Below are 72,089 nucleotides of genomic sequence, written 5' to 3' on the forward strand. Positions count from 1 at the left end.
GGTATGAAAGGGTATATGTTCCGTGAAAGAGGTCAGATAGTGGGGAAATATTAAAATCTTGTCTTAAAAATTCCTGTTGGCTCACTGGTCATTAGGGAGCAAATTGGAACCACAATGAGATACCACCTCATGCCTGTTAGAACAGCCATCATCCAAAGGACAAGAGGGAACAGACACTGGCCAGGACGTGGAGGAAAGGTACCACGTGCAGTTGGTGGCGCTGTCATTTGGTTCAGCCACTATGAAAAACAGTATGGAGTAGCTTAAAAAATTAAAATCGGAACTACCATATGATCCAGAAATTCCACTTCTAGGACTATATCCAAAGAAAAAAAACCCCACCGAACTTGAAGAGATACATGCACGTCCACAATTCATAGCAGCAGCATTCACAATAGCCAAGGCATGGAAAAACACTAAGTGTCCCATGATGAATAAGTGAAGTTGTGATTATATTACATATATACACATATATATAAAATTTTATTATTTATATATATAAATAATTATATTATTCAGGCATAAAAAAGGAGGCAATCTTCCCATTTTTGACATGGATGGAATTTGAAGGCATTATGTTAAGTGAAATAAGTCAGACAAAGACAAATACTGTATGATCTCCTGTGTGGAATCTAAAAACAAAAGCTCATAGAAAAAGACACCAGACTGGTTACCAGATGCAGAGGGTAGGGGATGGGGGGGGGGAATGCAGGCAGCGGGTCGAAAGGTGCAGCCTCCCAGTTATATGATAAATAAGTACCAGGGGTGTAATGTACAACAGGCTGACTATAGCCAACACTCTTGTATGCTACGTAGGAGAATTGGTAACAGAAAATCCTGGAAGTTCTCATTGCAAAGAGAAAACAGTTTTCCTTTTTTCTTTCTTTTCTTTTTATTACATGAGAAGATGGATGTTAGCTGAGCCTATTGTGTTAATAATTTCACAATGCATGTAAATCAAACCATCATGGGCTATGCCTTGAACTTATACAGTGATGCATGTCAATTATTTCCCCATAAAACTGGAAAAAATATCCTGTTGAGATTAAGGGAATCTGACAGTGTTATTACATAGGCCATTTATTATCAAAGGAGAAATGTTATCCAAAGTAAGAAATTTGTTTGTAATACTGTATGAAAATATTTTTATATACAGATATAGTGTCAAAATTAAATATACAGTCCATTAATTAAAAGGCAAATATATATATATTATTCTCTGAAAAATATACTTCCCAAATTGCAAACTCATTTAGACAAGTTTTATTACACATAAATGACAGAAGAAACTCAGCACTATGACTTAGCATCCTTAGAACAGGTGACTTTCTATTTTGTGAAATTATTCTTTATTTTCGTGTTAAAACATTTGCTATGCCATCTATTGGAGGCACTGTGCTACACATTCCTGTTTAATTACCACTTGATACCGCTCTTCAGCATCTTGGACTCCTTTCTGTTTCTGCTTTAAGATACATGACTCTTGTTTGCCTGGGCGTTATCCATGTCTCACTGTCAACTCTGAAACATTTCCAGCCCGAAGACGACAGTTTCCACACTGGTTGCAGTATACTGGTGCATAGCAGGCCATAAAATTATTTTGGTAATAAAGCTATGTTCATTTTTAATCCTTGTAACCTTTATATACGTCACAGATTTTACATGTCTTCTGAAATTTTTTTACAGGTCTAAAAAAGTATTATTGATTGCAGCTAATACCTTACATGGATTGTCTTACAAAAAATCAGCCCCAAATTAACAGCAGCTGATATATGTCCACATACGTATGGAACAGTTCATTGATTGCAGCATTCAGTTTCCATTGTTTGTGTCCTTCTAGTACCACAGTGTGTATTTCTCAATTGCTCTGTGAAATGAGCATTCATGCAGAACACGCGAATAGTCCTATCACTGGCCTTGTGTACATTCTTGGTAATAAGGTATGAAAAGTTAATAAGGTTTTAACCCATTTTTACCAGGATGCGTTCAGTAACTTCTAGGAGGCATTCTACCCCGAAAAATTGCACAAGCAGATCGATTCTTGAGGGATGCAACTAAAGTTCACGTTTTTATATTGCCACGCCATATTTTTCAATGTTCTTTAGTGCCACTCAAAATTTTATTCCAACAAGTTTTTATCTTCTGTAGTAGTATCTTTAGGAAACACATTTCATCTTGTTTTTTCTGTTCCTTTGAAGATTTTTTCTCTTCCTACAGAAATATAGAAAAAAGGTTTTAAGTTCACATTTTGATAAAAATACATGCTTTCAAATATTCAGTCTTTAATTCCCATCATCTTAGGTTCTACTGAAAAGTACGTGTCACGGAAAAGGAGAATCTTGTGTGAGGTTTTTAAACTATGATTTCTAACTCTAGTTGTGACAATATATAGGAAATTCAAGGTGGTTGTGGTTTAAGGTTTAGAATTCATTAAAGAGCTATGTCAGGTGGCTGCAACAGTGGGACAAGAATGCTGTTTAAACTTTTGTGAGAAAGATATCTGTAAACTACTCAAGTTTTTTAATATGGAAAAAATGTATTTTTGTGGAAGGAAGAGCTAACACTGAAAATAGGTAAAGTGTGTTGGCAAAGAAGATAATTAAGGATCTCCCTGATTGAGCTTGTGCCCTGCAGTCCACCCCAACAGTCTGGTATGCACCTGCCTCGTGAGCTAATTTTCATTTGCGGATGAAAACCCTAAAAAGTTCCCCATGCAGCCTACAGAGAGTGGGGAGAGGTGCCTCACATGGAAGGGACATGCGGGGAGCAGCTTTGCCTGGACTCAGCTGAGAGACTCCTGTGAGCCCCTGGGAAGTGGGCTTGGGACAGGGCAGGGGACCTTCACTGGGGTAACAACCAATTATTGGGTGTTTTCTAGGTGAGATGTGTCCAGTGCTCCACATACATTATTTCATTTTATCTACCTATCTCTGAAATTACTGATTTTGCCTTTTCACTGATGAGGAAACGGCTGCAAAGAGGGTGAATGAGCCGCCACAGTCACATGTCAAGTAAGTATAGTGACCGGGTCTTAAGCTCGGCTGTCCTATTTGTAGTTAAGTCACAGATTCGGATCTCTTTTAAGTGTATATTTAGGAACATTAACCCAGAACCCTGAAATAATCCATTTAAAAGATTAGGCAACAGATATCAATAAATATGAAGGAGAATTTCTCACAGATGTTTTAATGAGGGTCCCAGGACATACTAAAAGTACATATGGAGGTTTATGTGACCAAGCAGATGTGAAATACACAGACTTGAAAATTTCATGACTTTTCCTCAGAGACCAAGAGTGAACATTCACAAAAAAGACAAAAATGAAGGACCATGATTTATTTTATTTCTGTTATCCTGGGAACACAGATATTATCTGCTTTCTATATCTTTCTTTCCAATTTTGTTGTTGTTCTCATGTCCTTTCATTTTTTTAAAAATTAAACTTATTAGGGTGACACTGGTTAATAAGATTATGTAGGTTTCAAGTGTGCGTCTCTATAACATGTGATCTGTGTATTGCACCGTGTGCCCAGCACCCGCATGTTCTCAGCCAGAAGCCCTCCGTGTGTCTTCACCGCTCGGGCATTCATTTCAATTCTGCCACTTCAAGTGGATTCCTAGGCTTCCTGAGGAAGGGGGCAAGCTTCCCCCTTCTCTAAGAGGGGCAAGGAATTTTCACGTTCCCATGTATCTATTGCTCAAATGACATTATAATAATAATGGAGATATGAAAGGAGAACCTGTCACTCTTATGAACCAGGTGTGTCCATTTGCACATGTGCTTTCCTAGTTAATACTGATATCATTTTACTGTTTAATCAAATTTAATTATCCTGAGTTCTTCATTCACATTTATATTTATATTGCTATATAACATTCTGCAATAATATTTACTAGTATAAATATTTAATATAAATAAGATAGAATATTCACATACATATATAGTATACTGTATACTAATAAAATAGGTATAAAATGTGTTCTCATTTTTAATTTGTATTTCTTTACTAATGAAGAAGGATGGCTTTTTTTCTTCATATGCTTGTTTTCTAGTTTATTTTCTCCTATATCGTTTGTTCCTTCCTTTTGCCTATTACCTAGTGATGTTTCGATTTTGTTGCTTTTCGAAAAATCAATGATCTGATGTTTCCCCTAGCTACTTTTATTTTAAAATAGTGGTTATTTAAAAAACAGTTTAAAGGGATCCAATTTCTAAGAAGTACCTTCTTGCTACTTTTATTAACATTATAATGAATATTTTTAAAACCAACCATAAAAAAGAAAATTCAAAGAGAAACATTAAGGAATTAAGTAAAAACTGATAAAAAAAAAATTGTACAATTATTCTTACCAAAGTCCTAGTGGGCTGGGCTTCACCCAGGGAAAGCTGTTTTTTTTCTTTATCCTTAAAAACAAAGTTACATTTACAACATTGAATATTAATTCTTTATCGCTTCTCCCATTAATGTAATTGCTAATTTTCATATATTATTCTCAGATCATCTGATATTTTTGAGAATCTACTTTAAATTATGTGTTGTTAGTATGGCAGAATACTAATTTCATTTAGAAATAGAATACAGGCATACCTTGTTGTATTGCGCTTCGCTTTATTGTGCCTACAAATTGAAGGTTGTGGCAACCCTGCACTGAGCAAGCCTATTGGCACCATTTTTGCAACATTACTTGGCTCTGTACCTCCGTGTCACATTTTGGTAATTCTCTCAATATTTCAAACTTTTCCATTATTATTATATTTGTTGTGATGATCTGTGATCAGTGATCTTTGATGTTGTTATTGCAGTTGTTATGGGGGAACCATGAACTGTACCCATAAAAGATAGTAAATCTGACAGATAAATGTGTCCAGACCAGCCATTCTTCTGTCTCACTCCCTTTCCTTGGTCCTCCCCATTCCCTGAGACACAATTATACTGATTTAGGCCAATTAATAACCCTCCAACGGCCTCTAAGTGTTCAAGTGAAAGGAAGAGTTGCACACCTCTCACTTTAAGTCAAAAAGTAGAAACGAGTAAGCTCGGTGAGTCATGAAGGCATGCGGGAAGACAGGACAGGCTGAAGGGTAGGCCTCTTGCAGTGAAGTTAGCCAAGCTGTGAAAGCAATAGAAACAGCCTCGAAGGAAATGAAAAATGCTACTCCAGTGAACACACGAGTGCTAAGAAAGCAAAACAGCCTTATTGCTGATAGGCAGAAACGGTCTGGAGAGAAGATCGGACCAGCCACAGAATTCCCTTAAGCCAAAGCCTAAGCCAGAGCAAGGCCCTAACTGTCTTTAATTCTGTGAAGGTTCAGAGAGGTGAGGGGGGCTGCAGAAGAAAAGTTTGAAGCCAGCAGAGGCTGTCTCATGAGGTTTAAAGAAAGAAGCCATCTCCGCGACACAAGAGTGCAAGGTGAAGCAGCCAGTGCTGACGCAGAAGCTGCACTGTTACCCAGACAGTCTAGCTCAGATAATTATCGAAAGCGGCTGCACCAAACAAGAGATTTTCAATGTAGGTGAGACAGCCTCACGTTGGAAGAAGGCGCCATGTAGGACTTTCACAGCTAGAGAGAAGTCAATGCCTGGCTTCAGAGCTTCCAAGGACAGGCTGGAGCTCTTGTTAGAGTTAATGCAGCTGGTGACTATGTTGAAGCCAATGCTCAATTTCCATCTTGAAACTCCTAGCGCCCTTAAGAATTATGTTCAGCCTACTCTTCCTGTGCCCTATAAATGGACAACAAAGCCCGGATGGTAACACACCTGTTTACAACATGGTTTGCTGAATATTTTAAGCCTATTGTTAAGACTGCGCAGGAAAAAAAAAAAAGATTCCTTCTGAAATATCACTGCTCGTTGACAACGCGCCTCGTCACCCAAGAGCTCCAGTGGAGCTAGACAACATGATTAATGTTGTTTTCATGCCTGTTAACACAACATCCATGCTGCAGTCCATGGAAAATGGAGTAATTTCAACTTGCAAGTCTTATTATTTAAGAAATACATGTCAAAAGGCAACAGCTGCTGTATACAGTGATTCCTCTGATGGATCTGGGCAAAATAATTTGAAAACCTGGAAAGGATTTGCCATTCCAGATGGCAATAAAAATCTTTGTTATTCGTGGGAAGAGGTCAAACTATCAACATTAACAGGAGTCTGGAAGAAGTTGTTTCTAACCCTCATGGATGATTTTCGGTGTTCAAGACTTCAATGGAGGAAGTAACTGCAGATGCGCAGAAATGGCAAGAGAACTAGGATTAGAAGTGGAGCCTCGAGATGTGACTGAATTGCTATAATCTCATGATAAAACCTTAATGGGGGAGGAGTTGCTTCATATGGATAAATAATGGAATCTACTCCTGGTGGAGATGCTGTGAAGAGCTGAAATGACAACAAAGCATTTAGCATATTACATAAACTTAGTTGATAAAGCACCGGCATGATTTGAGAAGACTGACTCCAATTTTGTAAGAAGCTCTACCGTGGGTAAAATGCTATCAAACATCACATGCGCCAGATGAGTCATCTGTGAAAGGAAGAGCCAATTGATGTGACAGACTTCACTGTTGTCTTATTTTGAGAAATTGCCATGGCCTCTCCAACCTGCAGCAGCCACCGCTGATCGGTCAGCAGCCATCAACATCAAGGCAAGACCCTCCACCCACAGAAAGATGACCACTCACAAAGGCTCAGGTGATGGTCAGCATTTTTTTAGCGCTAAAATCTTTTTAAATTAAGGTATGTACATTTTTTTACTCATAATGTTATCGCTCACTTAGTAGGCTACAGTGTAGTGTGAACGTAACTCTGGGATGTGCACTAGATAACCAAAAAGAATGGTGTGGCTCGCTTTATTGCGACATTCGCTTAATTGGGGTGGTCTGGAAGGGAACTCGAAATATCTCCAAGGTATGCCTGTATGAGGGAACAGAAAGAAGCAGGAGAGGTTAGTCTTCTGAATACCTGGATTTTGTAGGTATGCCCAGCACTGTGTTAATGGCTGTGAGGCATGAAAACCTAATATAGAAGGGTATAGTAACAGAGGCAAAACTAGAATTTTAATCAGCATGAAAATAAAAGTATCACTAAACTGTGAAATCCTGACCTTATATCTTCTTACACTTTGCCCATCCGAAGCAAAATGAAATAAACAACAGTAAATGCCCATAGCAGGCCTGACTCATGAAGAAAAGTCAGTGTAGCTGATGGTCTTTAATGCCTTACCTTATCACTTTAAGAAAAAGGTGGGCTGTATCAGGTCAGTTAGTTTTGTGACATAATTTTATTTCATTTCAAGAATAAATCACTTGTGTTTTCCTTCTTGACAGCTGATTTTGGAACATGGTGATCCATTCAGAGATCAACACATGAGAGGAGGAACTGCACGTATATAGCATACCCAAAACCCTTAACCTTCGAAGGTCAAGAGGTGATATCGCTAGTTTGTTTGTAGTTTTTCAGTTGAGCCTTGACCTGAGGCTTATACTCAGCACAGTGTTTCCAACAGTCACTACTAAGCAACTGGATATGTAAGCACCGAGGAACCTGCTGGCCATTCTTGCATTAGGCAGGAATTTGGAATCACTATGAGTAATGATTAAGAGCTGGTAGGTTAGACTAGAAAGTCTCCATGAATCTTGAGCGTCGCCTTGAAGGATGTAAAGAACAGGACAGATCACATTTATAGAAAAGAGAACAGTAGAAATCCCACATACGGGGCTAACACTAACATAAATAAGGGAACAAAATGGGAAATAAGCTTGGCAAACCCAGGACGCCAGGGGAGACTGGCTTGCATCGTGTAGGTAAGGTGATGAGTGAACCGGTTCAGCTGATATCATCTTCATCATCACTGTCAGTAGGGCTCAAAAGCAGTCTTACCATTTCCCTTTCTGGGGGCACCTACTGGTATTAAAAAATAACACACAACCCTTTTTCTATCATAAAATTTAAAAATTTTCTTTAAAAAAATAATAAGAAACCTTTTGGCTTTGTGTGACAGCTGGTAAAATTCCTGAAGAGGGAGGGAATAGTGATAATAACAATATAACATCTATTGAAACTTTTTGATCCTAAGCACTTTATGTGAATTACGCCATTTAAGCCTTTAATAGGCTATAATGTACATACTATGTTTTCTTCCATTTTGTAGATGAAGAAACTGTTGTCTGATTCAAGATAATGTCTTCCAAATTCTGTTTTATTGATTAACAACCATCAGCAGAGATGTAGGGAAAGATTAGCCCTATACTTATCTAAATTATTGAAGCAAAGAAATAGAAAATTGTTGGAGATTTTATATACACACACACATATATATACACATACATACATATATATACACACACACATATATATGGAGATAATATATATAATATATATAGATTATATATATATCCAGTGTTAATGTAGAAAGACATGTGTTAAGTACATTTTACCTGTTTTATTGGCTATGAGTTTTCATAAATTTATACACATATGGATTAAAATTATTAATAGGTTTTAGAGATAAAAATTTACCTTTCCCCACCCAATTTCTCACACTAGGCTCCTTGAAGGTTATTGTAGCAATGAAGTTCACATATGTTTTTACTTCCTTTTTAATAACTTTTGATTGGCCCTAGCAAGAAGTGAATAGGCACTGAAGTTGAGATTTTCCTCTTCTGGAGTTAAGTGAATGTCTTTCAACTTTAAGTTAAAATAAGCAGCTAGAATTCTATGATAATGGATCATTAGAGAATGATAATATCCTATCACGGGAGTAGTTTATATTTTTGTTCAAAGTAAACAGTCCTCAGCTTACCTTCCTGGTGCAGTTCAACAGTTTTAATGTGCCCTGTGAAACTATTGATAAGGGGAGCTTGAATTCCTCAGTGATATTCATTTTAAGAAATTGCTTCAACTTGCGAGCAGCAGCTTTTAAAAACGGAGCTTCCTATTACAGAAAAGAAAAAATCAGAAGGGCTGTGGTTCACATAAAATATTAAGAAATGGAAAGCTTTCTTAAGGATCCTAAAGCCAGAGCCCTATTGCTGAATAATGCCCAGCCTCCACCCGGCTTCTATTCCAGTTAATCACATGACTGACAAGCAACTAGACGGAAACTCTGGAGCCCCAACCGACAGCCTGAAGGGCCTGCAACTTGGTTTAATGATTAGCTAGCTTTTTAAATTCTCTTTCCCTGTTATATATGTGAGTTCCTACCACGTGTGGGTGAACATAACAAGTTTACTTAATTGTAAGCAAAATAACCAAAAGAGAGGTCTTCTGGAAGCGACAATAATAAAAGGTATGTGTGGTTTTTCTTACTGTTACTATCTTGAATCTTTTGAGCTATGGATGGATAGCTGGTAATAGGAAAATATAGGGTTGTATTCATCTAAAACAAGTTTTTCAGACATTTACTGTAATTATAGAATTTTTTAAAAAAGGATTTATGAATATATACTATGAGATGTCATGAGGTTAACTCAGCTACCATGTGTTTTAAAAAGGTCTTTGAATACCATACTGGTTTTTGTGCAAAGAAATCACACAAACGTTGAAAGTTTTATAAATTACATTATTACACCAACTAGAAGTGGTAGAGTTGTGAAGATTAGCAAATATTGAAAGAAAAAATTCCTAAATGCTTACAACTAAATTATGCCCATAACTTATGTTTATGTGTGTGTAAGCAATCACTCTAACAAGCATTTTCCTACATAAAGATTTCAAAATCGATGTCTTTGAACTCAGCAGTGCTTCTAGCATTTTATAAGTGAAAAATGAAATGCTAAATTAAAAAATATATATTTATCAAATATGCCCAGGGCTATTTGTAAAGTAAAAGTATAAAAGAAGAACACAGTATGATTTAATAGATCAGTGGAAACTGTCTGCTTAGAATCAAAGGAATATGTTATTAATATAATCAATATAATTATCTAACGGAGATACAAAAAAATATAAGCTTCTATGAAATCAAGCTCGAAGGACATATAAACTCCAAATAATTATCATTACCTTATCATCATCACATGAGTGCTTTTTAAAAAAGTTATGTTCATTATTCAGGCAATTGCTATCATTTTCTATTATCCTGTCCTGTAATAAATAATATAAAATTAAATGATTAAACTGAGGACTTCTCTAATATGGAGTAATTATAAAAATAACAATGTTATAATACGTGGTAGTTATATGTACATTTTAAGGAAAATACCTTTAGCTTGGCTTAGCTGACTAGGCATGAAGAATATCGTTTTCTACGGCTAAAGAATTAAAAACAAGCCTCACAGACTCAGAGCTCCCTCCCGGCTCCATAGTTTAACCCCAGAAATCATTGAAGGAATCTGGCTCATTTGGGGAAATAAAAGTACCTATTTTAGAAGTTATACTATATACAAGAAATATTATAAATTTTGAGATCTTGAAGTTGAAATGCATTTAAAAAAAGGCTATCTGGTCCAATTTCCTGCCACTCTCAAACAGTAACGAAGGGAATTTTCATTAGAATGAAAGGAAAACCTCTTGAGTAGTGAGGGTAATAGGAAAGTAATTCTGCAGCACTTTTTACAGGCCAGTGTGTCCTGGATGTTTGAGGGAGACATTTGCTAAGAAACGATATGTGTGGGTTGTAATGTGGGAGTGGGAAGGCCGACTGGTGCATCCTCATATTTCCTTTCTAAGGAATGAGGTCCTCCTAGGTAGGGACTGCCTGAATCAAGAACTCAGGGGACACATTAGGAAGAATTTCCTAAGGACTCAGGTTCTCTGGTGCACCGGGTTGGACTAGGTCTGGCTGGCAAACGCAGGCCATGATCAGAGCTTCCAGGACTTCAAGCAGTCTTAGCCTGTGTGATGTCACACAAAACACAGGGTAACAAGCGGAGTAGGGCAGGGTTTTTGTCATGGGCTTCTAATCGTTGTCTGTGTCTCGGAAAGTGCATGACTCTTGTCACCTGTGAAAAGCATAGATGGTTTCTGGGTTCATCCTGACCCTAAATAAATATACTCTCTGCTTTGCCTTCAGAAATTAGTGTCTGAACATGTAATCATTCACTTAACCATTCGATGCTTACAACGGGCCAATGGGCAAGGTCCTCTTCCAAGTCTATCGGGGAATCAAAGATTAAAAAACATTCCCAGCCTTGGCCAGCTGTGCTCAGTGGTTAGAGCGTTGGCCTGCAGACTGAAGGGTCCCAAGTTCAGTTCCGGTCAAGAGCATGTACCAGGGCTGTGGGCTGATCCCAGCCCCAGTCAGGGTATGTGCAGGAGGCAACCGATTGATCTGTCTCTCTCACATCATCGGTGTTTCTCTCTCTCTCCTTCTCTCTCTCCCTTCTACTCTCTGAAAAGCAATGGGAAAAATATCCTCAGGTGAAGATTAAAAAAACCCCAAAAAACCACAGACCTAGTTCTTGCGCCCTTTGATATAAAGGGTGATGCTGTATGCATTGGACATTTTTATATCACTTTTTTTTATCTTTGGAAAAGTGTGTTTTTGTAAGCAGATTTGTTAGTGCCAACCACCCGCCTACTGCGGACATCTCTAGCACAAACACATATATTCTTTATAACTAACCCCAGGCTGCCCTTATACACATTCCTGAAATGTAGTGGAGAATTAATATTTGTCTGTTAATTCATTTCATTATAGCCTTCCATTTACCCCAAGAAAGAGAGTAAATCAAAGAATCACACATACATTTCTCTTTGATAAGGCATGCATTCATTTTTTTTTTTTTTGCTATGCCATCCTTCTAAGAAAGAAAATAGACAAAGTGCAGCTGATCTCTAATATTCTCCAATTTATCAAAAATATTGCATGAAAATATGTCATAGAATTAGTACCAATTTCTTGGGGCATTTTAACAAACTGCACGATACATGAATATTTGAAAAGTCATACTGGTTAAGTCACTGCTCCTGGTATTTTATAAACTCATTTGGGGCAGGTACAGAACGGTAAATGTACCAATTGATTTGTTTGCCAAGTGTTTGCTCCAGTATATAAAAATGTTACTATTCCCCGGAAAGATTGACTTCCACAGAAGTCACAATTATTACTGACTAGATGACATTAGTACATTTTATGAATATGTTAAACAAAAGTGTAAAACTGTACAGTTACATTTGCCTCCTGAAAGTGTTTTCATTGAAACCTTATCAGAAGAATGACACAGGCTAAGATTTATAGAATCGTGGAGTTGGAAAGAGCTTCTCTATCCATTTTTTGATGTAACAAGTACATAAGTTTACTTTACTAATAATAGTTTCTTAGAGTCACCTTGACATATTTGAAGATTTATTCATATCTATTATGAATATGGAAAATCACAAGGGAAAAGCCAAGGTCACACTGGCTCTGGACTCAGGTATCTTCCAGTGTAAAACAGTCTATCAGCTGTTCCTACAATGCACTGTCCTATCAGTTGTTCAAAATACATCTTCTTTTGCTGTCTATCTTTGATTTTTTTCCTATTGTAACAGTCTCTTCTTCAGAAATAATAATTATGTATACAATGGATTTGTTATTTCACTTTTCCTTTTATATAGTTATTTGCCTTTGATTTTTAAAAAATTTTGTTTTATTTTGTGTTTCTCTGTCATGTCTTCCTGTTCTAATGGGTGCTCATTTTGGGCTTTTATTTTATTCTCCATTCCCTCTGAAACCTAGAGAACTCTCTCTCACTTTTTTCTATCTTTCATCTGATATTTTATTATTTTTAGCTCTTTTTAAATTTGGTTTCTTAGTGTTAAGAATTTTTTTTTTTTACATTTTCTACTGCTTTTGTGGATAATTTAGGATCTAAATTCTTCATTTCCCTTATGTATTAATTTGATAATTTCTATGTTCATTCATTCGTTCTTTTATTTTGGTAGTATCAATGCATAGTGTTTCCTTTTTGATTTCACAGTTATTTTTTGAAGGGATGCTACAATAAATTAAATTATTGTGGCTGAACGTATGTATAAGTTTTCTTAATTTATCTCCATTTAACTAACTTGCTTGGTTGGTCAATTCTCTTTCTTCTTTAAAAACATCTTGACTTAACTAATGCCCACACACACTGAATACTCTCAGCTAGTAGTCTAGTTTTTAATATACTCATCTGTTTTTACACTCATGATTTGAGCTGCATATTTACTTAGTCAATTTCTTAACACTAAGTCATGCCTATGTATATATTTCACTTAAATACTATATAAGCCAAGGAAATATTAGTATGAAAACAGAGTTGTTTGGAGGACTTTGGTTCTAGTCTGTCATGTAAGGAGCCCAGGAGTTGCCACTCAATCATAACAAGTAAGAAGTTGAACAGACTGAAGAATCAGGAACACTTCTTATAGCCTTCAGAGAAGTGAGGTCACAGGGCAAACTGCTGCCCCAAATATTGGAGCGACAGAAATGTGGAAACAAAAATCACAATTTGCAGGAGAAGAAACCTCCATGGGAAACAGTGCTGGAGTAAGGAAACCACAACTCTAGTTGTTGAATTGCTGGAAGCTCAGAGTGGACAAGTCTGAGAGCTAAAAACTCTAAGAAGGCCCTGTCTTTGGGGCTGGGAGCACACTTTTCTGAGTTTTACCTGCAGGAATTCTATGAATTCCTCACAGTGGATATCTGAAAAAAATCCCTTTATGCTCCTGGTAGAGGGAGGGGAGAGAAACCATTTTGAAATATGCCAGAGCATTATGTTCTTAACAAGGTCTGCCCTCAGGAGAAACTAGTTAACCAGAGCCTAACCTATCTGGGGTAAGGAAAATACCCAACCTAGCCCCCTCTCACCATTCTGTCTCACCTAAGGGTGGCAAGTACTGAGAAGCACTGGTCAAGTGTGCAGCCCAGAGGCACAGACTGATCAGAAGACTGAGACGTACTCACGGACTATAAAATACTTCCCTTCTCTCCATACCTCCCATTCCATTACTAAAAGCTTATTTACCACACATCTTTTTACCCAGTGAATCCTGTCCACATTTCAACAAAAATTTCAAGGCATACTAAAAGGGAAAAAGCACAACTGAAAGAGACAGAGCATTTACCAGAACCAGAATTAGATATGGCAGAGATGTCAGAATGATCAGACAAGGGGTTTTTAAAACTATGAATAACATGCTAAGGCCTTAATAGGGTAAGCAGAAAACATGCAAGAAAAATAGATAATGTAAGCACAGAGGTGGGAATTCTAAGAAAGAATCATAAAGAAATGCTGCAGATGAGAGAGAAAAAAACCACTGCAATAGAATAATGGGCTCTTTATTAGTCTAGACATGGCTGAGGAAAGAATCTCTGAGCTTCAGATATGACAATGGAAGCTTCCAAAACTGAAAAGTAAAAAGGAAAAATACTGTGGGGGAAACAAAAGAGAATAGTTAGGAGCTGTGGACACCTACAAAATGTGTAACAAATGCACAGTGGAAATATCAGAAGAAGAAAAAACAACAGAAGCAATATTTGAAGCAATGACTGAGAATTTTCTCCAAATTAATACCACACACAAAACTACAGAACCAGGAAGCTCAAGGACCACAAAGCAGGATAAATGCCCGAAATCCTATGCCTGGGCATACCATATTCAAACTTTAGAAATCAAATATTAAGAAAAATTCACGAAAAAAAGCTATGGGGTGGGACCTTACTTCTAAAGGAACAAAGAATTACAACCAACTGCTCCTCAGAACACACGCAAGCAAGAAGAGAGCAAGGTGACATGTTTAAAGTGTTGAGAGAGGAAAAACGACCAACCTAGAATTCTGTACCCTGAGAAAGTATCCTTTAAAAGCTTTCGTAAGATCAAAATAAGGCAAGGATGTCCTTCTCACCATTGCTTTTCAACATCGTATTGGAAGTCCTGGCTGATTCAATAAGAAATGAAAAGGAAATGGAAGGTACACAAATTAGGAGGGATAAAATAATTCTTTTTTACTTTGTGACATCAACTATGTACACAATTCAAAAGAATCAAAAAATAAATTAAAAACCTCCTGGAACTAATAAATGATTATAGCCAGGTTGCAGTATACAGGTCAGTAGACCAAAATTCATTGTTTTCCTGTATACCAGCAAGTGGAAATTGAACTTGAACGCACAACACAATTTATGGTAGCACGCCCAAAAATGAAATACTTAGGTATAAATCTAACAAAATATGTACAAGATCTTTATGAGGAAAACTATAAACCTGATGAAAGGTCAAAGGAGAACAAAACAAATGAAGAGATACTCCAAGCTCGTGGGTATGAAGGCTCAACATTGTCAAGATGTTAGTTTTCACAAACTGAGCTAGAGATTTATCACGATCTCAATAAAAATCCCTTATTTTGTGGATATCAGCAAAATGATTGTAAAATTTACGTGGAGAGGCAAAAGATCCTAAGTAGACAACTCCATACTGAAAGATCAAGTCAGAGGACTGACACTACCCAACCCAAGAGTTATTATAAAACTACAGTAATCAAGACTGCGTGATAAGGGCAAAGGAACAGACAGATAGTAGAGCAGAAGAGAAGCCCGGAAATAAACACACATCAACAGAGTCAAGTGACTTTAGACAAAGGAGCAAAGGCAATACAAGGGAGCAAAGATAGTCCCTTCAACAAATGGTGCAGGAACAACTAGATATCCACATGCAAAAAAATGAATCTAGGCACACACCTTACAAAAATTTTTTGCCATCACAAAAAATAACTTAAAATGGATCACAGTTCTAAATCTAAACACAAAACAGTAAGACTCCTAGAAGGTAATATAGGAGAAATCCTAGATGACCTTGCGTATGGTGATAGCTTTTTAAATACAACCCCAGAAACATGGTTCATGAAAAACTGATAAACCAGACTCATTAAAATAAAATCTTCAAAACACATACATACATATTTCCCCCTGATTATAATAATTATAGTAGCACTACTTATATCCATACGCACAAACACACATGCACATATATGGGATGCATGTGTAATATGTACTATGATATATAACATATATGTAATTTATACTATATTATATATACTAATACTATCTATACTATAATATATATCATATCATATGTCGTTTGTGTATTACACACAAACACCTATCTCTCTGAAAACAAAGTTTGCCAATTAAAGCTTCTTTAGGACTTGCTCCCTGCGGTTGTTCACATAGACAGACAGGGAATCAACAGATTCACATGCTGTCACTTAATCGTTGCACTGATTAGCCTTGCAGCCACGATGACTGATTTCTTAAGATTCTGAGTGCTTTTAAATGGTAGCATTCCACCCAGAGGTGACGTTACCTAGACAAGGTAGTACAGCGGGTCCTCAAATAACATTGTTTCTTTATGACCTTGATGAGAAACCCTAGGAACTTACTCTGTTTATATCAATTAGCTTATGATAAAATAGGCTTCATTATAGGTCTTTTCTCCGAAGTTGCAGAAACCTATTACTGACATTAAGTAAGGACTTACTGTCAAGATAGGAGTGTGTCTGTGTGTGTATATATTTAGGTTACATAGCCTCTTTTTATATTACTGCTTGTATTTCTTTAGAGTTGGTTCCCATAATTGAGATTTGCTGAAGAAAACTGTATATTTATTTTAGAAACAATTCACACTTCTACCAGCAAATCAGGGAGCTCTTTTGTCTCATCCTTGGCAGCACCAGATGTCATCAACCTTCAGATTTTTACCAGTCCCGACATATGACAATTTGTGCCCCATTATAGTTTAAATTTGCATTTCCATGGCTGCTAGAAAATGAGCATCATTTCATGTTAATTGACACCTGGCATTTCCTCTATAGGAATAGCCTGCTCTTATCCACTTCCTTAGGTTGTCTTTTAATGATCAGTTTGTACCTTTACTTTCAATGTTTTACTTCAGGTACATCTCTCATATAATGCATATTTTATACAGTTAGTCTTCCTTAATTTCATAGTTTAAAATAATTCATATTTGTCAGATATTCATTATTGTTTCCTTATGTTCCTTTTCATTTGTTTTGTAATTTTGGAATATAAACTTTAGTACACAAAAGAAAATTCTTTTAAAAGTGCATTCCAAAAACATATAATTATATTCTCCCTCAATATAAATGGTATACATATCTATTGATCCTTTTGATGTAAAGAGAGGAATTTATCTTCTCTTTTACTTTCTCTCAGTCCTTCTATAACCATATGCTTTGTATATTATTAGTTTTTAGATGAAACATGTTATTTATTCCTGTATCTTTGATAACGATCTAGACATCACTAAATAGTTCATTATTTAATAATAGCCATTTCTCACCATTTACTGATTAATATCTTGTTCAGCTGGACTAATCTTAGAGTCAGGTTTTCATCATTGTTTTAGATAAGGCATTGGTATCCTTACTGAGCTCTGTGTATCTTTTTTTAAATTCTCACCTGTGGATATTTTTTCCACTGCTTTTCAGAGAGAGAGAGAGAGAGAGAGAGAGAGGAGAGGAGAGAGAAACATCCATGTGAGAGAGACACATCTATTGGCGGGCAGCCTCCCGCATGTGCCCCGGCCGGGATGGAACCCAAAACCAAGGCCCACGCCCTTGACAGGAATCGAACTCGAGACCATTCAGTCTGCGGGCCAACACTCCAACCACTGAGCTAAACAGGCCAGGGCCAGCTCCGTGTATCTTTATTTTCCTTACACATTCAGTGAAATTTGCCCAGGTTTAGGATTTTGGATTCATGCTCTTATTACAAATCTCAGTAGAGATTGATTGGCTGGAGGTAAAAGTTGGTGAAAAACTGGAGGGTAACCCAATTTCATTTTCTTTTATTAGAAACCCTTCCTTCCTAGTCTTCCAGAAAGGACACTTGCTTGAAAATTTTCTCCTTGTGATATCCAGCATTTGTCTCTTGTTATTATTGTTGACTCACAATCAACAAACTTTATTTTTATTAAGTACAAAATCATATTTCTCTTCAATCTTGGAATTTTGGCTTCTGTTTCATTTGTTATTTTTTTCTTCAGAATCACTTATTATTCATAGATTACCTCTTTGGACTATGGTATCAATTACCTTCTCTTGATTGTATATATGGACAAATACAGACTAATAAGTGTGTATATGTTTGTGTGTATGTGTGTGACAGGGAGAGAGGAGAGACAGAGAGAAAGATGGGTAAAAGATAATACTCATAGTTTTGTAGTTATATAAAGTCTTTTGCTTTCTTTTTGGGAGACTTTACATGTATGTCCCTGATGGTTACAACGTAAAGTGACTCTTTTTATTTTTTAATCCTCAACTAAGAATATGTTTTTGTGGATTTTAGAGAGAGAGGCAGGGGGAGAGAGAGAGAACCCATCAATTTGAGAGAGAAATATCAATCAGTTGCCTCCTGTAGTTGCCCCAACTGGGGCCAAACTGGAAACCGTTTGGTGCAGGGACAAAGGTCCAGTCAACTAAACCATCCAGTCAGGGCCACTCTTTTTTTATACACGCATTATTATACGCCAGTAATTTTCAACGTTTTTCATCTCATGACACACATAAACTAATTAAAATTCCATGGCACACCAAAAAATATATTTTATTTTTTGCCAATCTGACCAAATAAAATAGGTATAATTTTAATTGATTTACAAAAATAATGATAATACCCTTTTTGCTCCAAAGCAACTTAAAAAAAAATCAGGTGCTTATATTTGTATATAAGGATTTCTGGTACCAAGAATTAACCAGTCAGAGGCAACCTTATTATGTGACATGACCAGTAAGACACAACTCTGTTATATGACCTATATATTTATGGTTCAAGAGAGGGCATTCACACCCGGATGGCTATTATTGTGTTGGCTGTTGTCTTTTTTTTTTTTTTTTAATGTATCTTTATTGATTTCTGAGAGAGGAAAGGAGAGGGAGAGAGAGAAACATCAATGAGGAGAGAGTCATTGATCAAACCCGCAACCGGGCATGTGCCCTGACCGGGAATCGAACCCTGATCGCCTGGATCCTAAGTCGACGCTCAACTGAGCCACGCCCGGCCAGGCTGTTGTTATTTTTTTAATTTGATAATGTGAGGGGGGGAAAGGTCAGTGCCCCTGACTAAATAATCATGTACAGCAAGTTTTAAAAATTCTTGTGACACAACCGGTTGAAAATCGCTATTATTCACCATTAAATTTCTACCTGATAGAGATGAACTCCTCTCAAAGCACAATTTTATTTCTGAAATTCCCCATGGCAGTATCTTATGTGTGCTTTTTTAAGAAAAATATTTTATTTTCTCCATCATCATTTATCCCCTCTGCCCTCTTCCACCTCCACCCAGTCCCCTCTAACCCCACAGTCACCACTCTGTTGGTCCATGTCCGTGAATTCTCTTTTTTTCTTTTTTGCTCAATCCCTGCACTCCCTGCACTCCCCCTCACCTCCACGCTGTCATCCTGCTCTCTATCTATGAGTCTGTCTCTATTTTGCTTGGTAGTTCAGTTTGTTCATTAAATTCTACATCTGAGTGAAATCGTATGGTACTTGTCTTTCTCTGACTGGCTTATTTCACTTAGCATAGTGTTCTCCAAATCCATCTATCCTGTTGCAAAGGGTAAAATTCCCTTTCTTTTTATGGCTGAGTAGTATACCATTGCATAAATATTTCATCCACTCATCTACTGATGGACACTTGAGCTGTTTCCAAATCTTGGCTGTTATAAATATGCTGAAATGAACACGGGTACATGTATTCTTTTGAATTAGTGTTTCAGGTTTCTTTGGATAAATTCCAGAAGAGGAATCACTAAATCATAAGGCAGTTCAGTTTTTAATTTTTCGAGGAAACTCCATCCTGCTTTCCACAGTGGCTGCATCAGTCTGCATTCCCACCGATAGTGCACGAGGGTTCCCCTTTCTCCAACACTTGTTGATTTGTTGATGGCAGCCATTCTGACAGGTGTGAGGTGATATCTCATTGAGGTTTTAATTTGTGTTTCTCTGATGATTAGTGACATCGAGCATCCTTTGCTATGTCTGTCTCTTGGCCATCTGTATTTCCTCTTTGGAGAAGTGTCTCTTCAGGTCTTTTGCCCATTTTTTAATTGGATTGTTCGGGGGGGGAGGTTTGTTGTTGAGTTGATCTGCTCAACTTGCTGTCAAAACCTGACTCTAGAGATGATTACCTTCGTGACATCACCAGTTTCCTGGGTAAAGCTGTTTCTCTAGTGACAACCACCCATATCCCCTCTGGTTGTGGAGAGGGATCATAGCCCTTATTAGGTCCAAAGCATTTTTCTGGGCACTGGAACTCCACACACTCCCATTACAGAGGATGGCGTGGTGTTCCTGTCATCTCAGCTGTTCTCTTCATTAGTTCGCAGTAAGGTGTTTTTTACGGAATTAATTCCACTTCCACCCCTGGGCTGGGCTTTGTTGGGTCTAATACTTAGATGCTAGGTCAGTAAAAATGATCCCATCTTCCCTGCCAGAGAAAGTGGCTCAAAAAACAAAGGTCTAAGGCAATCAGGGCCTTGGTATTCCACTGGCATATGGATTGCTTCATAGGTAATCCAATCAGAGTATAGCTTGGGCCTTGGTTGGTTAGTTACAGTCAAGACAATGGTCATTCTTCTGGATATGAAAGAAGCAAGAAACTCTGGTTGCTATTGGTAAGCCACAACCAGAAGCCAAGTGACACATGAAGAAATGCAGAGTGAAGAGAATTGTAAAGAAGTAGAACTGAAGTTCTAAGCCACAACTGAAAGCACTCAACTGCTGGACTTTTCAGTCAAGTGCCAATAAGGCTCTGTAATGTTCAAATTTATTTGCTTTCAGTTTTCTGCTATTTGTAAGCGAAAGCGTACTAACTAAAATACATTCTTGAGCCTGGAGGGTTTCATAACAGATACCCTGGTTTCCAGCTGCTCTAAAAACAACCTCCATTCTGATGAGCTGTGTCTACCAATGACAACCTGTGGCTTGCTCCTGCTCAACCTTCACGTGCTCAGAGGAAGTTCACCTTGAGCATTAAAACGGCTCCTCTCCTAACAGATTCTTAGAGCAACTTATTTCCAGCCCCAAAGAGAGTAGTTTCTTCTTTAAAAAAAAAATCTGTCCCATGTCTTGTCCCAGGAATGTCTTCTTCCTGGAATGATTGAAGGTGTAAATAGCACCCAACACAGCAATAATCACGGCCACCATTACGACAGCCCACACCCCAGACAAAGCAGGTTCACGGACTCAGCGGGGAAACTAAAGACACGCACAGCTCGCCCACAGACGGGTTTGCCCAGTTCCAAAGCCCAGGCTTTTCTGCTGCACCGAGTTTGCCGTCTAAGTAATGTGAATGCGATTAAAAAATTTTCAATCGACAGAGTTAAATAGAAGGGTTGAGGTAATACTTTTGAGACAAAAGACAAACAGGAAAATATATGCTTTTCTAAACCTTGAACCCTGCCCACATGACATAGTCTGCAATCCATTTTCTTTGCTTTCATTGTGTCTTAGAGAACGAATGGGATGCATGTGCACATTCATATTTTATGCATCAAATAGCGTGAAAGCTGCCTTAATAGTAAGGATAAATGCTATAAAAGGAAGATTACTTTGGCCAGTCTTAGGAATGAAGTATAACCTGAGCTCGATCTTAAAGGTACTTAAATGTGAGCATGTGAGTATCTGGGGAGACGGGGGAAGAAGTTCCAAAATGAGAGGGCCCAGAGCACAGGTACAGTTAGTACACTTTCGCTTACAAATAGCAGAAAAGTGTGAGGCTCGTTCGGGAAATAGCAAGTAGGCTAGTCCGGCTGTGGTGCAGGGAGGGTGCGGGCAATACCGAGTGGGAATTAGGCTAGAAAAGCAGGCTGGGAGCGGGCCATGCTTCCCAAATGCCCGGGGAAGGCATCAGCCCTGCGTTCCGCAGACAATGAGGGGTAACCTGTGGGAAGCTGCTGGGCAGGGCTGTGGCATGATTTCAGCTCTGACTTACAATGTTAGTACATGTTGGGGAAGTGTTCATACCATGATGCCTGCCAGCCTTGCCTGGAGAGTCAGATTAGGTGGTGAGTAGACATAAATTACAGAGAAATACAATGTGAGAAGGTAGATATGGAGCATGTGAGAAATACCCAAGGATCGGAAGGAAGGCTGTTGGTAAGATTTCTGATTCCCTGGAAATGTACAGCTGGAAAAGTCCAGCAGAATAAAGGAACTGACTCCAATCTGGAGATATCTTCTTAGGTAAACAGGCTTCTTGATTTTGGAATAGTTGCTGTGAAATAAATGATCAATTAATCAACTCCGAACTTATAATCATGTTCCAAATTTTCTACCAAAAAATTAGGAGAAAGAAAACACATATAAAACTTTCAAACAGATGTTTGTGCACTCAACTCTGCTTGCGTTGCCTGATATCTCGGGTTTCTTTATTACTGAGAATTCATCTTCAACAGACAGGTTTTGAGGAGATATCATATATTTGCAAAGACTAAGACAGAAGCACATCCTTCTTAAACTCTGCATTCCTTGCCTGCCCTTCATCTGTTGCCCAACTTTTCAGGTTAACAAAGGGGAGAGAGTAGGGAAACTCTTTTGGCATTACCATTTATTTTTTTGTATAACAATAAATATACATTAATTATACTCTGAAATTCAAGAAACAGGATATATTGAATACAGTAATTTAATAGCCAAATCATGTTTCCTACCAAATTTTATGCTAACCTTCTAATATGACTATGTAGCACTATTAGTTCCCAACTGTAAATTAATTAATCAAAGCTCTGTGGCTACCAAACTGTGATTTTGTTAATTCCACAGTCTTTCCTATGACCAAGAGAAGCCCAAGGAGAGCAGTTCTAATGAAATTTATTGTTATTTTGCTTCTTGTTTAACTTCCACTTATAAAATAGGGTGTTTTATATTGCATGATTTCATAGGACATAGACAGTGGGAGAAACAGAAAGTTAAATGCTTTAACAATTAAAATGGATGGTCATCCACTGTGGAGAACACTCCAAGAATAAGACAGAAAACACCAGCCTAGAAATAACATTGGAAATGACCATTATCAAATGTGGTGTTTCAAAATAATATCGTCAAGGGCCCCTAAAATGCTGCAGAAAAGTTAGAGAAGAAAACTTACGAGTGTGAATTTCCACTTGTGATACTACCTCTCTAGAATTTCTTTGATGAGGCTCAATTTAAGGCAGATCAATCAGCAGAAAGCACTAGAAACACTTATCGTGTTATGAAGAAAGAACAAAGGGCGATGCCACAGAGGGTAATGACTAAATCTTGGCTGTTAAACGCATTCTTTAGCTTGTGTAAAGTTCCATACGCATGGAAGTCTTTTTCTGGAGGTGAACATATATTTTCTATTCATGGGATGCCTTCCCAGCTTCACCAACATACCCTAGATACACATCTTGGTTTTTATTCATTGGTGTTCATTAAGGTGTGGTTATCTGTGGTTATGCGATTGGGGATAAGAAACAGTAGTCTAGAAGTGCATGAGGCAGCAATTGGCAGATTTCCTTAAATATCAATGTTCACTAAGAATTAGAAACCTGGTAACACATCCACTGTAGTCAGTACAGTGCCCAGATGAAAAGGTAATGCGCATCTTGCTCTGCATGTTGGCATGAGTGTTACACAGAAGCTTCAAACAGGATATCCATTCTCTGTCTGTTCTAAAAAGACTGTAATCCTACATCTGTGCCATGGAAAGAACGTTGAAACAGGTGTAGATAAGTGCATCCCAATATTTCCACTATTGGCATTAAATGATTTTTCAGCAGGAATGGGCCTCTGGGATCATGCAAACCAAAATTCTAATATTCTGACTTGTGAATTTTAAGGCCCTAGAGCAGTTAATTGACTTGTCCAAAGCCTCCAAGCCGAAGTGACAAAGCTGGGATTCTGACCCAAACATTTCCAGACCAGGAGACCTTCCTGGGGCAGGCACTGTGCTGATGTGATGTAGCCTCTCCTTGGACATCCCTACCTGCAAATGAGTACCATGAACTTGAGCAGTGGTTTTCATGAGGGCCAATTAGAAATGGGCAAAAGATGGTGCAGAGTGGTCAAGGCTGGAGGCCTCGCTAGAGTTTGCTGTAGGGTTTATTTGAAAAAATTCACGGATAAAAATTTGAAAATCACAGTTATTGATGATCTACTTCTAAGTTCTATAAAAGCAAGATCATCTTGTACATGTTAAAAACTTTTAAGAATTTCACTCTCACCCAGCCGGGCTTGGCTCAGCGGTTGAGCGTCGACCTAGGATCCAGGCCATCAGGGTTCGATTCCCGGTCAGGGCACATGCCTGGGTTTTGGGCTGCAGCCGATCAATGACTCATCATTGATGTTTCTATCTCTCTCTCTCCCTCTCCTTCCCTCTCTCTGAAATCAATAAAGATGTATTTTAAAAAAAAGAAAAGAAAAAAAAAAAGAATTTCACTCTCATAAATCAAGCAATGTGTAGCCACTCAAAAATATAGGTTTTTATTTGCTTTTGTTTTGAAGGGTGTGAAATGGGACATTTAGGAGGTGTTATTGCAGACATTATTTCCAACATGAAAAATAGCATAAGAGCCATCACTTCTTGAATGCTCGCTAAGTTTCAGGCATTGTTTCATGAACTTTACATATATTAATTCATTTAATCCTTATAATGTCCCCATGAAGTATGGGTTCTAATTTTATCCCCATTTTAGAAATAAGGAAACTAAAGCATAAAAAGGTTAAGTAATTTATCCAATGTCACTAAGCTAAGCAAGTGGCACATTCAGACTAAACATTCAAGCAGGATCTCTTGCATCATAACATAAATATGTTCATTATAAATTACTCACAGTCAAGTTAAAACATATCTGTGGTCTTCATGGTGCACAGAAATCTTTTATCTCTACAAACTGCAGAGATAATCTTTTAAACTATTTTTTTTATTATTGGCTTGGGGGGGGGCGGGCAGAGAGAGAAACATCAATGTGAGAGAGAAACATCGATTGGTTGCCTGCCATAAGCACCCTGACTGGGGATCAAACTTGCTACCTAGGTATGTGCCCTGACTGGGAATTGAACCCACGACCTTTTGATGTATGGGACCACACACTAACCAGCTGAGCCACACCAGCCAGAGCATGATGTTCTATTTTATACTTTTGCGAGGTTTTAGCTCATTTTAATGTGCTTCCATCATTTTACCCCAGCAACACATTTTAAATCATGAATAACAGTGATACATGCACTTTTAGACACTCTTGTATCATCTAACAAAGTCTGTTAAAGCCCATTACACAGGTTAGAATCTATGTTGTATCATTTCTTTGTTGTAAGGAGATTATAGTTGTTTCCAAAACAAGTATGAATGCCTCAGCAGACTGAGAGTACTCAAATGTCATATCTTTTCAATTTTTCCTGTTATACTAGTTCTATCCTGACTTGCTAGATTTGCAGAAATCTTTCTTTTCAGGCTCCTGAATTGTGTGAAAATACAGAGAGTTTAATAGTCCAAACAGAGGATGTTTCCTTCCATTGGCCACATAGAGAAAGCAGGACTATCTGATCCATCCACAGCTTTTGGCTTATACTTTTTCTTCCTGCTCGTGATCTCTGTCGCAGCTACGAGGCATCAACACATAAAACCCATGCAACAGAGCTGGCTGTTCTTGCTGGTCCACATATTATACCAGCTCCAACCACGCACAGGCCTCAGGTACCAAAATTATAACAATTTAATTCATACTTATATGCTCAATATTGTTTCCAAAGAGACTCGCAATGGCAGGATCCCCGGATCTGAAAGTGCTGCCAGTCCTTGCTTTTCTAGAGAAAACTTTCACCAACAAACATCTTGAAACTGGTGTGGAGTCCAGGTGACCAGTTCAGATTCCTTTCTCTGATGATGAATTCCCCTTGTCAGTGGAAAGCAGCCAAGGACAATTCAGTCTTTCATAAAGAATCTAATATCACCCTGCTGTTGTGGCTCAGTTGGTTGGAGTATTATCCTGTGCACCAGAAGGTCATAGGTTGAGTCCCTGGTCGGGGTGCATAAGAGAGGCAACTGATGGATGTATCTCTCTCACATCTCTCTCTCTTCCTTCCTCCCTCTCTAAAATAGAATAAAATAAAATAATAAAATAAAATAAAATAAAATCATGGGACCTCAAAAAACTACAGGTTAAGTTCTTCATGTCATTCTGCCAAGGAAAATATCTATGAAAATGTAATTATTTCCTCCCTAGCAACTAGTTGTTCATACCAAGGGATGTTGGATTTGGAGAATTTATGTAGCCTCAACATAAATACTGCTGATCTTCTATGTTTAATTAATTAATGTATTTATTTTCTTTTAAAAATAGACTTTACTATTTAAAACACTTTTAGGCTTAAAAAGAAGAGAGTGCACATGTGTCCCCTCCTCTCCATCCATCCGTGCCTATTATTAATGTCTTGCATTAATGTGCGGTATCTTTGTTATAATTCATGAATCAATATTGTTACATTATTAATCACTGAAGTTCATAGTTTTCATTAGGGTTCACTCTGTGCTGTAAAGTTCTCTGGGTTTTAACAAATGTATGTCATGTATTCACCATCAAAGTGTCATACAGTCTCATTGCTCTAAAATTACACTATGCACCACCCATTTCCTAACCCCTGGCAACCTCTGATCCTTTTAATGGCTCCATAGTTTTGCCATTCCTAGAAGGTCATATAGTTGGAATCATGCAGTAAATAGACCTTTAAGACTGGATTCTTTCACATCATATACATTTAGGATGCCTCTGTGTCCTTTGTGGCTTGGTAGCTCATTTCTTTTTATCACCGTGATATTCCACTAAATAGAATGGTATGGTGTCTGTCCAGGTTTTTTGCCCATTTTTTATTGTTATTGTTGAGCTTTAACAGTTCTTTGGATATTTGGAAAGCAATTCCTTTATCAGATATATCTTTTGCAAATATTTTCCCCATTCTTTGGCTTGTCTTTTTATTCTTGCAGCACAGTTTTAATTTTAATGTTCAACCTTATTTTATTTTTCATGGATTGTACTACTGGGTGTTATATCTAAGAAGTTACCACCAAATCTAAGGTCACCTAGATTTTTTTTCTTTAGCAGTTTTATTGAAATATAATCCACATACTATAATTCACCTATTTGAGGTTCACAATTCAATGGTTTTATATACATAAAATCTGCCATTTCAACCAAATTTTATTTTATTTTTTCCATCACCTTTTACTATGTTGTCTTCTATGAGTTTTATAGTTTTAGTTTAGGTTTAGGACCCATTTTGAGTCAATTTCTATGAAAGGTAAAAGGTGAATTGTGAGTGTGGAAAAGACTATCCTTTCTCCACTGAATTGGCTTTGATCCTCTGTCAAAGATCAGTTGACTATATTAGTATTGGTCTATTTTGGGTTCTCTATTCTGTTCTATTGATTTGTCTGTTCTTTCACTAATATCATACTGTTCTAATTACTCTAGTTTTACAATAAGTCTTGAGTTTGGGTACTGTCAGTATTCTATTTTTCTTTTCAACATTGTGCTGGCTATTGTGGGTCTTTTAACATTCTTTGTAAACTTTAGAATCAGGTTGTTGATATCCATAGAATGACTTGCTGGATTTTTACTGGAATTGCATTGATCAAATTGGAAAGAATTAACATCTTAACAATACTGAGTTTTCCTATCCATGAACATGGAGTATCTTTCTATTTAGTTGCTCATTGATTTTTTTCATCAAAGTTTTTTCATATAGATGTTGTACATATTTTGTTATTTTTATAACTGAGTATTTATCTTTTCTATGCTAATATGAATTGTGCTTTTAATTTTAAATGCCGATTGTTCATTACTGGTATATAAAAAAGCAATTGTCCTTTGTATATTAAACCTGTATCCTGAAACATTGTTATAATTGTTTATTCGATTCAGGAGTTCTTTTGTTGATTCTTTTGTATTTTTTATGATGACAATGATGTCATCTGTAAACAAAAACCATTTTATTTCATTTGTATATATTTTATTCCCTTTTCTTGTATTACCGTATTAGCTAGGATTACCCAAAAGATGTTGAACAGGAGTGGTGAGAAGGTATGTCATTAAATTGTCCTTAAAATAAAGAGGCTTTAAAGTAGTAAAGAGTTTTTAAAAAGGGGAGAGAATATCAGATTTAAATTTTGGAAAGATAATTCAAATGCCAGTGAAGAGAACAGGTGTACACTGGGGGTAATGAGATCACCCAGGGGCCTACTGAAGGCTGTGGAAGTTGTCCCAGTGGTTTTTGAGGGCTACCTGAACTAAGACTATAGTAGTGGAAGTCAGTAGAGTGAATGACTTATACAGGTGTTACAGAGATATATTACTCTATAGGATTTGGTGATGAATGATGTTAAAGAGCGAGGGTGTCAAGGATGATTCTAGGCTTTCAGGTTTGAATGAATGGACACATGCTGTTACCTAAGACACAGAATGCAGAATCAGGAACAGATAAAAGTGAGGATAATTAGTTATCTATTGAGCATGATGTGCCACAGTACACCTAGGTAGAGACTTATAATTGACATTTGAACTAAATGGTTCTAAAGTTCATGGAAGAGGTGTACACTTGCGGGTATTTGAGAGCCAAGATAGAAGTTGAATCTCCGAGGGCCTCTGGAACAGAGACAGAGTTAAAAATATTAGAAACTGTAAAAGCCAGTTATAACCTATTAGTCATTAGATATTAAATTTCATAACTTAAAACAAAGGGCAGCTCTTCATGAACAGGTATCAGACTGAGTCATTCTTAGAAAGTATTTGGCCCTCTCTAGCAGTCTTCATATTTTAACCAGCCTCAATTCTGGTGACTAAGAGTTATATAATTCAACTGCATGAGTCATGTTTACGCAAAATAATTTTTATGACTAAAATAATGCATAACATTCAAAACTAGTTTATATCGAATATCAAAAAAGTACCTGATATTGGACCATAACAAATTTCCAAAGAAACAAATGTTCAAGAGAAAGACCCCTTAACCTAATTGAAACAAATTCTGGCTTCTCACTAATTTATGGTGTTGATTTACAATTCATATATTATTTAGCATATATTATTACAATTCATATTTTTATTTATACGGAGAACTACTAAGTGCAAGGTACTGAGCATTCTGTGGGATATAAAGGTGAATCAAACATAAATTGTCCTTGAGATACTTATAGACTAGTAAGGGAAAATAAGATACAAACTTAGGTAAGTGTACAAAGAGTACAGAGTTAAGAATCACAGACAAATTTCAAATGAAGTTGAGAAAGTAATTCCACTTACAATAGCATCAGAGACATAAAATTCTTAGGAATAAATTTGACAAAAGAAGTTCAAAGCTTACAGTCTGAAAACTAAAAAACATTGTTGAAAGAAATTAAAGAAAATCTTAAAAAATGGAGAAACATCCCATATTCATGGATTATAAGCATTATTATTCATCATTTAAAAGAAAATAACCCCCAAATTGATCTATAGGTGCAACAAAGTCTCTATTAGAATCCCAAAGCAGTTCAATTCATCCTAGAAATTGACAAGCAGATGCTAAAATCCATATGGAATTACAAGGGACCTGAAATAGCCAAACAACCCTGAAGAAGAACAAACTAGAAGAACTCACACTTCCTGAGTTCAAAACTTATTCCAGATAAATGGCAGTAAAGACAGAGCGTTCAGGCACAGGACACTCTAATATATATATTAGAATAGAACTGAAGAATCCAGAAATAAACTCATGCATTTATGACCCAAGGATGACAGGACTAGTCAATGGTGTAAAGAATCATCTTTTCTTCTCCAAGTATGGCTTGTTTGCTGCTTTATAAGACAATTATTTCTGAATAAATTTCATTCCAATCCTTGACTATATCTTCATTGGAGACTACTTAATATTATTATTGTTCTTATTATTTGGAAGAATTTGACATAGAGCGTGGCGCATAGTAGGGGATTGATGAATATTTATGAAAGTACGAAAATAAGACAGGTAAGCAATAAAGAAAGGAAGGAAAACGTGACTTTTTCCATGTCTCAAAAAATTTGAGCACGATGAAGGACCCCAGGCATAATCCAATTTCCATATTTTATAGGGGATTGAAGAGTCCAAAGAGGTTAGGTGAGGTATCCAAGATCACACTGCTTGCTAAGAACAAAGTTAGTAACAAATTAGGTCTTCTGACTCTTCATACAATGCCCCTCACACTGCACTGCAATGCTGGTTCACTGAGAAGCAGTCTAACTGGGGGTCAGCGAAATATACTTTTCCATGATGCAGGTTACTTTATTGATCCTTAAAATGGATGTTCAATCATGGACTCTAAAATAAAATGTGTAACTTAAAAATAATAGCTAACTGCCCTGGCCTGTATGGCTCAGTTGGATGGAATATCATATCATGCACCAAAAGACTACAGTTTCGATTCCTGGGGAGGGCACACATGTAGGTTTTGGGTTCCATCCCTGGTCAAGGTGCAGACGGGAGGCAACCAATCGATCAATGTTTCTCTCTCACACTGATGTTTCTCTCTCTTTCCCTTCCTCTCTCCCTAAAATCAACAAAAACATATCCTTGGGTGAAGATTTAAATAGGTAATTGAATTTACGGTTCAATTTTCTTTCTATTTTTTATTGTGGTTGAGCTAACTGCTGAAAAACAAACAAGGAAACCCATTCAGCTAATACCCACAGGGTGTAATATATGGCTTTACAGATCTGATGCAACAGAATTTAGGTATCAGACTAAAATCAAGGGACTATTCCAATTTTTCTCTTTTGAGTTCATGAATTATTTCCAAATAAGGGAGGGACACAAATGAAATGGTCCAGTGAGCCTCCCACATCACTGAAATTCCTCAAAAATAGAAATCTCTGGGGGTGAGGCCCAGCAACTTGTGTCTTAACAAGTCTTTCACTTATTGTGAGGTACCCTAAAATTGTGAATCACTGCACTGGCATATGCCCGTCAACAATTTCAGCTAAATTACTGAAGTTGTTTCCTACTGTGTCTCCTTACTTTTTCACCCTACCCCACAAATTAGCTACATGGTTGTCAGAAAAAGAAGTTGCAAATAAAATATGATAGTGTTATTTCATTTCTCATTCATTCATTCATCAAATATTGAAAGTTCTTCTCAGTACAGCAGTGAATACAAAGGACAAAGATTACTATCCTTATAGCACTTAAATGAAGTGTTTCCCACCTATCTCCAAACTCCTCAGTGACTTGCTGGTGCTTAGGGGAAAGTCCAGACTCCTTCCTACGGCACGCACAGCCCTGAGTGGTCCAGGCTTCCTCTGAGGATTGAGTTCTCATCTTGCATCCTACAATTCAACCACACCATGCTTATTGGTTTCCTATTTACATTCCTTTGCAAGGTGATCAGTCCTCTTCTGGAGGAGGCCAGCCTCCCCCCCCAATCTTGTTCTGCTGCTTTTCGTTACTTTAAGATTCAAGAATCATGTGTGACCAAAATTCATGTAAGAAGAAATAGATGATCTGAATTGGCCTATGTCCATTAAAGAAACAGAATCAATAATTAATAACCTTCCAAAACAGAAAACACTAGACCCTGATGAGTTTACTGGAGAATTCTACCAATTCTACTAATTTAAGGAATAGATTGGACAAAATCTCTACAATTTCTTTGAGAGGATGGAAGCAGAGGAAATACTTCCTAACTCATTCGATAAGGCCAGCATTGCCTTAATACCAAAACCAGGTAAAGGCATTACAAGAAAAGAAAACGATAAGCCAGTATCTCCCATGAACGTAGATGCAAAAATCCTCAACAAAATATTAGTAAATCAAATCCAAAAAGATATAAAAAGAAATGTACATCAAAAAGCAAAATGAAAAAGTAAATGATAAACTGGAAAATGTTTTCTGATAAGTATGACAGTCATAAAATTATTATACTTATTATAAAATGAGCTTTTACCAAATAATAGGAATATCAATAAACAAATAATAGGAATATCAATAAAAGCCAATAGGAGAATGACAAAGGATCTTGAGGACTATAAGGGAGAAGATATCCTTAAGCTCATCACCACCCTCTCAAAGGTCATTGCTTCTGTCCATGCCACTGACTTGGCCATGCTTACAAGTGTGTGGGTTTATGTCGTTAAATTATTGCGCAGAGGCATGATATCACCAGAGACTTTGTCATTGCATTTAAATTCTACAGCTTTTAAATAACAGAATCCCTAAAAATGTATAGATAAATTCTAGAATATCAATAATTGACTGTAAATGATGTAGACCCATGAAAACCAAAACAATCTTGAAAAAAAAAAAATAGTTGGATGACTCACACTTCCGATTCCAAAATTAACTACTGAGATACAGTGATCAAAACTGTGTGGGACTGACATTAGGAAAGTCAGATAGACAATGGAATGGAATTGAAAGAAATAAGCCCAAACAGTTGGGTTGAATTGCTACTTAATAAAGGTGCCAAGACAATTCAATGGGGAAAGCAATCTTTTCACCAAAGGTGCAGGAACAGCTGGAAAAGAATATACGAAAATTAACTAAAATGGATCAAAACTTAAATGTGAGCTTAAACTATAAAAGTCTTAGAAAAAAATAGGTGTAAATCTTGGTGACTTTGGATATGAGACCAAAAGCATGACCAAAAACAAACGAAAAAAATAATACATACATTGGGCTTCCTCAAAATACAAAAACTTTTGTGCTTCAAGGGTCCCCATAAAGAAAGTGAAAAGACTACCCACAGGATGGGAGAGGATGTTTACAAACTGCCTGTCTGATGAAGGTCTGGGATCCAGAATACATAAAAAATTCTCACAATGGAACAATAAAAAGACACCACAATTTACAAGCGAGCGGAGGATTTGAAGAGATGATTCATTAAAGAACATACACAAGTGGCCAGTAAAAATGGTCAGTAATGAAAAGATGCTTGAGCATTAGCCATTAGGGAAATGCAAATCCAAAAACAATGAGACACCACTTCCCACGCACTGGGATGACTGGAGTGAAAATGTCAGACAGCAAGTTCTGGTTCAGATGTGGAGAAACTGCAGCCTTCATTCACTGCGAGTGGGGACGGAAAACGGTGCGGCCGCTGTGGAAACAGCTGGGCATTTCCTCGAAAGTTAAACGTAGAGTTACCATATGATGCAGCGATTCCACTTGCAGGTGTATATGCAAGAGTAGCACGAAAGCATGTACATCAACACTATGCAGCATCACTCATAATGGAAACAACTCACAGGCCCATCACCTGGAGAAGGGGTGAACAAAATGTGGTATATCCATGGCACAGAATATTACTGATCTATAAGAAATGAAGCAGTGGTCCATGCCATAATACGGTTAACCTTGAAAACGTATTGCAAAGTGAAAGAAGCCCAACACAAAAGCTACTTATTGTATGATTCCATTTTTATGACGTGCCTAGAAAAGACAGATCCATAGAGACAGAAAATAGATTAGTGGCTGCCAGCCTCTGGTGATGGGAATAGAAAGTCTCCACTAATGAGTTTCATCTCTCTTTGGGGTAATGAAAATGTTCTGGATGGAGAGAGTGGTGGTGATTGCACAACCTGTGAATGCATGAAAAGCCACGAAACTGTACACTTTAAAAAGTAAACTGAATTTTATCTCAATGCAAAATAATTAAAAATATATATAAGTGATGAATAAATGTAAAAAATGGGCAATGTCACAAGCAACCAAAGAAATGTAAATTGAAACAAAAGGTCGTTTTTCCATTGCCTGCAGATTTTAGCAAAACGAATACTCCATGCTGACAAGAGTTTTATTGCTGTAAGAACTGTAAGTTGATTTGGTCCTTTCTGGAAAATAACTTGGTTATGTGTATTAAGAAACTTAAAATGCTGATTCTATTTAGCTCAGTCATCCCAATTCTAGGAATCTGAATTCCTTATTTGGCAGATCATATAAAGTTGAGGGCCTTTATCATTGTTAGAAATCTCCCCTTCCCTCTGAGGAAGGTAGAAATAATGAGTCACTCCCTTGCCTTGGACCTTATTTGAACTCTACGCAAAGGTTCTCATCACTTCCATTTCCTTCTACAATTAGATTCCACCTGACTGAGCTCATCTAGACTGTGACAGTATTCACAACCCCTGCTCCTCTCCCCAGCTCCTTTCCCTACAGTTCAACCAGTCCAGTCACCATTTTAAAGTTATCATCACAACTCCCTAACCCATGATCTTCCGCAAAACAAGGGAGGGGATCGTCCTTGCTTTGCCTCATAAGGGCATTTTCTAGAACCAGAACGCTTGCATTTAAACTCCAGCTTTGCCACTTGCCATCTATGTGATCTGGGTTTCAGTACCCTTATTCCACAGAGTTGTAAGAATTATAAAATTAATACAAGGGCAGTGTTCAGAGCAGCACTGGCAGTCAGCAAACCCTGAATCTGTGTTACTATTATCGTTGTCATCATCATCATCATCATCTCATAGAGATGCTGTGAAGCTCAAATAAGAGAATATATATGAAACTGTTTTGTAATGTATGTACTATTATCATTTTGTATTATAGTGACACGTGTCTCCACCATCCCCATAGATTATAGAAGATCAAGGCCCACTACTTATTTTAGTGGCCCACCTTGCACATAGTAAATGCTCAAAAACATGTATTTTATTGTATTTTATTTATCTTTATTTTTGAAAGTATTACAGATGTCCCCTTTTTTCCCCATTGACCCCTTCCACCCCCACCCACCCCCAGGCCTTCACCACACTACTGTCTGTGTCCATGGGTTATACATATATGCATATAAGTTCTTTGGTTAATCTCTCCCCAGCCCCACCCCACCCCAGCTTCCCTCTGAGATTCGTCAGTCTTCCATGCTTCTGTGTCGTTGAATCTATTTTGTTCCTCAGTTTAATTGTTACTTTTATGTTTGAATCACTATTGACTTTTAGTTAAGAATAAAGTCTAAATACCATTACATCAAGATCGCTCCCAATCTTGCTATAACACATAGGTTCACTTGTGTCTTCCACTATGTATGTGGTCTTCAAAGCGGAGTCCACAGTAGATGATCTGAAATTTTAGAAATTCTATCACAATGTAGTTCTAATCTCATGATGGTAAATTTTCACTTTTGTATGTGTCATTATTAAGGTAGATGAAAATACTATGAAAATGCTATCATATGTAAATGTTAAATGTGTATTGGAAGCACAGGCTCAAAACATTTCACTCAAGGAGTGCACTGTCTAAAGCACCTAGAGATCAGCAAGCTACCCCACCGAGCATCTCTCCCAGCGCCACACTGACAGATTCCCCTCCTCCCAGAACACACTTTATGCCTTTGTTTCCCAATCTGGCTCACCACCCGTCTGTTTGTTTGGAAGGACAGATGGCAGCCACTCCTTTTCAAAATGCGACTTGAATTCTTTACCCCAAGACTTAGCCATGCCAAAGGTGAGCTTCCAGGCAAAAAAAATCAACAAGGAAACAGTGACTCTGAATGGCACACTAGATAAGATGGATTTAGTTGATATTTACAGAACATTTCACCTCAAAGCTACAGAATATGCATTCTCCTCAAGTGCACAAGGGACATTCTCAAAGATAGACCACATGTTAGGACACAAAACAAGTCTCTACAAGTTCAAGAAGATTGAAATCATATCAAGCATCTTCTCGGACATTTACCCCATAGAATACTATGGAAGCTGTGAAAAACGAAGTATCCCTTACCCTTTGGGACAGCAGGGAGGGACCCGGAGAGTATTATGCTAAGTGAAATAAGCCAGTCAGAGAAAGACAAGTATCACATAATTTTACTCATATGTGGAATCTAATGAACAAAATAAACAAATGAACAAAATAGATCCAGAGACACAGAAGCATGGAACAAACTGACGAATCTCAGAGGGAAGGCAGGGGTGGGTGGGGGGGGTGGGGACAGATTAACCTAAGAACTTAATATGCATATATGCATAACCCATGGACACAGATAATAGTGTGGTGAAGGCCTGGGGGAGGGATGCAGAGTGGAGGGGATCAATGGGGAAAAAAGGGAACTTTAGTAATACTTTCAAAAATAAAGGTAAATTTTAAAAAAAAGAGAGAGAGATGAGGCATCAAGCCACAGTATGTCATGGGGGAACCTTAACTATAGATTACTAATGCAAGAATCCAGTCTAAAACAGCTATATACGCATGACTCCAACTGCATGACATTCCAGAAAGGCAAAACTCCAGAGACCACGAACAGCTCAGTGGTTGCCATGAGTTCAAGGGGAGAGCAGGAGGGAGGAACCAGTGGAGCACGGGATTTTTAAGGGCAGAGAAACCATCCTGTATGACACTGTAGTGGTGGACGCATGACATTATGCATTTGTTAAAACCCATAAACCTGTTCAACACAAAGAGCGAAACCTAAGGTCAGCCGTGAACTTTAGCTAATAATAATGCATCAATTATAACAAGTGTATCACACAAAGGCAAGATGTTACTAATAGGGGAAACTGTGCGCAGGGAGAGGAGGTATCTGGGAATTCATTACTTTCTACTTATCTTTTCTGTTAATTTATAACTGCTCTAAAATAAAATCTATTATAAAAATTATTGTCCATAGTAAATAGAAAAATTAACTCACAGCATATGATATATGCATATGTATAAAATACAAACGTCATATATATGCACGTGCACATATTCAAGTAAAATGAAATAACTATATATCTCTTTTCATGATCATTTTTAATGTTATATTCTGTTATTTTCCCTCTCCTGGTCATGGGAGGGGAGGAAATGCAGTTATGCTAAATTATGTTCACGGGGAATTTGATGGTGAAGGGCAGTAGGGCTGAGGTGGACAGCTGTGGGAATCTGAAGGTCTAGGAAAGAATTACTTTGAGAGGCTATAGTGATGCCGGCTACGAAAACACATAGTTAGTAGCTATTGCATTTTATCCTTTAGTCATTTCACTTTCAAGAATTATAAATGGATACTTGACTATAAAACTGCATATGTATCAAATTCTCCCAACGAGTTAAAATGTGAGGAAAACAGAAGCAGCACCTACCAAGTTGTTGAGGTTGACCATGATGACATGCTGGTATTCTTCGCCCTTTTTACCTTCAATCTCACAATCGGATGATGCGACTGGCAACAGAACAAGGATCAGGGGAGGAATTCCAAAGATATACCTAAAAGAAACTGAGGCCAACACTAGGTAAGAAGAAGCCAGACAAGAAAATGTAGGGAAGTCATATGATCTAATGTGACTGTGGCATTGCAATGGCCCCGATCACGCATTTCTAATCTTTGTAAACAAGCATCTCGGGTTTCGGGTAGAGCGGGAAGAACTCTAAAATTCAATACGAAGCAACAACCAAAGTAGGACAGAATTTTAGCGTTTAGGTTTCTTTCCCATTTTACTGAGAAATTGTTTTTTGGGAAAGTTGCAGAGCAGGGGTGGATGCCAGCAGAGTCTTTGCTTCTGGAAAATGCTGCAGGGCATGAACACAGTTTATCCAATTTTGACTTATGTTGAATATCCCCACAGGAAAAGGCATCTACAGGTGGACAGGTAAAGGAGTGATGGGTGAAGAAGTTACATGATTTTGACATTTTATGATCTATGGCATGTGACTGTGTATGCATGTAAAGCCCGATGGTTGTCCAAGGGTCCAGAGGCTTCCTGGAGGAGGCATTGCAGGTGGACCTCCATGGCACTGCTCTGTGATTGTACTTTTGCCTTTTAGCGATGGCTTACCCTTCACAGTGCTGTGGCGACGTTGACATTTCTATTCTGAGACTCCTTATGTTTTCAGTAGCTTCTGTTTCCAAGTACCCAGAGACCCATAGTCTCGTCAAACACTGCTCTGTTTAGCTTCTTGATATGTTAGAAAAGCCTACTAAGTAACTTCACACCCTGTTAACTAATGATTTTTTTATAAGCCTTCCTAATTAGGGGTCTAATCAAAAGGAATGAAATTATGAATGGTATCATTTGGCGCAGTAGTAATTGACTGATTCCTGAACAGACTAGTTCCCGAAGATATTAAAATCTGGTTATACAGGGACTTAATTCTTCATAAGCCTGCCAGAGTATCTTTTCTGCATCTTTCTGTGAACTTTTGAGTTGCACTGACATCTTTCCTGTGAATTTCCCAAAGGAACTTTCACTGTACATGTGCTCCTTCTCTGATTAAGATCACAAACAATACCCTTTAGAACCCACGGTACTAACATTGTGACAATGACCTAAAGACTGTTAAATATGTCAAAAAGTTCCCAATAACATTGTCGTCTATGATACCATCATCTGTCACATAAAAATCAGTAGTTGCCCTGGCTGGGTTTCTAAGTGGTTAAAGCATTGGCCCCTTGCATCAAAGGGTAGAGGATTTGATTCCTCGCTTGCAGGTTCCAGCTCCCCTTCCCTGGTCCGGGCTTGTGCGGGAGGCAGCCAGTCCATGTACCTGTCACATCGATGTTCCTCTCTCCCTCCCTCCCTCCTTCCCTCCCTTCCACTCTCTCCGAAAAAAACAATGGAATAAAACAGCCTCAGGTGAAGACTACCAAAAAAATATTTTAAAAATTGGTAGCACCCCCCAATAAATTATGTGCTATTAATGACCCATGTTTTACAAACAGACAAGGTAGACTGGGTAGCAGATCTGGGAACAAACACGAATCCTACATGAATCTCATCCTCACATGTCACTGACACTTGACAAGGCAAGAGAAACAAAATGAGACCTGGATTCCATTCATTGCTCTGCCACGAAATATCTATATACATGACAAGCAATAATTCACTTAGGAGATTAATAATAATGATGGCACTAGAGACCTTTCATTGAATACCTACCAAGTGCCAAGCACTGGTAAGTGTCATATACATAGTAGTTCTGCAAGTAGCTGCCAGGTATGGATTTTAACCTGAGTGCACTGCCTCCCCAGGATTTGATCCGAAGTGTCCATAATCTTTCGATAACATGCAATCACATTGTCTTCACACTTCACACATAATCACACTTCCACATAATAGTATTCAGCTCTGCCGTCTCTTCTGCTTCTGCTCTTTCATCCTCAAGATTCCCAGACATGAACAACTACTAATGATTTACCAGGCCCTGACTTTGCCATCAGAACCGTATGCATTGTAGAGACAAACTCTCCTGGGTCCCCTTACAGGTGTCCCCGTAGCACACCTTGGGAGGAGTAGATGATAAAGAAGTTAAACAGCGCATAACTTGAAATGAGCTTTAAGGGAAATAAATAAAATACATTAAGCACTGGAATGAAAAAGAGGCATTTTTACCATTATATGTAAACGCTATTTCAAAGGACAGATTTTGATGCTTTAATGAAGGAGATTGTTTGGTTTTCAATGTATAGAGCACCAGCCCTCAGGTCCTCTTCACCTCAGCTTTCAGTAATTAGCGCTTCCAAATTCATAACAGCCTATTTGGTCACTGAAAGGCACTTTATCAATGCATTCCGAAGATGGCTTGGTGGAAAATTCAGTCTTCCTCTGTGTATTACAACTAGTTTCAAATTCTAAAGCATAATTTGACCTGTCAGTAAAGAGTGTCTTTTGCTGCCATTGTTGTTAAATAAGTTAGCCCCAGGTGGTCTAGGACAGAGCGGAGCACCGAGGGTTTGCAGGGTGGAGACAGGGTTTTGGTATTAATGTGACAATGGGCTGTTGACTGAACGAAGGAAAGAATGTCTTTGATGCTTCACCCCGACTTGTAAAATGAAAACCATCCCTCCATGCCAATTCCAATTCTGAAGCACCTTAATTTGCATAACCTACCAGGCCATTGAAATACAGTTGACTCTTTATATTTGAAATCACCTCAGGGACCAGGCTGCAAACACGCCCAGGGCTTCGGACATACTTCTCCTTAAGGACTTGCACTTTGGCCTCCTTAATGACTTGCACTTTGGTAACTGAAGTCTTCCCTCCACACCACGTAGAGTAAATAATATTAATATCATTTGAGCTTGCTTTTAGCATTGTCACAATGGGAAAAGGACTCTCGTTTTGTTTTGTTTCAAATTATACACAGACACCCGCACTTCTCTCAACCTTGACCTTTTCATTAGGTTACGAAAAAGATAAACCATAAAGACATAACGCAAGGCAAGCTGGGCTTGTGGAGTTTTCTTTAGATCTCCTGAAGGGACTGAAACTGGAGAATTTGTTTCCAGTAGGGAATCTGGTTAAACCAAAATGATGGCTATCGGAAAAATTCTTGTTGGTTTTTAATTTAAGCCAAATGATACATTCAGTCATCAGCTACTTAAGTTACAGGGTCAAAGTGAACATAGATAAATTAGTTTCTGCTATCCACTGAACCCAATTTTCCATCAGTCTTTGAGACCAATAACTGTTAACTGAGTGTCCATTATAAACACTACATAGACCTACTTTCACTGGGAATTTTAAAAAATGGTCAAAAGACATCCAGGATGAACCGAAAGACATCTGAGTGTGAAAGTTGGTTCTAACCTAATCAGTGGGCCCCAGCAAGAGGGTGAGTAAAGAATATGGTAATGAATAGAAGCCGCCCGTATGTTGTATGCAAATGAGCTTTTAAAGTTACAAAAAAACCGAACCTGATGGTGCTCACATAAAGACATCTAATAGCCGCCACAAGTATATTCAGACTGCACTATAAATTCTATCCACAAATTCCGTGACAAATACTTGCAGACATTTCTGAAGTCAACCTATGACATTGCATATAATATTTCATAACCATTTCATGAGGTCAGTCTTATTATATAATAACAAGGCTAATTATTAACATTTTTGCAAATGAAGAATCTGGAGCCCAAAGAAACTTTTTTTGCCCCGTATATAATGTGCCTGTTAAGAAGCAAGATTCCAAGTCAGGTTTCTCAGCTTGAAGAGTCTAGAAGCTCCGCTTTTGGCCACTAGGCTACCCTGCTTCCTAAAGAAACAACTGTGTGCTGTGCAGTCAAGGTATGTGTCCTACACCCACCTTGCTCCCCAGGAACCTGGCTAAGGTACTTGCCGGCCCAGCTCTGGAACACGGCATCACACGCTCTCATCTCAGGGAGAAGACACTGTTCACTTGCTGTTCTTACACTAGGCTGTCTGTCAGAGGTGAAACCAGGGGGAAAAAACCCACTAGTGAACAGCACATGGAAGTTAGTCCTATGAAACGACCTTCTCCATTCTGGTTAAGACCTTTCGACATGGATGTGGGGCCATGGAGCTCTCCTTTACTCTTGTCCAGGTCTTCTCATCTTCCTCAGCTCTCCCTTTTTGTGACTGTTCCATTTTTGGGTCCTCAGGTATGACCGAGTTATCTAAACTAGATCGCGCAGCTGAGAACCACACAGTAGGTCCTGAATAACTTCAGCTCCCAGAAGATGTAGCCAAGTAAAAGGAGAGAGCAGCCCTACCCTTAAGCTTCCAGTGAAACCTACTGAAACAAAAGGCAGAAAGCCACTTACTATCATCACTGTTGGCGATCTGGAGCTCTAGCCTTGCTTGCTGCTAAGGACTCATGGTATGTGGATTAATAGAGAAATGTTTCAGGAAATAAAGGCTCCTTGGTCATGATGCACACCCGGTTTCCTTTTCCTGTTTTAGCTTTCACTTAGGGTCAGAGGTGATGCAAGGATTAGATGGAACCAGGAGCCATCCAGGAAGAAGTAGCTGCAGGAGGCCCATGGCCATTGACTTGAGAGAGGGTGAGAGCAAGAGCGAGAGAAACATCGATGTGAGAAACATCCATCAGTAGCCTCCTGAGCACACCCTGCCCTGGGATCAAACCTAAGCCTCGGCCCATGACCTGAACCGGAGTTGAACCCACCACCCTCCACCCTCCAGTGCACTGGAAGATGCTCCAACGACTGAGCCACGCCGGCCAGGGCAGGACAGACCTGATTTCTAAATCTCCATGACCTTCCCCAGGACGCCCATTATAAATCTGCGTCCATAACTGCCTTCTATACTCTAACCCCTGGCCCTTTATTTTGCTGCTGATTATTTTAATGCTGGGCTGCGTCAATTCCTGATTCTTTAATGCCTCTGACACGGGAAAGGGCTCTTTGGGTCCCTTGGTGGAGCCAGGAAAGCACGCAAACCAGGCATCAAAAGGACCAGCAAGCGGCCTCCCCCCCCCCCCCCAGCTCCTGCTGCTAGAGGAGGTATCTACTGCGAAACACCCCAGTTTCCCTCAGATCCTCTCCCCGCACATCTCTTCGCCCCATTTCTCCTTCCAGTAAACGTCTGCGCTCTTTAGAGCGGCCACACGACTGCGAGCCGAGCCCGGCTCGCCCCGCTCTGCCCTTGTCCAGTTGAACTCCGCATGTCGCACAGATAAAAGAGATTCGATCTCAGCAAGGGTCTAGAATTCGGAGTCATGCCGATTTAATCCTGTCGCTGTCAAGAAGCCCCCCAAATAGCAAGAAATAGAAACCTGAAACGGGCCGCTCCCGGTGCCAGCCCCGGGACCCGGTTCCCAGCAAAAGGCGCACGGTACAGCCCCGGTCGGAAACTCCCAGGCTCGCCGGGGGAGGAAAACGGGGTTTTCCAGAGACCTGTCCCCTTAGGGTTTAAAAGCGCGTCCCGTGGGAGCGGCGCGCTCACTTCTCCCGGAGCCCGGAGCTGCAGGAGCCCAGGCGCTCCCGGCGCCGGCGCCCGTGAGTACTCCCCCGGCGCGGCCAGGGCGCGGGCACCGAGGGCGGCCGGGCGCGGGCACCGAGGGCGGCGTGCTGAGCGCGGCGGGCAGAGCCCCGGCTGCCGGCTGCCCGGCCGGGCGGCGCGGAGGCTGCGGCGTTCGGTCCCGGGACGGAGAGCGGGCTCCGGGGACCGCTTCTCCCCGCCTGCCGGGCGCAGCGGCCCCAGGTGCCGGTGGCTTCGGGCCAGAGAATCCGGCGCGGCCACCGGCCGCCTGTGGGAGAGCCAGTGCCCTCGGCAGGTCCAAAGTGCAAGGCCGGGCTGTTCCCGGACGCGCCTGGGAGCGGGTACCGGCCGCGCGCCCCGGAGCCCCCCGCGCGCCGGGCGCGCGAACTTGTGCGCCGGGAGCGGAGCGCTTACCATGGAACATGGTCTGCGGGAGGCGGGCGTGGTCATGATGACCGCAGCTGCAGCACGAGCGGGCTCCCACAGCCCATGGTCACTGCCGGGACCCTGGCGTGCGCGGAGGTGCCGGGCGTCGGGCCGGGCGGCCGTCTGTGCGGCTGGTTCCTCTGCCCCACGCCGCGCCCGCCGCTTCATCCATCCCAGGGGGGGCGGCCCACGCCGCGGCGGGCTCTGCGCTCTGCCTTTCCTAGAACTTCCGTAGGATTCGCCGCAGTGTACTTTCAGTTTCTACTTCGCGCTGGGTCCGCAGGTTCGAGCTCCGGGTTCCTCGCCCGGCGCCTTCAGCGCCCCCTCCCCGCGCACCTGCGTCCTGCGCGGCGCTGCCCGTGCGCCCGGGCGCGGCCGGAGCGGGGCGCCGCCGAGGGCCGAGGGGCTCCGGCTGGGGGGTCCGCGGCGAGACGCTTTCCAGACGACCTCGCACTGTCTTGGCAGAGCTGGGCCACTGTGCTCCCCAAGCGTCGGCGGCCTCTGTGTCCGCAGAAGCAAGAAAAGCGTGGGGCGAGCGCGGGGCTCCTGCAAGAGGACGCCGCCGAGGGGGCGTCACAGCGCTCGACGCGGGCGTGGTGGGAACCGTGCCAAACAGTCGGTGAAAAAAGGAAGTGAGAAGGATCGCGAGGGTCACGCCCTCAGCCTCTCCAACCCCCTCGCCAGCCTCTTTCTGCTTTGTCTTGACACGTGCACCTGCCCAGGTGAGACTTCACGGGAAAGATCATTCTGTGGGTCCACCTACCCTGGTAAGTGGTATCTTTGGGCGTGGAAATCAAATCCCAAATTAGGTGGAGGAAATAGAGTCTGACTATCATAGTGAAATAATCGTCGCTTTCACATTTGTCTGCATTGGCTACGAATTCACACTGTCCGTTTTGACTGGGTGTTACTGAGGAGTTAGTTTTTTTCCAGGCCTGATTATTTAGGTATGCCCTGTTTTGGTTTGGTTTCTGATATTCTGCAGAAACCTTGATTAAATGAAGGTGGGTAGTGTAAAGAGTTTAATAACGGTGACAGTAGTAACAGCTATTATGCGTCTATTATCTGCCTTGTACTAGTACAAAGCATTCTGCACATGTGGCCTCATGCAACATTTTCTGTGAGGCAGACAGTTTTCTTATCTGCAGTTCACAGATGTGGGAACTGAGACTTCCTTGAGTAACTTGGCCAAGTTCACTTAGCTAGTTGGTAACAGAACTTGGACACAAACCTTCTCCATTCCGGCTCCCGAGTCCATGTGTGGAACTCTGTGTTGTAAGTTCTTACCAAAAAAAATGTAGAAATTGATGCCAGGAGGGGACAGGGTCATGTGTCATGTGGGCGAGTCTTTGCCCCAGTGTGGGGACTCAGCAAAGGTTTCTGAAGGTCGTGAATTCTGAATTGAGTCCAGAGCAGGAGTTCACCTGGGGCCAGGAGCATTCCAGGTCTCTTAAGGTGTGAGGGAAAGGGGGGGAGGGAGCAAGAGAACAACAATGAAATAGAGAGTGAGACAGAGTTGCTCAAGCCTGAAACTTGGATCCTTCCTTCCTCTTTTTGTCTCACGTCCCATATCCAACCCCAAGGCAAATCTCATCAGCTCTGCCTCTGGAGCAAACCCGAATCCAGTCTGTCCACTCTGGGAAATGCCTGTGGGCCCACAATTAGATTAATAGCCTGCTGTCCTTGATTCCCCTCTTGCTCTTGCCCATGACCCCTTCTCCTCACAGCAGCAGGATGTCAGGTTTACACTTGCCACCCTCTGGGACCATCTTCTGGCCCCTTCCCGTTGTCCCAGGCCTAAGGCCCTGGGTGACCTGGGCTCTGCTGCCCACTCTGACCTTCTGTGGCTCTAGCCACACTGACCTGTTTCTCCCCTGTCCCAGCCAAGCTTCCTCCCACTAGGACCAGTACCCAGCACTCAGACATTCAGACAGTACTGACGAGGGACATCAAGAGAGATCAACAGAGTGAGAATGAGTGAATGGGAACACTAGAGAAAGAGAAAGGGTGTGAGGGCAGAGGGACGGACAGGAGGACACCAATGAGAACCAGGGGATGGGCAGGCAAAGCCCATGTTTCCATGTGACTGGAAGCTAGTGCCCAGGTAGTCGTGGAGCCTGGGTGACTTCTAAAAGGGAATTCTGTACTTAAACACACCAGGGTGGTTATTTATTTACTTAACATCCCTGACAGCGGTATTGAGGCACAGAAATTGCATCAGCCTGCACTTTTTTTTTTACTTTTCAGGGAAAGATAAAAGGGCACCTATCAATAATTTCCTCTAGAGTAAATCGCCTTCTTTTTTCACACAGTCACCATAAAACTTGGCACAATAAGGGCTTGCGCACAGGTGAACCTTTGGAGCACCATGAGGGGAAATTACTCAGAGCTCCAGGAGGGGTGTACATTCCTCACTCTCTTCAGGACATGTTCCTAAAGGATTTGGAGTTTTTGTTGTTGCATGAGACTGGGCACATTCTCACCATATCAAGTTATTATGTTTCTATCAGAGAATTAATACCACTTGCAAAAAAATTCCAAAGTGAAGCCTTAAATGAATGGTTGATATTTTGAGGAACTGGACATTATTTTTCATAAGACAAGAATAAAATGTCTTGTGAATATTTCTTTTCTTGTGAATATTTATATGCTGATGTTTTGTGATTGAAGAAATAGAACATTTACTCATAGTCTCAGTGAATTGTGCAGAAAAGTCAACGTGGAAACAGCGTAAAGTATATTAGTTATAACCAATAAATATTAAGAGGGAACACAGCATCCTCGGAATGATCACTGCAATGTAATAGAAAAAATTGAAATAAGACGATAGGAAAGAACTCAAAGAGATAATTGTTAAAGGTGAATCAATGTCTTTTTAAATGTTCTACAATCTTCACTCAACATAGTCAATTATCAGTAACCTGAAAATATTTTCTTAATTACTTATCTGGATTATTTTTACACAACTATAACTATTCTTGATAGTCTGAGATCTGAATGCTAGCTGTTGTTCTGTCTATGGATATTTTCTGAAGTTCCTATGACTTAATTTTCCATTGAATGAATATACCATTCAACATATTTTGAACACACACACACAAATTCTACTTTTTTATGGGCATGTGTTCCGTGTAGTCACACAGGGACCTGTGCTTAGAAGGGCTTTAGAAGGGCTCCATGCTTGGGTTAATGCTCTGATCTCTTGAATTTCTTAATTGTTTTTGGACAAGGGCTCTCTCATTTTCACTTTGTACTGTAACTGCTTGTGTACACACACATGTTAAGTTATACACTGTGGATAGCAATGCTTGTCTTCAAGGTGATTTCAGTCTGGTGGGGAGATCAGAAATTAGAAGTGTAATTTCAAAAATAAAAGAATATTATAAAAAGGAAAGGATGAGATGTGTTTCAAACCAGGGATTTAAGGCAATCTAGGCAGACTCACTTGAAAAATGAGTGAAATCAGGATTCAGAAAAGGTTCATTTACCTGTCCAGTGGGAAATGGCTATAATGGATAACCTCTCATTTAAATCAGATCTGTTTGGTTTTCAAGCTTGAGCATGAGGATGAATTTTAAATTTTATCAAATGACCACTGAGCGTCTGTTTACGTGGTCGTGTTTTTTCCTTGTTGCATTTCTAAGTAAACCACAAATTTACCATAATGCTAAATTCAAGTTGCTAATATTTAACGTAGAATTTTGCAATTACATTCATAAATGACATGTGTTTGTTCTCCCTGTCATATTTAACTGAGCTTGGGCTATTTTTGTCAGATTCTATTAGTTTCGTAAAGGGATTTGGGAATTCTCTTGTATTTAGGAACTGTAGCTGTTTTAAATATTATGTAAACTATTTGTTTCTGGATGGCTGACCAGAGTTCAACAATGAAACATGCTTAATTTAATAAGAGGAAGCCCAAGGATAAGATGAGACCGCCCGTTCTGAGCACTGTAAGAGTGAAAATAAAAAGGTTTCTGTGGGAGGCTGAATCAGAATAGCCACATCAAAATATCAGGGTCCCTGCTGGCAGTGTGTATGTCAGCATCCTGATGATGGCTTGAGTCACGGAGATGAATGAAGTCACCCAACCTGCAACTAGAAAGAGGGAAGAGACGGAGAGCTGATGCTGGCAGAAACCCTGAGATGAAAACTCTCACGGTGGACGGAGAAAAGTGTGCCCACCAGCCAAGTGGCAGACGGCGGGCCGCAAAGTGGGAGAGTCAGAAGGTGGTGTCCCAGCAGGCAAAGGATAGAGCTTCCCATTAGATTAAGCAGCCAGTGTTTCCAAATAGATTCCCAAGGGACTGAACAAGGTGAAGACTGAGAAGTGTGTCCACTGACTTTGCGGAGGAGAGATCGTCTGTGGTCCCTGTGACAACAGTTTGAGAAGAGCGGTGTAGATAGAAGCAATCTTCCAGTTTGTGGGGTGTAGACAGAAGCAATCTTCCAGTTTGTGGGGTGTAGATAGAAGCAATCTTCCAGCTTGTGGGGTGTAGATAGAAGCAATCTTCCAGCTTGTGGGGTGTAGATAGAAGCAATCTTCCAGCTTGTGGGGTGTAGATAGAAGCAATCTTCCAGTTTGTGGGGTGTAGACAGAAGCAATCTTCCAGTTTGTGGGGTGTAGACAGAAGCAATCTTCCAGCTTGTGGGGTGTAGATAGAAGCAATCTTCCAGCTTGTGGGGTGTAAGCAAATACGCAAATGAAGCGAGAGACGACTCTTGAAAGATGTCTGTTCAAGATAAAAGGATTTGGGTAGTGGCTTGAAGGGTGTGCATAGCGTAATGAAGGTCTCCATTTTCGTGTATGAGAGGGACATGGAGCATATGTTTTAATTTATAAAATTGGGTTCTTCTGAAGAGTAGGAGAGGGTGTAGCTGATTTATTTTTTTCTTATGCTTCCTTCATGTCTCTCTCCTCTTTCATGTCAGTCCTCAAGTTCTGTAATTCTAAGCAATCAGAACCCACTATAAATCTGGTGCCTGATTTTATGTTCCTTACTGAAATAGTCCCTTTGACACTCTTGTCTGCTTCTGGATAAAGTATTGGCTAGTCAGAGAGAAAAGTATTTTTCAAATTGCCTTCAGAGGGAGCAACGGTAACTTATGTAGTTTGTATTATTTAATCTTTTTGTATATTTATGGATGTGCTGTTGGCCATCTGAAGTATCTTTTATATACTAAATTTTGAAGGGATTATGCTTATAACCACTGACTTTATGGATATCTAATTAGAGATGATTACACCTTTTGACAGTTTTCTTCATGCAAATTATTTGAAGAAAATGGAAAAATTCTGCCCTTTATTACCTTCAAGTCCCTGGACAGAGTCCCTTAATATATCCAGTTACTGTGTGCAGATGTTCTGTTGTCCTACGAGCTCTTGGACAGCAGTGACGGTGTCTTATGCAACCTGGAGTTCTCTGAAGTCAACAGATACAGATTCTACCCAAGTGAGACTTGAGGAAAAGGGAGGAATCAGAACGCCCAGGTCTTGACTTGTTTTCACAGAGAACTGGTTCTTGGGGAGAACCTGTGATAACATCCAGGAATGTTATGATACCAATTACTGTTTGACCTGGACATGCCTGAGGTTCTGGTGAGCATGTCCAAATTCTCATACTTAGTAGATCTAGACCTTTTCTAATACAGATGGCTGTGTGGCCTATTAAAATATTTTTGTTATTATATTAGACAATTAATCCAATCCTCCTGTCCTCCAGGCAGTGTGTCCCGCACTTTGTCATTGCCTTGGACTGTGATTAGACGCTCAGAACATCCATTAACTCGTACACGATGTGGGGTGATTAAGTGCGTTGTCACAGAAGTGAAGTCAATAAGCAGTAATCTAAAAAGATTTTGTACTTCTCCGGGCAACGAGGGTATCAGTCATTGTTCTGTGTCAATTCACGGGCATCCTACAAGCCTGGAACTACCATTAACATGCCTGCCTAAAATGTTACTATATTAGCTGGCAGTGACAAATACACCTCAGTGAGAAGAGCACACAAATGGAAGTTTTCAAGAGATTAAAACACTGAGACATCAACTTTGGTGTATCAATGATTTCTTCAAATAATGGAACGAAGTGACATGTTTTTTTGAGTAACATGCCCTGTGAAATGGGGGCTAGATACTTTGATTTCCTTGTTTCTTTTATTATGTTGGAAATTTTCCCTAATGTTTCATAAGTTTTCTAATCATGTCTTCTTTTTCATTTCATGCACACATAAACTTATGACTAAAATCTGCAGCACACCAAAAAATATGTTTTTTTGCCAATCTGACAAAAAAATAGATATAATTTTGATTCATTCACACCAGACGGCTATTGTTGTGTTGGTTGTTGTTATTTTTTAAATTTGACAATCTAAGGAAAAAGAGGTCAGTGCCCCTGACTAAATAGCCAGGTATTGCATGTTTTAAAAATTCTTGTGGCACACTGGTTGAAAATCACTGGTTTTAGGTAAGACATTGTGTGTTTTTTTTAACCAGTGAAATGCAATGTTTTATATTTCTTGTTGTTTCCCTGCTTTCAAAGTGAGATTCTGTGTCATTTCCATTCTCCGGGACCTCTGAACTTTTATTCAAATGTTAAAAGTTAGGTTCCTTTAATGCTAATTTCAAAATAACCCATTGTATAACTTTTTTATCTTAAACTATGAAATCATTGCTGCTTACCCAATACAAATATGTTCCTATGTGTTAAGCTCTTTGAGTTTATTTTTCATTTTTTCAGTTTATATATTTTCACATTAAATACGTGGGCTAATTGGCACACGATGAGACCTAACTAAAAACACCAAGACAGAAAGGAACACTGTGTGTGCTGGTGCACTGATTGTTAAAGAATGATCCTCTGACACCAGAGGCTTTTCCAGGCACTTTTGATCCACAGTCAGTTTTAAATAAGTGACTTTACAGTAAAGCCCAAAAATGATCAAAACAAAACAGCAAAATTGAGGACTTTCAGGAGCTATAAGGATCGTTATCAAAAGACAAGATTAGCAGCCCAAAGGAGATCTAATCTGGAAAAGGGATAGGGGATCTGGGAAAGGTCAAATGCATACTTTCCTGTTGTTGTTATCATTATAGTTGCTTTCATGTTAATCTTGACTAAGATGACTCTCATGATGAGCTCAGGTTTTTCTAGGTCTTTTGATGCCCTTAATAAAGACTTGTTTTGTTGACTTGAATTCCTTCTTTACCTTCTTTAGATTTTAACTAAATCTTGGTTGAATATTAAACTGTTAAAGGAAATAAATAAGCCTTGTGGCAAACCTGTTCTTGTAAGTAGACCTCTTTGGCAGTCCCTACTGGTACTTTTTCATTGTGTAGGTACAGTGAGGTCAATATACCATATCAGTAAATGAAATTAACTGGACATTTGCTTTTCCATGATAGTAAGCACTGGCTCAGTGTGTGTTTCTGAATAAGTTCTTCCCCCCCCCCCCCCCCCCCCCCCCCCGTATAAGCACCAACAAAATTTCTTTTAGCTGTTTGTTCTGGCAATGCCTTTTCTATGACTAGAAATAAAGGCTAGATAGCAAGGACACACACAGTAATCAGTTCACTCCTTCATTGGCCTATAGAACATTCTGAACAGTTTTTATCTGCTGCTATAATGTGTACTCTGTACACTCTAGAAAGACATAAAGGAAATCTCATAAGGGTTGCTTCTGCCATCCTGAAATTCATAAATCGGATTTATCTTTCTTCCTGGTAACAGTCAAGGTTGGCACATAAATGGATCCAAGTCTCTCCCAACCCTAAATAACTCTTCTTTTAATTCTGCTTGTAGTTATCAAGTAACACTGAGCGCCCATCCACTATCCTAGGTGCTTGGGTAGACAGTACTAGTGTACAAAACAGACACAAAGGATTTCTGTTCAACTGAGTTTACATTCCAGCGGAGGAGATAGGCAATAAGCAAAAACAAAATTCTGTAAAACATTAGACATTTACTAAGGTCTATGGGAAAAAATAGGGTTGGGAAAGGGGACTTGTGTATGTGGAGGGAAGTGATAGGATGAGAAAGAGTGTTGTGATTTTGAATGGGCTTCAGTGGGAAGATGGCATTGAACCAAGACTGAAAGGAGGGGACTGAGCGAGTCCCATGGATGTCTATGAAATGAGGGGACTGAGTGAGTCCCATGGATGTCTACGAAATGAGGGGACTGAGCGAGTCCCATGGATGTCTACAAAAGCATCTTCTGGAGAAAGGAAGGCCAGCACCTAAACTCCACGGCACAGGATGCCTGCTGGAGACTGGGACTTCTGCTTTCAGTTGCTCTCCTTTCTCTTTGCCTTCTCATGGGCCTGCTCATTCTGAGTAGTTTTTACACTTAACAGGGTCCACGCCTAACCATTCTTCACCCCACGGCACCTTGGCTTCTGTCTACAGTGAACTAGTTGATGCTGCTGTTTCTTAAATGCCTTTTCAAAGTAATAAAAGCAGATCATGTAAAATGCAAACACATACTAAATGGAGACTGGCAAAATTTTAAAAATTAGAAGTCCATCTAACCATTGCACTTGTGATGGTTAATATGCTGTGATTATATTTTTAACTAAAATGAGATCACACTATATGTACTGTTCTGCAGCATGCTTTGTTTTCAGTCATCTATCTCTACCTTTAATTTTAGCAAATTCTTGCCTAATAACCAAATATTCAAATATCCAAAATTAACCCCCAAACGGCCATTACACTGGAGCTCTGGTTTCTTTTAGTAGATTTTCGGATTTGAGATGGCAACCTTGGCATTAGAAGAACCATTGCTTCTAGGCCATTTTCATGGTCACAGCTGGAAAAACTGACTTTGTGTTAATCTTTCTAATTACATTTTAATAGTTCAGGTTTATTCAGTTAATTTTAAAATTTAGGACGTTATCACTTTTTTCTTTCACTGAAAATATTGACTGACTCCTGAGATCATTAACTGAATTAATAATTTTTTTAAATAATAGATTAAATAAAGTAACTGCAAAATGTTGATGTAATTATTATATTAACAATGTAACTTCTAAGGGAATTTTAAACCATCCTTATAGTTCTCCTGTTCCCTGAATGCCTCCCTCAAGGATCTATTTAACATCAAAATGTTGTATTCCAGAGCCACTTCACATCAATCTTTTTTATATATGGCTGTTTTACCAATTTAATACATGATAGGTTCCATTGTTTCCAATGATATTTTTTTAAATCCAGCTACGCAGACAAGCTTACTGCAGAAGTGCTATGTGGAAACCTCTACCTGGTTCCTTCTGTACCCTTTTTTCCTTCCCCCAATAGGTATATATTTCCCCCAACATAAGAACACATAGACCATTTGTGATTTTTGAAATAGCTGCATTATATACAAATGGCCCATCATTTCCCCCACCAGTTCTCTCTTGCTGGCTACTTGGTGTGGTACAATCTCGTAAAAACCCTTGGGGAACATTCACCACCAAGTTTACTTGACATCTGGAGCATGGGACACTTACCCTTTCTTGGATTTTTTCCCCTCCTATGTTTCCACTGACACCATTCTCCTAATTCTTGTCTTACGGACTTGAAAGTTTTGTTCTCGTGCTCTGGGCTCTCCTCCTTTGCGTGTCTATTGTAGCATCTCAGTGCTGCACTCCCTCCCCAAGAGACCTCATCCACTCGATGGCTCCAACCACCCGTTTATGCGTGTTGCCCACATCTTATATTTCCAGCCTACGCCTCCAAGGCCTTCAGTTGCAGCCCTGTCGCCCAGCAAGCTCTGGTGCGTCTCTACCTGAGTTTCTCAAGGATGCCTCAAACTCAACATGTACACAGCACGTGCTTATTTTCTACCTTATTCTTCCAACCCTGTATCATTTCAGAAGATATATTTTAATTGTACATTTTGTCCCCCAAACTAGAAACCTGGGAATGATCAACTTAATCACTAAATTCTATCTGATCCCATTGGCTTGATATTCACTGTTCTCTGTGGGCCATCCCTACTGTCTTTAGATGTCCTTTCTCTCTCTCTCCCCTCAATTATACGATCTCCTTAAAAGACATTTTTGAAAAAATTGACAATGTCACACTCTGTTTAAAGTTTTTCAATGGCTTCCTTTTTCCTAAGGGAAGTGTCCACACACCCTCTGCATGAAGCACAAGGTTTCCATGGTTTAGGGGCCATCCTCCTGCCATCCGATCACTTAGGTTTCCCATTCGGCATCTTGAACCCCAAAAAGTTCAGACCTTCAGGCTTCCCTACCTCTGCACATTCTGTCCTTTCAGCCTGGAGTGCCTTAGTCCACTCTGTTCTTCAGGGTAAGCTCAGGTTTTATTTCCTGAGAGATGTTCTATCTAAGGTCACTGGTATGGACTAGGTTCTTCCTTTATTGAGTGCTTCTCAGCTGTGTTTTAATTGTTGTGATGATTTTCTCCCTGCAATGTGGGATCCTCGAAGGCACTGACTTCTCTTTATTGATGGAATCTTTCGGCCCAGCACCTTGGCTGTCTTGTGTAAGGTGTTTGATGGAAGTTTGTTGCGTGAATGAATGGCTACCTCTGCTGTTTGCATGTGTTACACTATTAGACTATCTCGGTTTCCTGAGCACAGGCCGCAGTCTTGATTCTAGTTCAGTGTTTCAGTGTTTCTCACAGTCCCTGGACATGACAAGCTCCTTGTAAACACACAGCCAATATCACCTCAGAGGAAGATGCGTGTAGTCATGCTGGTGTATTTACTCATCAGCTGGTAACTAAGATTTGGATTCACTGGAGTATCTCAATCTTCAGTAATTCTAGACACAAGTAGACTCTACCTTTTATACACATTGAACAACAAATCCGCTATTATAATTTCATCATGTATATCTAGTATCAAAAGTAATATCTAGAATATTTGTCTATGTTAAAAATGTAATATAAGGGACAACTCCTATAAGGACAATTCAATGTCCTCAAACCTGATATAATTTAGATAGAAAAACACTATAAAATGAAACAAGACTTTCTTTTTAAAAGTGGTCTCCAGATGGATTTAATGTCAACCAAATACATATATTTGTGTGTGTTCTATAACTAAGAAATAGACATAAAGAAATAGCAAAATGAAGTGGAAGAGAATTTGAGTTTAATATAAAATAGCTTATGTCAAACATTTCTTAAACATTTCCATTTATATACATTCTATTAAATTAAAATATAATTTTAGCTGTAGGATCTGCTTTAGTTATTATACTTTTCTCCTATTCCTTCCAAAAAACCAAATGAGCAAACTATTTAAAGTTGACAAGATTGGATCTAGAAATTATTCCAGAATCAGTTGTCTTTATTTGCAACATTGATTTATGGGAATTACTTGCTTATACCAATATTTAGGATGACTAATAGTGGTTTCTAGGCAGCATTGTAAATAGAATTTAAGTATGTGTCTTGGCAGATGGAAGGATATTTCGTAAACTGAGTCCACAAAATATGTTTTATAAACCAGTGGAGGTGTTAGTTTTGCCGTTGGTTTTCAAGTTTATTTGTAATTTGGAATTGTGAATTAAAAAATGCTTTATCTGAATTGGATGAGCAATACTTTGACAACCTTCATGCTACATTCATTGATGAAAAAATATTTGCGTTGATTTATCATTAATTTTTCTAAAGTTTTACCATGGTGTATCTAGATGTAGAGTTCTTTTCATTTATCCTGCTTTAGAGTCATGAGCTTCTTGAATCTGTGGTTGGGTATCTTTTGTCAGTTCTAGGAAATTTCAGCTATTATTTCTTCAAATATTTTTTTTCTGCCATTCTCTGTCTTTACTTCTGAGATGTTATGCTTTTTTCATTGTTCCCTCAAGGTATTTTACCTTTTCCTCCATATTTTTTATCACTTCGCCTTTCAGTAGTTCCGACTGTTTAGTTTCTTCTAATCCTTCTTCCAATTTACTAATTCTTTCTTTAATTATGTCTAATCAAATATTAAATCCCTTAGAAAGTTTTTTCAACAGTTATTATGTTCTTGTTTTTTTTATTTGGTTATTTTTTAATGTGCTATGTCACTTTTATAATTTGCAGTGCACTGATGAAATATTTAACCTTGATCTTTTATTTATTATTGAATAAAGTAGCCCATATGTTTCATAGTCTTCTTAAACTTCCACTCATTTGTGATAAGGTAGTATATCAAGTATTTGTGGGTAAGTTTTTATCTCCTGTTGTTTCTACTTGTTTTCACACATGAGGTCTTATTTCTGTGTGTGCCTGGCTTTGGTCATATTGTATTGTGTGCTAGGCATTGTTTTAGAAACTTCATTTGTAAGAATAATTGGAACTCTGAAATGGTAGCCATCCCCCTCCAGAGAGGACTTTTGTTTGCTTTTGCCACGTAACTTGAGGCACTTCCAGTCAGACCATCTTAACCAAGTTCAAGATTGAAGTTTCTCGGACCATCCAGATGAGAAGTCAGGCTGTAAGCCTGTGCAAGGTGTGTGACTTAACAGTACTTGCTTACAATGAGCATCTCCCATTTTGGTGTCTCAGGTTAAAGCAGTGAATGGTTTAATTGGAGCCCCCATTTTTGAGCTCTTATTTTCTGATTCTTTCTTTTTTTGTATAGAAGACTAGTCTTGATTTGTGACTGCAATATATTCTTTTATGTTGAGAGAGAGAGAAAGGGAGAGAAATGTATATTTAAATCTCCATTTTTTAAACCTGCATTATCTCCATTTGTTTGGGTCTTTATTTTCTCTCTTTCTTTGTTTTGTTGTCTGTATATCTTGTTGAAAGCAGGGAGGATTCTTCCTTTCTCTTAGAAGGGATAGTTGGCACAAACCAATGCCAGGGTGAAGCGAGGATCTGGAAACCTACTCTTCAGCATTCAGACTTCCCCTCTAGTCTCTTCAGCAATGTGTATGGATCCAGAAAAGAATTGAAACAATTTTTGCAACTTTTCCCACAGATAGGTATTAATATTATCCTCATTTTATAATAAATTGAGATTTTTTAAGTAATTAAGAAATTAAGTAACCAGCTCAAGGTCATGGAGTGATTCGATAGTGGCACTAGTATTTGAATTCAGGCAGTCTGGCTTCAGTCTATGCTCTTCTCTCCTACAATGTACTTTCTCGAGTGGAATTTTAAATCAGTTGGAAGAATGACAGGGGAGAAAAGCAAATAATATCAAAGGGGCTTTGGAATAACTCTGTAGAGAGAAAGAATGAACAAGCCACATAGAAGAAGAAAGAGGGTGTCTGCAGAAGATGACACTAGGAGTCCCCTGTGAAATGGGAAAAGGTTTGCATGGAGTGCGTAGGTTTTGGAAAGAGGGAAGGCATGCCGTTGAAGGTAGCCGGCTTTCTGGGAACCCATCTCATTGCAGTAACTGGTAGCCAAAAAATGTCACTCGCAAGGATAAGATCTTAGTGGTATGAATAGCTGGGGAAAGGGTTTTGCAGCTTCTTGTACCAGTTACAGTGTTAACTTTAAATATTGTAGTTTGGCTGCTTAAGTTGGTTTATAATGCTTAGTTTTTGTAGAAAATTGACACGGACTATGATCTCCCCATTCTGCTTAACGTGATAGATATCCCTAAATGTCTTAAGGAGTAGACATTCTTAATTTTTCATTTATACTTTTCTTACTCCCTGTAATAGTGCTTTCCTTGATCTCTCAGGACCCAGCTTTCTCTCTTCATTTTTTTATAGCAGTTAAAGCAAGTTTTCAAAATGCACATTTGATCATTGCACTCTTCTGCTTAAAAACCATCAGCAGACCCATTATCTTCAGAGTGGATCCTGAACACGTCAAAGGCCTTTATCAGGTGGCCTCTCCCTACCTCGCAAGGTATTTCTTTTTTACCAACCTTTCTCTCCCAGCTACATATTTTGCCAAATTCCTAACATGTTGTGAGAAGCGACATGTGTTACTTCTGGGCCATGGCAGAGGAAACATTATGCGTGGCTCCCTTCCCTCTTCTCTTACTTCATTGGCTAAGGAGGGCACCAGGTTCAGAGGAAACAGCTTCCTTGGACGAGGTTCCTCAGGGACTGTATGAAACAGAGCACCCTCCAATCTGGGATGAACCGGTCACACGAGTGAGAAATTAATTTTCTTGTGCCGAGTTACTGAGGTCTGGGGAGTAATAAGAAGCCACAGAATAACCGAGGCTGTTCTAAGAAATATTGTTGCACCATTGGTTTTAATTTCCATGTTTGTTATTACTAGTCAATTTAAACTTTCATATATTCATTGAACATTCATATGTTATTTATTATCTTTAGTTCTTTGGTAAACTCCCTTTCATGCCCTTTGCCTACTTTTCAACTAGGTGGTTTATACTGATTTATAGGACACCTTTATATATTAGGCTACATTAACCTTTTTATGTCCTTCATGCTTAAATATTTTTTTTTAGTTTATTAATTGCCTTTTATGTTATGATGCATTTTCATCGGTTTAAAAATAACACAGTAATCTATAAATCTTTTCAAATTGTTCTTCCTCAGTTTAGAATGAGAAAGGCCTTCTGAAATTTGATAGTTATTTTCTCTAGTTTTATTTATTTATCCCTATGGAGATATAATTGACATACATCATTGTATTGGTTTTAGGTGTAAAACGTAATGAATTGATATGTGTACATATTGCAAAATGATCACCACAATAAATCTAGTTACCATGTGTCACCACATATAGTTACAAAAATTAACTTTTCTTGTGATAAGATCTTTTAAGATCTACTCTCAGCAATTCTCAAATATGCAGTTAGTATTAACTATAGCCACCGCACTGTACAGTACATCCTTAGGACTTATTTATCTTATAACTGGAAGTTTGTATCTTTTTATCACTGACACCTATTTCTCTAGTTTTATTAGTTTCTATTTTTTAAAACATGGCATTCTTTAATCTATGATCTATGTTGTTGCATGCTGTTAGGTAGAGATATAGCTTTGTAATGAATCTTAAAACTTACTCAACTCTTTCTTCTAAACTAAAAAGACAGTTTTGGTGGTGTGCTCGCTCCTTAAGCACCATCCTCATGACATGAAATATCCGTTCAGTGTGCCCTGGATGACTTGGCCACGTAGCGCTTTGTGGAGGCCTGGCCAGCCCAGGGATGCAGAGCACATGACAGGGGCCAGGCAGGCAGGAGACGGTCGCCGTCGCGGGGCAGTGCCTGATCCAGAGATGCGAAGCCTCTGGGACCGGGGCTGGACCGGGAAGCAGCTCCCTCCCTCGGTAGCTCTCTGCTGGCCCTTCATTCCTTCCCTTAGTCACTCAGTCTTTCGCACGGTAGTAAATCACAGCTCGAGGGCTGAGAAACATCTTGCCAGGCTAATGGGAAACACACTTGTTTTTTGTTTGTTTTTTGCAGTTAAGTGAAACAATCTAGTAATTTACAGTCAAGGAGATTTTCACTATGCCAGGAGATAAACACAGTATAGATAGTAAAACATTGACTCACTGTGTTTCAGTTACATGTCATGTGTTCTAAGATTTATAGGAGAATGTAATTTACTTAGTTCTCTAGCCAAGGACATGCAGATGCTCCTTCCTACCCAAGTCTGATGAGGACCGCGGGATCTACAAGAGCCTACAAAACTGAAATTCTACAAATTGCCAACAGAAATGAGCCTCAGTGATGGTGGTGGGATAGGGGCTGTGTGTGAGATGAAGGGCAGAGAGAGAGAGAGAGAGAGAGAGAGAGAGAGAGAGAGAGAGAGAGGGGGCTCTAAGCAGATGCCGCTTGGTCAGAGGCAGGTTCATTTGCCAGGTCTTCGTCATTCATGGAATGAAAACTCCACCCTGTCATAGCCTAATTCACCATGCAAAGAATTTTTGGTGACTCCTGGCTACAGTGGTTTTAGGAAGAAAAGAAGACATGCCTTCCTAGTACCACTGACACAGAGCTCCGGCAGTCGCAGCTACAATTCCTGTTTGCCGTCTTTGCAGAAACATCAGATCCTACAGTGCCAGCTTAAAACACTACCATCCATTGTGATTTCCCAAAGAGCTGCCAACTCTGCATAGGATTGGTCTGCTGGTTTGATTTTAGGGAGAACTAAAAAACATTGGCATTTGTTTTTATCAGTTACTGCTTTTTGAAATCACTGGTGTTTTAACATCTGGAAGGGGTGGGGAAAAACCCTCACGCAATGATAATATTTTTGTGTTTTTGAGACAGGTCTTCCCAGTATCAGCACGGTCACATTTCTAAATTTCTCAAGACACACATCAGTTTTTTAAATGATATGCTCTCATTTCTCCAATTTGGCATCTTCGAAGACAAGTTTTGTATACTCCACAAATCAGAAAGTATTATCGCCCTTTATCATAACTTGATATTTTTTAACATAAAAATTTAGTTGCAATATGTCTACCTATAGTCAGGAGATAGTCGAAGTGTGGGAAATTACCTGGGTGCAATTTATACTTGTAGTCCCCAAGTGCACCACCAGGCAGGTTACCTGTGCCAGGGGTCATAGAACAGATGGAATGACAGATGAAATTATGGTACCTTGAGCTCCCCATTTTATTCAATACATTTGCAATATACTGTGACAGCAAAGGGAAGCAGTGGGGTCAGTTAACAGTCTGAGGATATGAGGCAAACAGAGTGGAGTCAGGGCACCTGAACCCCGGGATATCTCAAGCCAAGCTTGGGGGCCAACAAAGATTCAGCTATTTGGAAGTATCTTGTCGATTTTCTCAGCCCTGGTAGCACCATTCTCATTGCAAATCTCATCATGGTAATGAACCACTCAAGGAGAGTCATTCATCGTCTCACTCAGTTATTTATTGATTTGCTAAGTGCCGGGTGTAGTCTGAACATTGGAGCTAAAGCAGTGAATAAAGCAGTAAATATCCCTGTCCTTACAGAGCTTCCATTCTGGTAAGTCAAGGGGGACATAAAACAATAAATAATTAAGTTGTGTGGTGTGTTAGAAGGTCGGATGCGCTGTGAAGAAAAATAATGCAAAGTGAGGGAGTTGGGAAATACCCAGAGGGTTAGGGGTTACAATGAGGGCAAGTCTGACTGGTGAGATGAAGTCTGAGCAGAGTGAGCCTGTAAATATTGGGGGAAGAAATGTAAGACCGTTTTTGTGTAGAGTAGAGATCAGGTTCTAGAGTTAATTTGTAGAGCCATCAGGATTTGTTAGCAGACTGAGCGTAGACTGTGAGAACAGTAAGTGCAAAGGCCCTGAGGTAAAGGACTCCTCATTTCTTCCAAGAGCACTAGGGGATCCTCTGTGGCTAAAGCAGAAGGGTCAAGGCGGGGGAGGAAAGCAAGGCAACAGGAGGTCACAGAGGTCTTGGTGGGGACAGATATGTAGGGCTTTGGGGGCAATTTGAAGACTTTGGCTTTTGCTCTAAAGTAGGGAGTTGTTTATTTTGTATGTGGGGTTTTAAGCAGAAGAGTAATATGATGCAACTCACATATTTAAAAGCTCACTCTGGCTGCCTGCTGAACACAGAGTCTGGAGTGGAGTAGGACTTGAAAGCAGGAAAACCAGTTTGGAAAGTGCTGCAATAATCAGGTGACAGTCCAGGGAGATAATAGTGAGGATGCAGGTAGATCCTATATTTAATCTGAGCACTGAGTCATTAGAATCTGTTCTTGGGTTGAATGTAGGGTGTGAAGGGAAGAGAGGAACCAAGGTAAGTCCAAGGGTTTTCATCTGCACACCTGAGTGGATGGTAACGCAGTGCACTGCGATGGGGAAAGGGCGGCATTTGGGGGAGAGGAAGCCAGTTTGGATATAGTGACCTCAATGGTGCCACCTTCTTCGACATATGGACATGTAGTTCAGGGGAGAACTGTGAGCTGCAGATGTAAATGTGAGTGTTGGCCATGACAGGGTGCTATTGAAGGCCGTGGATCCGGATAAAATCACCGTGCAGTGAGATGGTTAGAGGGGAGATTAAAGGTCTGGGAGGTGAGGAGGGGTCTAAAGGAAACAGAGTAAGAACAACCGGGGGGGGGGGATCAGGAGCATGTCTTGAAAGCCAAGTAAAGAATCATTGTCAATGCTTCTAGTTGCTCAAATGAGATGAAAATTGAGAATTGATCAGTGGTGTCATGAACAAGGGAGCATCCCCCAAAGGAGTCACTCGCACATGTTTGTATCTCTCCGCTATGCTACTTTTATCAGGGGAAACCTCCCCAATAAGCCAATAGAGTCCCACGCAGGTTACACACAGAGAGGGGATTGTCAGAGGTGTCCAAAAATCTGCTCTGCTCTTACTCTGCACAAGCAGACTTAGTAATAGGGGGCCGTTGGAGACCTGATCTGAGCATGGCGAGTGGCAGAGGCTGGAGAAGGAAGGGCGCAGGGGAAGCATGTGTAAGAAACAGAGTAATGGAGTGGAATCGGAGAAATGGGTCAGAGAGCTGAATGAGTGTGTGTGTGTTGTTTTTTAAAAATTTAATAAAAAAAAATAGCAAAGTGCTTGAAGGCTAATGGAAATGATCTTGTATAGCGTGAGAAAGCGAGGATGGAGGGAAAGGAGAAAGGTCTGGGGAGCTGTGTCCTTGGATAGGCCAGGCGGCATGCGACCGAGTGCCCAGCTACAGGGCCTCCTTGGACAAGGGCGCAGCAGTTCATCTATGAAAACAGGAAAACAGAGACCAGGAGGGTCGTGACTATGAGCAAATATGATGGTGGGAGCCAGTGAGGGGTCGTCTCCCTGCTTCAGCCTTTTCAGCAAAGTAGGAAAGTACAGCCACGAGTGGGGAGTGATGTTAAGTGACATTAGGGGAGGTGTTTGGAGGCCTGCGGGAGAGCCATCTATGAAGAGTCATTTGGAGAGAGGATTAGATCGTCATGAGGCACACGTCTGGGGTGGGGGGTGAGGTGTCCTAACCATCACAGCACAGGCCAGTTCTGTACTCTGACTCCCACCCCTCGCCTCTCTCCTGTGCCTGATTCCCGAGGGGCAGACTCATAATCCCTCCCCCTTTCCTCGCCGTAAGAGCACTGCTTGCATTTTGTGATTTACCCACTATCTATCCTAGGTGCTAACTGGGCTTAGTAACTTATTTCACTGTTATATTAATATTTAATGTTGACTATGGTGGCTGTGCTTGGCTAAACTAGGATTTAAGACCAGATGTAAAAGAAAGATCTCTTTGTTTCTGAATTGAAGTTTGTGGATTTGAATCAAGAAAACGTGATTATAAATTAGCATAACCACTTTGTTAATAAAACAGTATCTAGCATCTGGGTTAGGGTTGGGGTGAGGGTCAGAGTCATTAGGGTTAGGGTTAGGGGGGTTCATGAACGGGCAAGGAGGACATGTGCTTTTGTGAATGGATATGCCGAGTTTATCTGTTTCTGTGCTTAGATGGGTAGGAAGGAGAACAGGGCGCAGAGGAACCACTGGAAGGGGAAACAGTTTCTCATTTTTAGTTTTATTGATTTAGCAGAAAATCACTCCTTCGTGGCTGCGGCAGAGTAGTCAGTCTCAGATGAGAGGATGCGTGTAAAAATTTCTGATGCCAGGCTAGCCCGAGTCCCTCAAGCTCCATGGATAAATGGCGCTACGTCCAAATATTGGCGTGGGTTGAAGAAATGTCTTATTAATACTCTCAAATCTATGTTAAGTTAAACAAAGACCATTAATACCTAAGACATTATTATTAATGTAATGACGAAGTGGAAAAGAGAAATTAGGTAAAAGTAAAGGGTATGCGGACTCAAGATTGGAAGTCCTGGCTTTTATTTTGTATTTTTTTCAAATTATAGACTTTTTATTGTTTTCAAGTACTATACAAAAGGAAAATAGACAGTGGGTGTTTCCTGACTAACAGATCCAGAAATAGTGATTCGAAATTAAACATGCTTTTTCTCTATCTCAATAGCTTGAGTTACTAAGATGATAATCCAGTGAGTTCTACACTCTCCCATTGATGACTTTGGCCTCCTAAGCATAAGAATTCTTGTTTTCTTTCCCACAAACTCCATAAACCAAAGGCATTCCTTTGTAAGAAGGGGGCAATTTCAGGGGTTATTTTCTTCTCTCACTCTTCTCGAATCTTTGGAGTTTGCTCTCAAATTGCTGTTTTCTTAAAGTGTCAAACACAAAACACAATAGAGTGGACTGTGAGTTCATAACATTGAATCTTCCACAAAGATCATTTTGAATAATATTTCTAAATCCATGTCTATTTTTCTAACCCCCCCCTACTTTTGACTACTTCTTTTAAGAGGCAACTTACTATGCAGTAGATTAGCTCATTTTTAGATTAAGTGTAATGATTCTCTAATTTCTTCTTTCACAGCCATTGCCAATACCCACATACACCCATCCCATTTTTCACCCCACTTCTGTCACTTCTCCCCATAAACTAAAGAGACCAGAGGATATCTCACTTACCTAAAAAATACCATCTTATTTCATTTTTCCTTGTTGAAAAGATAGTGACAGCAGGATGCTCAAGAAACAATATGATGAACAGATATTGTGATAAATTGAAAGATGACAGAGTTGGTAGAAAAATATAACTTAAGAGTTATGCTGAGTAAATATTTCTATTTTTAAAAATCATACAATTTCTACAGATCCACTCATCTGGGACAGTGCTTCAACAACTTTCCCTTTAAATCCTCTATAAAGAAGTAATTTATAATGTTAGTCTGATACCATTAAGCAATGATTTAAAGGAGATGGTAAAAAAATTCCTTTTTTTTTTTTTTTTTTTTTTTTTAGCATAGAGACCTATTGATTAAGACAATAGGCTGTTTGCAGACCATTGGTCTCATAATCAATATTGAGTCCTGGCTTTGTCATTGACTAGAAACCTTAAGCCAAATTGTGAGGCCCTAAGTATCCTATATGAAAATGAGGGCTTGAGTTGGACATCTCCTAAAGACTCTTCTAGCGCTAAAAAATAGTAAATAAACAGTAATAAGCAATAAATGAAATAAGAATAACTAAAAAATACTTCTGTGAACTGAGTATTGATACATCATCTATTAAAATATAATGGTAAAATTTGTTGATGTGTTTTATTTCTCAACTTTTAAATAAAATAGATCTTGAGGTATTGATAATAAAATTAATACATGTTTTACTTAAGCAGTTTAAGAAACTAAAAAAGAAATAGGAAAAAAGCACAGGTAAGCCTCCCAGTCCTCACTATGGACATTTTGATGTGTGTAAGGCTATTGACTACAACTGCTACTGTGAACAGAGTATGTTCATTTTCTTCTAAATAGTTTACTGATATAAGGAAACCACATTTAAAAACATAAATTTTGAAATAGATGCCTTTGCAGAACTCTCTTGTTTTAAGTTATGTTTAGTCAATATTTTTGTTTTCTTTGCATAGGAAACTTTTATCTGCAAATTAAAATTATTTAACAGTGTCGAGCCCTTATTTTTTAAAAACTCCTTTCAATTATTTATACTTCACATCTTTGGAAAACACTTTAAAACAATGTCCTTGTTATTTCTAGAGCAATATTTAAAGCAATCCTTTTAGAACAGTGACATTTCTAGCATAATATTAATAGCAGTGTTGACAGAAAAAAATCTGTCTCTTAGTGAAGCTTTTTGGGGTTTTAAAAAATCATGTTAAAGATCTTTATTAAGAAGTTAAGAAACTGGAGAATAGGAGTTTGATGACGTTTTGGGACTTATGATTACAGAGGTGTGTTTTTTCCCCTGCATCTTTTTTGGTTTTTGTTTTTTGAGAGAAATTACACTAATAAGCCTCCTAGCATTAAATCATTCTTGCATCCTGGGAAGGAGCATCGATTGGTCATATACTGTAGTAGTAGAATTTAAATAAAACAATAGGTTGCAAATGTTAACATTTTAACAATTTTTGCTGTTAAATTTATATCAAAATGAGTCTGTGGTTTCATTATTTTAGCTATTTTTCAGGTTTGTTTCAGGGTTACATTAACTTCATATAAAGTACAGTCAGGCTTTCGTTTTTCTGTGCTCACAGAAGTAACCTCTTCCCTGAAACCCGAAAGAATTCTGCTGTTAAGCATTCTTTGTTATTACGTAATAGCTTTGTCAGGGCTTTATGTTATCCCTGATTTCTTTTGAGACAATTTGGTTTACTTATATTTTTCCCCCCCAAATTTTTTTCCATATAGCTTTTCAAAGTAACAATCATAAGGTTGAATACTTTATATAAATTTAATAATTTCCCTGAGAACTTGAAAAGAAGGAGAGTTACCTGTAGAAAATAGTTTATATTATTTCATATATTTATTATTCTCTTGACACTACAGTTCCTCTTTTAAATTTTCTTCTAGTTTCTAGAGTGAATCCTTTTGCAGAAAATATGCTTAATTCTATGTTTTGCATGCTGTGCTTTCTGCCATATTTTTAAAACTCTTTTACTCTAAAATAAAATACAAATAAAGAAAACAAAAGAAAATTTAGAGATCAATGAATTATTATAAAGTGAATAATCTTTTTCAAAAACCGCATTATTGAGATATGATTGACGTATAAAAAGCTGTACATAATTAACGTATACAACTCAATGAGTTTGTGAATACATGTACACCCATGAAACCATCACCACCATTAAGCCTGTAAACATATCCATTGGCTGTCAAAGTTTCCTCCTACCCCCTTTATTATTAGTAGTAGTAGTAGTTTACTTTGTGAGAAAAACACTTAACTTAAGATCTACCCTCTTGACAAGTTTTAAGCATAAAATACAGGCCTGTTAGCTATAGACACTATGCTACAGAGGTCTCAAGAACTTATCTATTTTACATACCTGAAATAAAATGAATAATTCCACTCATTTTAGGTCAATATATAGAACTTTATCAGCCATCTCAGAAGCACCCTCCATTTCCCTATCGCTTTGTTGTTGTTTTGGTTGAATTTTATTTTTATTGAGATATAATTGACATATAACATTGCATTAGTTTGAGGTGTACCACATAATGAATTGACATACAGATATATATTGAAAATGATCACCACAATAAGTTTGGTTAACATTCATCACCACACACCATTACAGATTTTTTTCTTGTGATGAGAAGTTTTAAGATCTGCTCTCTTAGCAACTTTCAAATACTCAATACAATACTGTGAACTGTAGTGACCGTGCTGTACCTGACATCCCCAGGATGTATTTCGCTTATTTTCCCATTTCACTCTTCTCTCTCCAGAAGTACCCACTATCTTGATTTTTAGAAGAATGACTTTTTTTATGATTTTATCATCCAAGAGTGCCTGCCCACTTCTAAAAATGTTCTATTACTTCTAAGTGTCTTTTAATCTGCACACTCTCTCCCCTTCCCTTTTTTTTCCATTATAATAAATATCTTGAAGAACCTGGGGAACTGGACCTATAGTTTTCACAGTTCACCTTATTTCTGTGTCTTCTGCATTTCCTGCAAATGGCCAGCTGGAACCAGATGTCTGATTAGGCTCCGGTCCGATTCCCTTGCCAAGAATGTTATAGTGATACTTTCTTTCATCAGGAAGCACATAATGTCTGGTTTTCACATTTTTTAAAGTTAGCATCTGCTGATGTTCAACACCTAGATCTATTAAACCACCCGGGATTCTGAGATGTCAGTGCTCAAGTTCTCTGATTTTGTTTTCTGCAGAAATTTTACAAGGAAACATTTTCCCTCCCAATCATTTGGTTACTTAGTGGTACAGTTAACAGGAAAGTCCAGGTAAATGGTTGGTTCATTTCTTTTATTTCAGCAATTAAAAAATGTTGTTTTCAGAGCACAACATGAGACCTACCTTCTCGCCAGATTTCTAAGCGCACAGGCGGGACTGCTATCAACAGCCACTGTGCTGTTCAGCCGCCGTCTAGAGTAAGCCAGCCACGGGAAGACAGATACTTTATGATTCCTGCCCTGTTTTTTAAACAGACTTTTTGCTTTTATTTATCTTTGAATAAAGACTGCAGGACTGCTATTGTTCCCAGAATAGCATAGCTAGATTATCCGCGCTTCCCTCTTCTGCTTACCACACTCCCATTTGAATTCATCTTTCAGGTTTAACCGTAAATTGAGTCATGCTACACCCGAGGCAGGTAGGAAAAAAAATGTGGCCCTGGCAAGCTTTCTTTCTGCATGTTTTGCTCTATGTGATGGGGAAGCGCACCCCATCTCTGTGTGGTGTGAGCCCTCGTGTAGAGGATGGGGTTGGGGGAGCAGGGAGAAGTTCTGTGTATGTTCTCACTGAGGGTTTGAGGAAGCGTCACTTCTTTTCCAGCTTGGTCACCTACTTTCACTAGCCAGGTGCTATGGACTGAATATTTGTGATGCCCCCAAATTCATATGCTCAACTCCCAAGGTGATGGTATTTGGAGGTGGGCCTTTGGGAGGTGATTAGGTTTAGATGCAGATGTGAGAAGCAGACCCTCATGATGGGCTAAATGCCCTTTTCTAAGAAGAGGAAGAGAGCATATGCACCAAGGAAAGGCCCCGTGAGCACACAGCAAGAAGGAGCCATCTGGAAGCCAGGAGGAGAGCTTCATGACGCCCACTCTTCTGATCTTGGACTTCCAGGTTCCAGACTGAGAAAATAAATGTCTGTTGTTTAAGACACTCAGTCTCTGGTATTTTGTTATAACAACCCAAGAAGATTAAGGCAGAGGTGAGAAGTCAGGCTGGAAACAAGTTACAGGGCCTGAGGGCTTTCAGTATAATGAAGTCACGTGCTTTGTTTTTCTGTTTCTCACATAACCACACTGGCACCTGGAAATTTCTCACCCGTGCTTCTAGAGGCTCTAGATTATAAGATTCCCTTCCCCACAGTCTTGGAGGAGAAAATGTGTCACTTTTTAGAACATTGGCACCATTAAACAATAACAAAGTGGTTGGTTGTTTTCACATTTGCTTAGCCCTGGGCAGGGGTAGTCAGGGGGGAAGCCTGTTTCTCCAAAGCCTCCTACTCAGGCCTCTTCTCCCTTTGCTCAGTGTTAGTGAGAATTGCCAGAATTAGCTTTGGTTACTTCTCCGAAAACTGCACATTTTCAGAAAGGGAAGTTGCCCAGCAATCTTGGATGTTTTTCTTCACACTGATTCAAATTTATTGTATTCGGTAATAATTCCTGCCAAAGATCTGAGCTATATCGTTGGCAGTATTTACCAGACTCAGTTGATAAACATTTTCTTTCTCATTTTTATTTATATTCCTTTTGAGTACATCTGTCTGTTTCCAAGAGGAGGCCTTTATAAGGGGTTCTCATAAGATATTGCCCATTTTTTTCCTTTCGAATAAAAATGCGTGAGTTTATTTGAGCCGTGAAACAGTTCACGTCTCACATAGCAGTTCTCAAAGTGTGTTCCTCAGAACCCAGCTCCACATCATGTTATAGGAGTTACAGGAGAAAAGGTTTTCATGGTCAAATAAATGTTCATAACACAAGGGAAACAAAATTAATCACGATTCTTTACAGAAGGGCTTTTCAGCACCTGGAATATGCAAAAGGCCATTGTGACTCTATGAGACAGACAAAATATACAGTGTTTCCCAAAATTTAAGTTCAGTGTCTTTGATTTTCTTTTTTCTTTTTTTAAATTTTTTTATTGTTTAAAATATTACAGATGTCCCTTTTTCTCCCCAATGACCCGTTCCACCCTGTTCCTTCCCCCTCCCCAGTCCCTCTCCCCACCATTGTCCATGTCCTTGGGTTGTGCATATATGCGTATGAGTTCTTTGGTTACTCTCTCCCCCTCCACCTACCCACCCTCCTCTGACATTCGTCAGTCTCATCTATGCTTCCATGTCATTGAATCTATTCTGTTCATCAGTTTATTAAGAAGCATCACAAATGGAAAATAAATTTGTAGAATAGACTACTGGTATAGTAGCATCATTTCCTAATTGTAGTTGGAAAAGTTAGAAATAAAGGAAAAGTCTTTAGAATGTGAGCCTTGCAAACATAATCATGCAAACATTCCTCCTTCCCCCTCCCTCTCTGGCCTGCCTTCCCTTCTTTCATGCCGAAAATGCTGAAATGCTCCCTTCTCGAAGGGGGAGGTAATGTGTCCATTGCTCACTTCCCAGGAACCTCATGAGAACTGAATGAAGCCATGGGCGCAGAGAGCTGTGACTGTCCCACTGCCTGACAGTGAAACCCATGGACCATTTTTTATTTTATTTTTCTTTCTCAATTACAGTTTACATTCAGTATTATTTTGTATTAGTTTCAGGTGTACAGCAAAGTGGTTAGACAATCATACACTTTACACAGTGTTCTCCCTGACATTTCCAGTACCCCCTGGCACCATGCATAGTTACACAATAGTATTGACTACATTTCCTATGCTGGACTTTACATCCCTGTGACTGTTCTGTTACTACCGATCTGTACTTCTCAGTCCCTTCACCTCTTTCACCCAGTTCCCCAAACCCCTCCCCTCTGGCAGCCACTGGTCTGTTCTCCTTGTCTATGAGTCTGTTTCTGTTTTGTTTGTTTACTTTGCTCTTTAAATTCCACATATAAGTGAGGTCATATGGTGTTTGACTTTTTCTGTGTGACTGATTTCACTGAGCATAATACCCTCTAGGTCCATCAATGTTGTCTCAAATGGTAAGATTGCATTCTTTTTTATGGCTGAGTAATATTCCATAGTATATATGTACCACACCCTTTTTATGCACTTCTCTGTTGATGGGCACTTGGGCTGCTTCCATAATATGCTGTTGAACACACTCCTGTGTTGAGATTCCTTGTGAAATATGTTGCTAGTTCCTAACATTTGCAAGTTTGTGATATTATGTACTTTTCTTTTTAAACACAAAACATACTGTGTTCCAGGTTGTGCTTTCAGCAGCACCATTGTCACTCACTCGATTTCTGACATGATTTCTTAAGTGAGAGAGAAAGGGGCCAGTTCTAGCTAATCTTTTGGAAATTACCCAACGGATGGGTGGTCTCTGTCATTGCTGTGCGGCAAGTGAGGGTAACATAAAGGCTGGGAATGGAAGAGGCAGAGTCTGTGCCTTGGAAGGACGGACATCCATCATTTTGGTAAAGTAAGTGTGCGTGAGGCCCGGACTTGACGTAGCCAAGACTTAATCCCGTGTACTGTGAATCTTAGAAGCTCTTGGCAGAAACACGATTTGGGAGAAAATCCGAAGCTTGTGCAAATCTTCCTGTGAACAGCATGGGATGAAGGCACTGGCTTGGCTGCTATAATTTTGCTGTGAGTGAAGTAGGAACATTTTAAGGAGAATTTTTATTTGCATAAAATGATGTTAGCAGAAGCCATCAAATGGAAGGCTGTTTGCATGATTACGATTGCCACCTTAGATTTTTCTTTTCGGGGCTAAAGATTTCATATAGCGGAAGAGTTCTACGCTGACCCGAAGAAATGGTCAGTGCAGACGAATTCAAACCGGGCTGGAGAAGGGCTGTGCGCACATGGCAGTGAGAAGCCAGCCTCGGCCCTGCAGGAAAACGGGCACACTGACGGTCCTGCTTAGTTGCAACGTGTGGACTTTATGATTTTGGACAGACTCGTTCTGCCCCCTACTAACCTGAGGGCACCTGGCACCAGGAATGAGCGCCTCGTGCCTGTGCATTGCTGCCCCAGTATCTTCAACGGTGACATGGCACAGCCCTTTGGGGCCAGATGTCTTTGGGGCACATCTCTTACAGACAACACCAGAAACCCAAAGCCACCAAGACTTTTCTGTGCCGATTCTCCACACTGAATCACCCCCTAGTGATCTTAATTGGCACATATTCTTTTAGATACAGGAAAAATATCAAAAAAATGACAGCATCTTGTCATTCAAGCTTCCTTTTGGAAAACAAGGTGCCAACAAAGCACCTTACCTGCGCCTACCGGGTGCTCCTGACCGGGTAGTTCACCTGGCTGTTTGTGTCTGACATGCCAGCGGGGGCTTCAGAATTCAGTGCATTTTGTTTCTGGAAACAACCTTAGTCTCAGTGTTCAGCACCTGGAGAAGATGCACAGGTCCTATTCAGTACGTAATGTGTCTGACACTGATACTGTATTAATGCAAAACAGGAAGGGCCCCGCAAGAACTACCTGTAGTCCCAGGACTCGGACATGACCTAGAGTTCAGGAAAGGCTTCAGTTCCTAGAGGGCCACCAAGAAAATTAGTCAGAGGTCCAGGGCACACCAGGAGTGGGAGTCAGCACTTCAGGAGATAAGCGGGCTCTCGTCGGGAGAGGCCCTGGCAGGTGTCTCCTGGCCCCACTGAGCACACACTCTTGAGCCCCGCTGGAGCGGTGGGGCCCTCAGAAGAGTGTCCCAAAGTCGAGACTTGGGCCAGTTGAAAGGCAGGGGCTGTACAAGTGTACATTAGACCCTCCCCAGAAGATTTCAGGGTGGGGAAATACACCACTTACACTCAGAAGGACCAAGGAACTGAGGTTGCATGTGGGAACCACAGGCAGGGTCACCTGAGGGGCTTGGGGTGGCGAGCACCGAAGAGCAGCTGGGCCTTGCCGTCTCTCCTCTGCTTTACTGCTCTTGCCACCTCTGCTCTTTACCCAGCTCTCAGCGAGGGAGGGAAATGGTCACGGGTCCTCCACAGTAACGTTGGGCAGAGAAGACAAAGAAGGGTGGGAAGAAAACCGAGGGGCCGTTACCAAGAGGGAAGGGGGTGTCCTTTGACTAGCTTGGGTTTGCAACTTGATGACCTGGTTACTTATAAATATATCAGTGTTTCGGTCTCATCTCAGAACATTATTAGGGTCGTGGTGTGTGAGACCTAGATATTGTTGTTTTTCATTTTAAAGCTCCTCAGGTGATTATAATATACAGCCAGGGTTAAGGTCTAATGACTACCCGTATGCCATTACAGAGGCATGTGAAAATTGTAAACTGGGCACAAGAATGTGGATAGTGTGTGTGTGTGTGTGTATATATATATATATATATATATATATATATATATGTACATATATGTATATAAACTTTGGGGAAATCTTCATATAGCTGTGTGTGTGTGTGTGTGTGTGTGTGCATGTGTATGGAAATTCTCTTCTTAGCTATTCACTTAATTACTACATTTACGTGACTTTTACTGTGAAGCTTTCCCCAAAGTATGCTCTGGAATGTTCTAGAATTGTCCCAGCCCCAAACTTCTCTTTCTCTCTTTCTTAGATTCA

The 72,089-nt window shown here is 39.6% G+C and overlaps 1 protein-coding gene across 5 annotated transcripts; it reads right to left on the reverse strand.

Annotated features, from left to right (window-relative positions):
• Positions 1 to 2,091: 2,091 nt before the first annotated feature.
• IL7 (interleukin 7) lies at positions 2,092 to 43,023 on the reverse strand. Of its 5 annotated transcripts, XM_087825178.1 has the most exons (7): positions 43,014 to 43,023; positions 37,001 to 37,138; positions 35,837 to 35,840; positions 10,003 to 10,078; positions 8,801 to 8,932; positions 4,352 to 4,405; positions 2,092 to 2,211 (listed from the first exon to the last, which is right to left on the reverse strand). In XM_087825178.1, exons 1-7 carry the CDS (start codon positions 43,021 to 43,023, stop codon positions 2,092 to 2,094), a joined length of 534 nt encoding a protein of 177 aa, XP_087681304.1. The 5 variants fall into 5 exon arrangements, with proteins under 5 accessions (XP_087681304.1, XP_087681305.1, XP_087681307.1 ...); XM_087825179.1 differs by lacking the exon at positions 35,837 to 35,840 and having other exon boundaries at positions 10,003 to 10,083; positions 37,005 to 37,138; XM_087825181.1 differs by lacking the exon at positions 8,801 to 8,932.
• Positions 43,024 to 72,089: the final 29,066 nt, after the last annotated feature.

Source organism: Miniopterus natalensis, chromosome 16, assembly GCF_054644295.1.
Source record: "Miniopterus natalensis isolate mMinNat1 chromosome 16, mMinNat1.hap1, whole genome shotgun sequence".
Lineage (NCBI taxonomy): Eukaryota > Metazoa > Chordata > Mammalia > Chiroptera > Miniopteridae > Miniopterus > Miniopterus natalensis.

What these genes read in the sequence shown, in the direction of transcription:
- IL7 (XM_087825178.1), bottom strand. An exon ending in ACTCATGTGATGATGATAAG is followed by an intron (nt 8,933 to 10,002) that starts GTAATGATAATT and finishes TTTCTGTAATAG; the next exon opens with GAAGCTCCGTTTTTAAAAGC. An exon ending in CCCAGCCCACTAGGACTTTG is followed by an intron (nt 2,212 to 4,351) that starts GTAAGAATAATT and finishes ATATTTCTGTAG; the next exon opens with GAAGAGAAAAAATCTTCAAA.